Genomic DNA, 72,089 nt, shown 5'->3' with positions numbered 1-72,089 from the left:
ATACATTGGAGAGTTCACTCGGAGGGTTAATTTCTCCACAGCATAATAAATGTTTAGCCAACAAAAAAACGGCTCCATTTTTGCTTTAAATTGTTCACTCTTCTCATGCGCCACTAACAACACCATCATTGTCCTATGTTCAATCAAGGTTCATTCAACCATTCAACTACAAAACCAAAAGACATTAAAAAAACACTAATAACAATTTAAACAAACACAGGCACACAAGTAATGCTTCTCAAATGTTTCGTTCTTCCCTCCTCAAACCCACTTTCCCCTCACGAACCTTCCACTCATCTCTCCCCCTTCAATGGAAGCTTCGCGAAGAAACCACCAACCTCCCCCAACCCCAACTCATCGACCGCATCTCCCGCCTCTTAATCCTCAACCGTCCCCACTCCCTCCAAAACCTCACCTTCAAATTCTCCGACAACCTCACCGACTCCCTCCTCCGCCGCCTCCGCCACAACCCCTCCGCCTGCCTCTCTTTCTTCACCCTCGCAACTAATCACTCCCATTACCGTCCTAATTCCCTATCATACTCCATCCTCCTCCATATCCTCGCTCGCGCTCGCATGTTTACAGAAACCACCTCTCTTCTTAACCAACTCCTTGATCTTCATTGTACTAACAACTACCGTGCTTATGCGGTTTGCAACCATGTGTTTGCCGTTTATAAAGAGTTTGGATTTTCTCTTGTAGTTTTTGATATGTTGCTTAGGGCGTTTGCGGAGAAAGGGATGACGAAACATGCACTCTATGTGTTCGATGAAATGACAAGGCTTGGGAGAGTGCCTGGTTTACGGTCTTGCAGTTTCTTGTTGGCTAAGTTAGTTAGTAAGGGAGAGGGGAGTACTGCGGTTATGGTTTTTGATCAGGTTGTGAGGATTGGGATTGTGCCGGATGTTTATATGTGTAGTATTGTTGTGAACGCGCATTGTAAGGTTGGGAGAGTGGATGTTGCGATGGGGTTTTTGGAGGAGATGGTGAAAGAGGGATTGGAGGTTAATGTTGTTGCGTACAATGGTTTGATTAATGGGTGTGTTAGAAAAGATGATTTTGAAGGAGTTGAGAGGGTGTTGAGATTGATGTCCGAGAGAGGGGTTTCGCGGAATGTGGCTACTTGTACTATGTTGATGAGGGGTTATTGTAAGAAGGGGAAGATGGATGAGGCGGAGAAGTTGATGAGGGAAGTGGAGGAGGATGAGTTGTTGGTTGTTGATGAGCGGGTTTATGGTGTGCTGGTGGATGGTTATTGTGAAATGGGGAGAATGGAGGATGCTGTTAGGATTCGAGATGAGATGTTGAGGGTTGGATTGAAGATGAATAGGGTTATATGTAACACGTTGGTTAGAGGATATTGCAAGAGTGGACAGGTTTGTGAAGCTGAGCGAGTGTTTATGGGGATGGTAGATTGGAATTTGAGGCCGGATTGTTATAGCTATAACACACTGTTGGATGGATATTGTAGAGAAGGGAAAATGAACAAGGCTTTTATGCTTTGTGAGGAGATGTTAGGGGAAGGGATAACTCCATCGGTTGTGACGTATAATACTGTTATTAAGGGATTGGTTCATGTGGGTTCCTATGATGATGCTTTGCACCTTTGGCGTTTGATGGTAGACAGAGGTGTGGCTCCGAATGAGGTCAGCTGTTGTACTATGCTTGATTGCCTTTTCAAGATGGGAGATTCTAACCGGGCCATGATGCTTTGGAAAGAAATTTTAGGTAGGGGCTTTACTAAGAGCGCAGTTCCATTCAATATAATGATTAGTGGTTTGTGTAAAATGGGGAAAGTGATTGAAGCAGAGGCTGTTTTTGATAGGATGAAGGAACTTGGATTGTCTCCTGATGAAATAACATATAGGACTCTGAGCGATGCATATTGCAAAAATGGAAATGTTCAGGAAGCTTTAAGAACTAAAGGTGTGATGGAAAGACAAGAGATGTTACCTTCCGTTGAAATGTACAATTCCCTTATTAATGGACTTTTTAAGGTTAGGAAGTCAAATGATGTTACAGATCTACTTGTTGAGATGCAAACAAGAGGATTATCACCAAATGTTATTACCTATGGAACCCTTATTTCTGGTTGGTGCAATGAACAGAAATTGGACAAATCTTTTAATTTATATTTTGAGATGATAGAAAGAGGGTTCACTCCCAACTTGGTAGTCTGTAGCAAAATTGTTAGCAGCCTCTATCGGGATGGTAGAATCAATGAAGCTACTGTGATCCTAGACAAGATGGTGGATTTCGATCTTCTTACAGTTCATAATAAATGTTCTGATAATTCCTTCAGAAACGATACAACTTTAGTAGCTCAGAAAATTGTTGATTCGCTTGATAAAAGTGCTATATGTAATACTCTTCCAAATAGTATTGTGTGCAACATAGCTATAGATGGACTTTGCAAGTCAGGAAAACTTGATGAAGCAAGAAGTGTTCTGTCAGTTTTGATGTCTAGAGGTTTTCTTCCAGATAAGTTCACATATTGTGCATTAATTCATGCCTGTTCAGCTTCTGGCAATGTGGACGAAGCTTTCAAGTTAAGGGATGAGATGCTGGAGAGAGGTGTTATTCCAAATATTACTACATACAATGCATTAATAAATGGTTTGTGCAAATTAGGAAATATTGATCGAGCACAGAGACTTTTCTATAAACTTCGTCAAAAGGGGTTGGTTCCTAATGCTGTCACCTATAATACATTAATCAGTTGTTACTGTAGAATTGGTGATCTTGATAAAGCCTCTAAATTGAGAGAGAAGATGGCAGAAGAAGGAATTTCTACTCGCATTCTGCCTTGAACAACGGTTGTTTGGAAGGAGAGGACTAGAAATTTTTGGATCAATTTATTGAAGCGGGTTTAATCAGATTCTTGCCTGATACCCATAAACTTTGCTATATGCAAATCTGAACAGGTGACTAAACACTTTGTTACAGCACACCTGCAGCACAGATTTTGCTATATGCAACAATTTCGTACAAAATCCACCATAGAAAAAGTAATTTCTTCGTATGAATTTATAGATCGGAAATGGTCAAATCCTCCTGCATATTCAGCCATAAGCACCGATACACCATACTTGAAAATTTCAGAGTTTCATTCGTTGTTAATGAAGTTAGGCGTGCTTCATAAACCTTTGCACTTTTGATTACTGGGAAGCAAAACATGTTAGAAGGTACTCATATTTCATGCTCATCATATATAGCTAAATGAGATGCTTTCCTCAAGGTTGATTTCGTCTATCTTGTGACCTTCTCAATATATTGACTCAAATGATTTGCTGTATATGTTCCCAACATAGGAAATATATCGAAGAGGCTAGATGGTATTGATCAAGCTGTGACATGCGTTATAGTTGGAGGCAGAGTATTTTGGAAGACATTGTATCGGTTAGAAAGGGAAAAATACCTCATTTCTAGAGAAAGCATTGTATTTTGGAAGACAGAAGCGATAGGTCAATGACCCTTCAGGCCTTTGCAATATCTTGAAGACATAAAGCATCTGCATTCTAGATTCTTTCTTAAATGAAGTCATACGGAAGTGATACAAATTCAGGAAACAAACAGGTAGAGCTATGATAGAATTCCGCTAAGTTTATGGGTGGTTGTTAGATAAGAAAAAATATAAGAACAACTCATCCATCATAGTCAATTAGCAACACCAGTGGCCTTCCACTCATGAAAATTGCATGACATGAGTTCGAATATGAGAATCCTCCATTGGCGGGAAATTGTATCTACGTTGTAAATTATCACTGTGATTGGCGATTTCTTTAACCTTAGAGTGGGAAGAACTTCCCTCACCTTAATCTTTTTTTTTCTTTTCCAAAATATTCCTTGTCATTATTTTGATACACATAGGTTGCCCTGCAATTATTAGAATTTGAGGCTGAACCACTCAGTTAGCTTTGCTGATGAAGGGATTTTTTCTCATTAATTATTTATTACTGTTTTGACTTTTTAAATAAAATTTCATTTTTATAGTAACGTTGCACTAACATTATCATTATTATTGTTACTACTACTGTTACTATTTATTGCCTCTAAAGCACTACTATTTATAGAAGTTAGGACACTGCAATTTTTGCTTTATAATCAGGTTCTTAATATTGTAATAATTGTGTGCTGTGGCAAACCACGCTGTTATTATTTTGAAGGCCCTGTAACAAAAGGGAGCATTTGTCTTGACCAATTAAAAGGGAGAATTCGTTGGTGCCTCAATATTTTTACTTGAAAATAAAAACTTGCGTGTCATGTACCGGCTGCCCATATCTTCAGTTGAGTTTTTCCTCCCTGTGGTTTTAACATGATGACTTAGAATGGTCGTTAACATGATATACATTTGTTTGAAGTACATATTGTCTATTGACATTTTTGAACTGCCAAGGGCTTTTTCTGTACTCTTATTATTTGGCCTGATTAGGATGAAATGAAACATTCATATTTGCATATTTTCTCGTGCATCCTGTTCATTGGACTTGTTTGCTGAACAGAAACGGAAACTGCGTTGATTTTCTAATGTCATTTATGTGCATCCGCTGTGGTATGCAGCACATTTATGGATGTTAGTCTGTAACAGAATTAGTGGTTCTTGCTCTTGCATCAAAGGGGGGCTTTTAAGGCGTGCGTGAATCTGTGGACTAATTTTCTTGATAAAATAGGAGAGCTGAGACATTATTACACAGTCTCTGTATGTTCTTTTTCCTGCATTCAGGGTTTGCAGTGCTCTACCAAGAAATATTTGGTCCAAGTATTTTATCAACCATAGCATATTAAGGATGGGTTACTTTACTGCTGGCTACTGGACTAAGGTGCCTTATTTTCCAATTTTATATCCTTGTGATTCTGAATTAAGTTTTAGTTTATGGAGTAAGCATCTGTGTCGGACTGTCGGTTTATTTTCTTGTCTTCCTTTTTTGATTTACGGGTTGGACTAAGGGCCTGTTTGGATTGGCTAATTTGAGCTTATCTACTGCTATAAGTTTTGTGACACTATTTGGGAGACTTTATCAAAACAGCTTATGACATTTTTTTATATATATATTTGAATTTATTTTTATAAATTCTTCAAGATAGCTAGTGAAAACAACCTATCGCATATATAAAACAATTTAAATGTATTTTATCTTTTGTTATAAAAACAGCTTATGCGAGCTTATTCATAAGCGTTTATTTTTGTTAAGCACTTATAAGCTGCAAAACAAGCTGATTATCCAAATAGGTCCTAAGTAAGCTCTACACTTCAATTCTTCTCTCATGTACCATGATCAGTTCCCTCTATCCTCAAGCAAGGCCTGCGAGTTGTCTTCTGCCTCTTACTCTGGTTAATTTCATTATGATTTTCCTTGCTGTGTTATTTAGAATTTCAAACGATTTCTGATAGATGCTGTTTATGGTTTGTCTGTTGAGAAGGTTTATTCAGATTATGAAAATCCAATTCATTTGGCTTCTTTTTCAATTCCAAATTCTGATTCTCTATTCTATTTAGACCACTAACAACACCTGAAAGGGGAAAACAAAGAACTAGAAGAGAACCTAATGGGCTAAAGGATTATGCATGAGCAGGAAAACAGTTATCTCACCTGGAGTCTAGAGCACCTCCTTTCAGTTAGAACACTCAGCCTCACCTTTCCGTTAGTCTTTGTTTTCTATCCTGCTAGCTTAAGCTTTGTATTTGGATTACTGCCAGATAACAAGAGATCCTAGCTGTAGCAAGGGAATAATAACTGCTTATCGCTTACTTCACAAGTTCTCAAACTTAAGTTAATTTTGACTCATCTCTCGTAAAATTGGGAGTATCTTGTCATATTTCATTTCTGCTTGAAAGCGGAAATGAAACATTAAGAGGTTGATTAAGGCTTGAGCTACATAGCAGGTATCCTCATTTTAATTATACATTATAGTTTTTCATTCTTTACTCCATCTGACGAATTTCGTGAAATAATATTTAATTTTTAATGATAGAAGCTTTTGTTGGGCTGCGGTTGTTTTTTTTTAAAGTATTTAATGAAGATAAAGAACTAAATATTGAAATACCGTCTTAGATGTCGTGTATTTAATTCCTTTAAGGTTTAAATATTGTTCTTTTCAATAAATAACCTAATAATAAATTTCTAAAACCATGCCTCTATAGATAGATCACTAATTGTATTCGCAGCACTGAATAACCCGTGAACAATATTCTTATGCGGATTTAGAACATGAATAATGGAAGACATGAAATCCAAAAATGGAAAAATCCAATTTGGTGTATTCTCTTCAAATTTGATGAGGTGATGGAAATGGGACCTGAGCTAACTTTTGGAGATAGGCTGGCACAAAAGCTGATTGTAGTTACTTTGATAATTGGTGGGGGTCGTCTTAAAGAGAATCACAATTTTGTGCCTCCCAGCTGGTTTGTGTTGGTCACTCACTCTGGTTTATCCTCTGCCTACATGTAACAGGTTGAAATTCTTCTATTCTATTACCATACATGTACGGTTTAACTTTCTGTTATACGTTGTTAGTAACTGGTAATAAGTCAGGGATTGGAGTTTCTGCAGTTGGGAAAGTTTGTGTTCGAGGCAGTCGTGACTCGTTTCACAAAATGCAGAGGATTCCTATTCATTAAGCTAGTTTACATATTTGCACTAGAGGTGATATGTTTGGTTGAGATTTTTCTCGATGCAAACTTTTCTGATTAAGTTTCTATTTATACATCCTAGGATACTTTTTTTTTATTATTAAAACTAGTTTTTTTCTTGCTGAAAATTGAATTGTTTTTGAAGCGTATCAAATTCTAAAACAGTTGCTTTTGTTGTAGATGATTGTAACTATTGGTCTATTAGTTTATATTCTTTATTGTATTTTTGTATTGTCTTATAATAGTTGTCACATAGATGAGAATAAAATAATTAGAATAAAATTTTACAAAATTATTCTTATAAATAGTTGATGTACTTTCATGCATATTAAAAAAATTAAAACTTGAGATTTGCTAACATAATATTCCACTTTTTTTCTTCTTTATGTATTGTTTGAGTCTAATGTTATGCATCGTATATCCTTAATATCTTTGCAGATTCATCTCAGTGTTATGCGTTGTATATCCTTAATATCTTTGCAGATTCATTTTTGGTGGTTTGCAAACAGGCACGAAGATTTTCTTCTTTCTATTCTATTATTGATTGGTTAGGCCAATACATTTCACTAATAGAGTATCACACTACCTTTAGATACCGCTTTATGATTTCTATATCTCCCGTTGATGAAGTTTGTCACAAGATGTGCTTTGATAAATTCGGGGAACACATGATTCATTGTAAAAAGTTTACTGGTTCAAATACTAACGTGACTTAGTTCTATTTGATATATTTCAGTGAACCGAAGTATTAGTGAAGAAAGATGCGTCTGTGAATTTCTTGGCTTATTCATAGGAGAGATTGATACTTAAGCTAGCATATGTTTTGATGTATGGATGGGTATGGGTAGTAGGAAAACGACTCACAAAAGCATTTTAAGTAAAGTGGTCAAACATGAGAAAGTTTACTTCGACAATCAACATACTTTCATATCATTTATCTTTTGTCTTTGACATTTTTGGTTTCTTAGTATCAGAGACGTTAAATCTTTTACATAGAGTCCTTTGGACTCTTAGTGAATCTTTTACTAAGAAACCAAAGACCTATGCATGTAAATGTTGTATCGCCTAGGTTAATGAGTGGAGTATTTAACAGGATTGATTTTGCCATCTAAAAAAAGATAGCAACACAATTTATAGTCTATTTGCCTTCTATTTTTAGAGTTGTCAATTCAAGGGGCCAAAAAATTTGAGCTCTAGCCCACTTAATGAGGGGGCCTAAAAAAATTTGAGAATAATAAGCCCTCAAATATATAGGCCCCAAAAATATAAGGCCCCAAAATCTAGAAAGGGGCCCAAGGCCCCAAATTAAAAATTAAAAATTTCTTTTAAAATAAAAATAAAATTTTAATTTTGAAAAATAATATTATAAAAATAAACAAGCTAACTTTAAACATTTTTTTAGTTAGAACTAGATTCACAAGTATGCATAAATTTCAATAATTTATTATCACTTCTCAATCTAAATTTAAGCATTAAGTTGTACCTAGAGTAAAAAATGCTATATTATTTGGTGGCTCATTATCATGTGCAGGATATACACTTTTGAGACTGAGTCATGTATAACATGTTCATACACCAATTTTATTATTTAATTTAGTTATATTAAAAACAAGATCCATACAAATTACAATTGATCAATTAACTCCTACTATTATTAACTATTATTAGCATATAATAGTTCCCAAAGGTGGACCAAAGGCATGGATTGAGAAATATATTACTAATATATTTCATTCTTCATATTAGTTAATCTTTAATAAATAAAAAAATCAATCTTTTTTTTTTTGACCAAAAAAAAATCTAGCTAAAAAATATTATGCAATTATATGCCATCTACCAAAATCAAATTAGAGCATTTAACACCACAAATATCTCACATCAAATTTACTTAAAAATACAACACAGAAAAATAAAGTTTAAACATAATTCACAAATTGGGTTCAAAATAATGTTTGGGGTTATCATAAATATGGAGGAACTTTGTGTAGGGAGAAAGGATTAGTTTGTAAAACATAGACTTGTTGCCGTTTCTACATAAGGATCATGTAATCCTACTTTAAAAATTACAAGAATACTAATCCATATTGGAATTAGAAATAAAAATTTTGAAACAAAATAAGGCCCTTTCAATTGGGCCCAAAAATAACACATTAATTAAGGAGCCTAAAATTATGAGGCCTAAAAAATTTCTCATTAACAAATGGCTTAATAAAATAGGGCTTTAGTGGAGTCAAAAAATAAGAGCTTTGAAAAATTGGGCTTATTTGACAGTTCTATCTATTTTTATATAATTCTTATTATATAAGCTAAGCTCGGGAATAATCACAACTTATGGAGAAGACATACTTCCAAAGCTATATAAGAGTATGGAAGGTAACAAATACATTTTGTTGAATAATTAGTGTTGCTCGAATTGAAAGTTCAATTTGCCAAATATGACTTAACTCTGTGTTTTACCACATTAACCTTTAACATTACTTCCTCCTTTACCAAATTATTTCTTAATATTATTGACACGTGAATATATAGGGTGGAAAACATGACTTGATAGCTGGAAAAGAATGGCATGAAGTTGAAGCAAGATTGAAAAAATCATTCTACAAGGGAACATCAATATCTAACTAAAGGCCCAGTAATTGTATTCATTAGGATCAATTTTTAATTGGAATATGTTCCCTACTTCCCTTTTTCTTACCACACCAAGTAGTTGATCTCTCAATTGTGTTTTTGGTCCACACCATATGCAAAAACCATGTTTTGTGGTCCAAAACATTGCATAATCCTTTCCATATCACAAAATAATTCTATAATTCTTCTACCAGCACATCATGTCAATTCTAAACAATTAACTATGAGATCATTGTTATTTCTTTCTTTGCACCACTTGTCTATAGACTTGTATTGATTATTATGATACCTCTAAATGGAAATTTTAAAGTAAAAAAGTTCTGACCACAAATCAATTTTAAGGCATGCACTGTCCCCCGTAGAGATATCAACCATCCTTTCCATCACCTGCTCCTTTGAAAACTTTATCTTCATGCCATACACATAAATCCATATACTTTTTACATTTTCATTTTATATTCTCTCAATCTAAAGTAACCATCAGAAGTGACAACATCTCAAAATACACACACACATACATTATATGAATGCATTTTATCCTTACTCTTTTATCCATGTTTCAAATCATGGTGAGTGAGGACAACCAAAAAGGATAAACAGTGTACCACAAAACAAAAGAAACAAATTGACCCACATTAAAAGAAAATGAAAAGCATATAATGTAAAGGAAATATGTAAGACACTGCATTATGCATATGATGATGTCTGTAGGGACTTTCAATTCCAACCTATGCATCCTATGCATCTTTCCAGGTAATCATCAATGCAAGCAATTTTACACTACACACAATATCCTCCACTCTATGCATTCACTACTAACTAATCATTCGAGAAAGCCAAAAATTATTCAACAGATAGCAATAATATAGCAAGACTTTAAAATTAAGCAATCATCATGATTTTTTTATGCTTCAAATAACAATTTTGAACTAATTCTTTTGTCTAATATTAAGCTCACTTAACAAAACCAACATTGGTTTGGTTGCTAAAGATTCAACTCATGTTGTCGAAATTAATTAAGTTCTTGTTTGTTATATTATTGAGTTTGGTTTGGGAACTTAAACGGTTGACTGTTTTGTTGTCCGTTTGCTAGACTCTGGTACTATATTAAAATTAGATTAACGCAATTCAGTCTTATAAAATTGATTTGTAAGATAATGAGTGTTACTCTATATAAATTCTCTATAGACCCAATTAATTTGAAATTTGAAATTTTTTCAATAATGAGTAATTTAGAAAATTGTTAAAGAATTAAAAAAAAATGTTGAAAAGAGCAATTGTATATAATGGAATATACCTCTTGTAGAACAACTTACATCATTTTTATGTCAAGTTATTTAGCAAATACTTTAATTCTATTTGCAAGCTAGGAAGTTAGGAAAATAAATGACTTTGGAAGAAGGAAGAAGATAAAGAAACGTGAAATTTTAAACATTTTTAAGAGAGTGTTTTTATAGGAAATAACAAATAGTTGTTTATTTTTAATAAATTTTTAGTTTTAAGTGTATTACAACAATAAAAATTAAATTTGGATAATTTATCTAAACTTTCTACAATCTTATAAAACCCTCATTTAATTAAATTTGAAGTTCTCAATTTTAAGAAAAACTTTAAAGATTTTGTATTGAAGAAGGATTTTGGAGATTTTAATAAAAATTTCAAATTTAATTCAAATTATTTAAAAAGATATTAATGATACTATTTATTTTTTTCTTTATAAAAATACACTCTTAAAAAAAAATTCTTTATTTTTCTTACAAAGTCCATAGCAAAGTCTATATATTAGTTTAGCTTGAAATTTTTGAAAGAGAGAAGAAAATAAGAAAATATTTTAAATTTATCGTGGAACAATTTTTATTTTCTCAAATAACGAGACTTGGAAAGAATGAGAGAAGCACTAAACACAAACATTTTATGTTGATAAAATTATTATTAACTTCTAAATTATATATATTGAGATATTATGAGTAGTGTTGAAAATCAACCGAATCAACTCGAAAATAATTTAGAATTTACAATTAAATGGTTGAACTAAGTTTATGAACCAAATAAGCTGAATATAAGATATAAATGAAGTTTGTTAACTAAATGAGCTTAATTTGAACTATACATAGTTCAACTCGTTAGGTTCATAAATTAACTTGATTGCATGTGAGATAGATTATATTGTTTTTAAGAGTAGAATTAAACATCTACTCTAAATCTTAACCCTATGTTTTATTTTAATCTAACCGTTTTAATTAATAATTTATATTCTGTAATAAGCAAAATATTTCTAAAAATAATTATACAAATAAAATCAATAAAAACAATCTCGTATAAGTTTTAATAATATAAATTTTGTTTTATTTTTCTATTTTTTATTTAAGAGAATAGACTTTAAAAAATGACTTTTAAGTCGAAGAAGCAAACGAATTGAATATAACAAAATACATCTAACGAATTGAACCGAGTTATTCGTAAGCTTCTAACGAGTCAAGTTTCAGTTAGAAAAAAGTTTTAACGAATTCAATCCAATATTTAAGCTGAACCAATTCTTAACGAGTTGAAGTAAATTGAGACGAGTTTGACTCGACTTATTTCCTGTCATATAATTAAGAGGTTAAATTTGGATGAATGAACTAGATCAATTGATATGTATTAGTTTACTTAATTATGTTATAAACTTTTAATTTAAAGTTAAATAAATATTTGTTTATTTTTATATACTAATTTGAATTTTTTTTGTGTAAGCTATATTAATTTGAATTGATATTTATAAATTAAAATTCAACAAATAATTATGTTCAATTTTTTTATCATTTTCCTTTTTTTATACATCAACCTCACCTTCATTTTTCAATGATTAAAATCTTCATTACTCCCACTTTCTTTGAACCAAAGGGATAGAATACATACATAGATATAATCATGAAGAGGAGCAAGCTTGCTCTGCTAATCATAAAATATATTCATTTAATAAATTAAAGAGTAAAAGGAAATCAATGGCTTTTTTCGAGAATCACTTTTTCTTCTTAATTTTATTTTAGTCTATTCTTTATACTCTTCAATTTCTATATATAAACACATGCTACACTTTCTTTTTTCCGGTGAGAATATTCCGGTCAGTACACAGAATTCCCTCACCGGAAAATGGACGAGTCATGGAGAACACCAATGGGATTAACGTCTGCACTTCCTCGCCGGCGATCAATGGAACACCGATCATCTTCCCGGTCCATCTTCTCCAACACCAGCGTCTCCGTGACGGAAGCCTTGGACGCTGAGGATTTCGCCGACGTCTTCGGAGGTCCACCTAGAAGCCTTCTCACGCATAAGTTCTCCAGGTCAGGTTCTTTCTACGAGGAAATTTTCAAGCAACCGGTGTTTGGACCGCCGGCGGCGGCCAAGAATGGCCGGAGCTTGCCGGTGTTTAGGATCCCGGCGCAAGATGACGCGTTTTATGGAGATATTTTCGGGTCGGATGATGACCGGAGATCAAGAGAACGGTCAGGGTCTCAGTCCAATGCGAAATCGAAGTCGAATTCTTCGTCGGCGTTAAGTTCTGAGGAGCTGAGCCCTCTCCGGCAAGAGATCGGTGATGACGTGGCACTTTCAGACTTTGCTTCAAAGCTCAGGTACTGAAACTGAAATCATAACCAATTAACTGTTTGTGCTTCAGTTTGTTATTTTGCGAATTGACAGTTATGCCCTTTGTGATAAAAGTGATATTTGAGGAAATTAATAAATTGTGATTAGTTTTACTTTTTATCAGCAGATTTAGATTTAGAGCTAAGTTAATGAAAGTTGACTTAGTAAAGAGTTGTCTCATATTTTAAAAAATCGTGAATTCAACTCTTTGCTCTGATCATGAAGAATTATCAGAGTCTAACTCATTTAAACTTTATTCAATCAATTTAGAGTTAAGTAGGCGATAAAAGTTGATTATGTTAGTAAAGAGTTCAGTTGACTCATATTTTGAAAAATCGTGGATTCAACTGTTTGCTCTGACTATGAAGAATATCAGAGTCCAACTCACTTAAACTTTATTTAGTCAATTTAGAGCTAATTAAGTACGGAGTAGTCAATAAAATTGACTCAGTTTAGTAAAGAGTTGATTCTCAAAAGTCGTGGATTCAACTCTCAGCTCTGACCATGAAGAACTATCAGAGTCCAACTCACTTAAACTTTATTCAATTAATTTAGAGTTAATTAGATGATAAAAGTTGACTCAATTAGTAAAGAGTTCACTCATTCTCTGAAAAATCGTGGATTCAACTCTCAGCTCTGACCATGAAGAACCATAACAGTTCAATTCACTTAAACTTTTTTCCATCAATTTGGAGCTAAGTAGGCGATAAAAGTTGACTCATTAGTAAAGAGTTTATTCATACTTTGAAAAACCGTGAGTTCAATTTTCTGCTTTGCTCTGACCCTAAAGAATCTTCGGAGTCCAACTCAATTAAACTTTATTCAATCAATTTAGAGCTAAGTTTTGATATAATATACTTTCTTTGTACCAAACTATAATGATACTGAATGATTGTTACAGGCCAATCAAAGTCCCATATAAATGGAACTCATCTACTGTGACACATGAGGAACAGCCAATTAAACAGAAGAGGCCACTTTTTCCATGTCAGGATAATGGGTACTCAAGAAGAGTCACATCCCCAGAAACAATTAGTGCTGAACCCAATTCATATCAAAGCATCAAACTATCCACATATGACTGGGAGCTCAGTCCCCCATTTTCCGCTATCTCTGGAGTTTGTCTAGAACCCGAGTCAAAGTATTCTGTTCATGATCACGTGCTTCCGGAACTAGTTATTGACCGTGACGATGACGAGGAGGATGATGATGAAGTTATGAGCTCCTATGTTATAGAGATTAACTCTAGTTTTAGAGAGGAAAAATGCGGAACAGAAGCCATTGATGATGCAATTGCATGGGCTAAAGAGAAGTTTCACTCGCGAACTAATGAAGAATCGAGTTTGAGAGATGATGGCAATGAAAAAAACACTGGAATGGGAGGTGATTGTCTTAACCGCACGCATAGAAAAATACCTCGTACATATTTAATGCAGAATAGATCTTTTGAAACAGACAAAGGCAACATTTCGTACTTACCTCTGATCATCTAATGCAGGAAGGCCTTGTGCAGGCGAATACCATGACGGAATTGTAATAGTCGAATCTCCAGAGGTAATACATTTCATTTGGTTAGGATAAGACGCATTTGATTTTACTAGATATGTTCATCGAATGTGCATGATGTATTGATTATTTGTAAAGGTTGTTTAAGTAAACAATTTGTGTTTCTGCAGAAAGTACCGACAGAAACAGAGAAGTTAGACAGAGATATAAGATTGTGGTCATCTGACAAGGAAACCGACATCAGGCAACTGCTTTCGACACTACATCATGTAATGCTTGACAAGTTATTCAAGTGCTTTTGTAATTTTATACCACTTTGATGTATGCAGTTATCAAGAGAATTGACATGGTTATATGTTTTCATTTTACAGATTCTGTGGCCTGAGAGTGGCTGGTCTGCTACTGCTTATATGAGCCTAATAGAAAACTCGCAAGTGAAGAAAGCCTATCAGAAAGCAAGATTATGCCTCCACCCTGACAAACTTCAGCAAAGAGGAGCAACTCCATGGCAGAAGTACGTAGCAGAGAAGGCTTTCTCGATTCTTCAGGTTCGTAAAATATATACATACTAGATACATAGCTACACAATACGCACAAGTGAAAGTTAAGTTCATATTTTCTGTTTTGTACCAGGATGCATGGACAGCATTTCTTTCTGAAGAATTTTCCTTCTAAACAGAAAATCATTCGAAAAGCCGGATAACTCAGTTTTGGTTTAAAGCTTGGGATGAGACCTAACACCAGGCATTCCGAATAATGGAAGTGTTGGTTTCCATGCAGCAAGTACATTAGTTTTGAAAACAACTCCTTTTGTATAAATAGTTGTCTAATGCAGCAGATTCTACTGTTTTTTTTTTCTCTTTCTGTTTGTATCATAAGTTGTTGATGCTTTTGTAAGTATTTAAGAGAAAGTAATTTGATTTCGGTTTTAAATCACAGCCGCCTCACAATCCTTAATATTACATAGAATCACAGCGAAATACGGCTTTCACAACTTCAATTGAATTACATTAACAACAACTTAAGACAGCATTAGTTATGTGTCATGTAAGGAATCAGGAAAAAAGGAACTAGAAAACACATACATAGCATGTAAACAATTTGTCAAATTTATAGATTCACATATACAAATGCATATATATATATATATATTCATCAAAATGCTTCTAATACAATAATCATCTACCTCCACTCCCTTTCTTTATCAACTCCCTAAACTCATCATCAGTACTTTTAAGCATCAATGACAAAGGCAAATTGACTCCACTATCAACAACCTCCATGTATCTAACTTTAATCCTATTCTCCAAACTAAAAGAGAAATACTGAGGAAACTCTTTCAACTCCTCCAATTTCCCTCCCATTTCCACAGAAAAATACTCAAACTTTGGCTGAAAATTATTCTCAATACTAAAAGTCAACAATGCAGGACACCTCAAAACCATAAACCTAACCTCTTCTTTACTAAATCCCATACTCTCCAAATGCTTAAGCTTAGGTATAAGTGTCCTCTCAACATTGGAAACCAAAAGCACACAATCTTGATAAGCCAAAGCCTCTAAATCCCTTAACCCTAATCTCCTCAAATAAAACAAAGCTGGTTTAAGCTGATTCACCACACTTGAAGTAAGCAGCCTTGGACACTTTTTCACAACTTTTCTAAAGCTATGATCAGGCACTTTGAGTTCATGCACAAGAAAATCAAAAACTGGGTTGAGATCAGTTTTGATGCTTGAAGTGAGAATCGTTGGACACATGCCAAAGATTCTTGGAAGGTCTTTATGTAGGATGCCTTTGGAGACAAGGAAGGAGATAATGGAGTGAATGGATTCTAAGGAGGCTGTGTGAAGAGTAGGGTTTTGAGAAAGTGCTTTACCTGAATCAATGCCCATTACTTCAAGACATAGGATTTTTTCTTTGAATTGAAGGGAGAGTTTTTCTTGAGTTGGTGTGTAAAGAGGGTGGTTTTGGAGGAGGCTTTTGGGTTTGGGAATTAAAAGGGTTGTGTTTGGTTTGGAAATTGATGAAGGTGGTGATGGTGATGATGGTTTGTCTGAAGAGACAGTGCATAGTGAAGATGAGTGTAGAGCTATGGTTCTAACAGCTGGGAACATGGTGGTGCTGAGGATGTTTGGATAGAGCTGAGGATGTTTTTTTATTATGGAGATTTTGTGGGTTAGCTTTGGAGTATGACACGTGGAGATGTGTTTGGTAGTTGATTGGTTGTAAATGGATTTTAGAGATTGTTATGAGATTGTGTATGATCCAACATGCACTTCTTCTTGCTCATATTATTATTAATTGTTATAATATTTAAAAAATTCAAAATATATTAATAGTAAATATTCATTCATCATTTTATACTTACACATTTTTTAAAAAATTTGAAAATTTAAAGGAATAGATTCGATATAAGATTAACTTTAGATATTGGATAAAATAAAAAAATCAAGTTTAAATTATTCTATTTAAATATATTGAAGAGAATGGTAAAAAATTGTTGTGTTTTATTCCTCAGCTTTATGCTAGTTTATATAGTGGAAACACCATAAATTACAAGTAATTCTCTGTTTAATGGAGGATAAAGGAAAATAAAGGAGAATAAACGGAAAATTAAAATAGGAAAATAAAATATTTTTCAACACCCTCCTCAAGTTGGTGCATAGATATCTATCACGTCTAATTTTTCTATCAGATGCTCAAAGGTAGATCTTGTCAAACTTTTGGTCAGAATATCCGTAGTTTGCTGATTTGAAGTCACAAAAGGTAGACATATGATTCCAACATTTAACTTCTCCTTTATGAAGTGTCAATCAATTTCAATATGCTTGGTTTTGTCATGTTGAACTAGCTTATGAGCTATGCCAATATTAGCTTTACTGTCAGAGTATAATTTCAATGGAAATTCAATTTTCATCTTAAGTTCTACATAGCTTTAAACTCGGCTTCTGCACTACTTCTTGCTACAACTTCTTGTTTCTTGCTCCTCCATGTCACAAGATTACCCCAAACATAAATACAATATCCAGAGGTTGATCTTCTATTTGAGACTAAACCTGCCCAATCAGCATCGGTGAAGATAAATACATTTCTTTCACTAGTTTTCTTAATAAGCCTTTTCCAGGATTTCCCTTCAAATATCTCAGTATCCTATTGATATCCTCAAGATATTCCTCGAAAGGAGAATGCATAAACTTACTTTCTACACTAATTGAGAAAGCAATATCAAGTTGGGTGTGTGACAAATAAATCAGTTTCCCAACCAATCTATGATATATTCCAGTATCAACATAAACATTACCTTCTCCCCAAAGTTTAACATTAGGATCCATATGGGTATCTGCAAGATGACACCCACTCATTCTTATTTCTTAAAGCTCTTCCATCCACAAATACTTGTATCGTCATTGTGGACATTACAATGAGACACGCTGCCTGACCACTATCATGTCAGAAAGACTTTCGATATAAGAAATTGGTCCTTTACTCAAACCATTGGCTCTGATTCCATATTGAAGAGAATGGTAAAAATGTGTTGTGTTTTATTCCCCAGCCTCAGACTGGTTCATATAGTGATAATACCTTAAATTACAACTAATTCTCTCCTTAATGGAGAATAAAGGAAAATAAAGGAGAATAAACTGAAACAAAAAATGGAAAATAAAATATTTTCCAACAAAATATTACATCAATTCTTTGGTTTTATATAATAAAATACCCTATATTGTTCCGGTCAAATTTCTTTGATTCCACTAAGACGTGATCATGCTTAGTTGTTAAATCTTCAACTATACTCTAGCTCGAATACCTGTTATAAATAAAACATATAAAAGCTCAACAAACACTCTTTTACATTCTTAATTAGGTCCATCAACTATCTAACTACACATTTACATGTCTTAGCTCAACAAACACTCTTTCACATTCTTGTAGTAAACTATACATCATTAACACATAAAATACATCTTTTATTAACCATAACATATTACTTTACTTTTTATTTTAATTTTGAATGTAAGAGCCTCATTTAATGTTTGTCTTGTATTATCTAAATATTTGGAATGCTCTTCTTTATCATGCATTCAGGATTCTCCTCCACTGGATATAAACACTACATGTTTGTCCTACAATATTGAACCAATTATTGTCAGAATTTTTCTATATTTGATAACACCAATCTAGGTTTTCCTATACATTATTAGATAATTAATTTACCACTATTTGATTCATCTATTCACTAGCATGCTTACATTATACTAGGTATACTCGATTACAGTCTTGCATCCTTGAGTATGTCGTTCATATTCTCTAGTCACTAGCTAAATCAACTACCTACGAGTAATAGCTCAGTCTCATTAATACTTATTATGTATAACCTCCCTTGTGTGAACCCATAACATTAGTTAACCAATGTATGATCATTCATTGCATGCATTACATAGATTAACTTAAAGTAAAAAAAAAAAATACCTACTAGTATATTCGTCAATCATTAATTGTATTTAAGATATTATTTAAGTTTTGATTCCCCTAGGATTGAATTTACAAAAGTTTGAGGTATGTGCAGTGTAACTAGAAACCTGGCACTATGTCTTGAAGTTTTCCTTTGATTAATCCTAATTAAAGATGGACATGCATTCATAAGTAAATATGTTTGAAGTTTTTGAGAGATTAAAGAAAGAGGAAAAAAGTATCTTCTAATGACCTACTCTACCAAGGTTATCGTAAAAAGAAAATGAAGGAAATTTGTGGCTATTGCCAATCTTCTCTGAGTTCTCAACAATCACAAAAGATTCATGGAAGATAATCAGGTTCAGAATATGAGTTACCTCTCTTATAAATCCAACATTTACTTAATTCTGAATCGATGTAAAACTTTAGCACTTTTGCACTTGAAACCCAACAATATGAGTACATAAACGATAAAGTAATCACGTTGTTATCTGTTATTTGTACGGTCTAATTCATTTGACAAATGTTATTATTACTAGATTGGACATCTTTTGACGAGTTTAAATTTGAGAATTTTCAATTGCATGCACGAATCTCTGATAGCTATTTTATCATAGAATTTAAAAAAGATTAAGATTGTTATAATAAGGAAAAAATTTGAAGATGAGAAATTTATACAACTAGATTTCTAAAAATTAAAGTCTTTTTTTATTTGCAGACGAAGTAATATATAACACAAACAATTGTAAGATCTAGAGTACGAATTTATATCTCAGTTTTATTTACTAAGTTTTATGGATAAAATTTAAGACAATTTTAACATTTAAAACCTACTATATTTTATCTCTATATGCCTTCATATTTTGAATATTGTATGATTTTTTAAGCTCAATAGTATTAAATATAGGGGTGTTCACAAATCGGTTTGGTTCGATTTCGAGAGAAATTGATGTCTAAATCTATGAAAAATATATAGATCTTTTTGGATTTGATTTGAATATTTTTTTAATAAAATTTGAAAATTCTAGTAACTCACGCTTGATGTCTTACTGGATGTTATGACATCCACAATTACACAGCACAAACGTTAAAATAGAAACGCATAAAAATAATAAAGAACACACAAATTTTTTTACCCAGTTCGGTTCAAACAACCTACTCTGGGGGCTACCAAGCCAGGGAGGGAATCCAATATAAGCAGAATTAATTCGGAGTTAAACTTCGCCGTTTACAACTCCTCACTTAAAACCTACCCAATGTAATTCCAATCTATTCCTAGACCTGAGTATCTCCACTCACCCCCCCTCAATCACAACAGTGATTACAAATAAACATTAAACAAATTTAGAGAGAAGACACACTTCAAAAACACACCTTGATTTGCTTAAAGGCTTCAATCAAGAGACACGCACTCGTGCTTAAAAGCTTAGAGTGACAAAATACATAAACAATCTATTCCAAAACAATCATCAAAAGACAATTGCTTGGAGTACAAGAGACAGCTACAGAACTACAGTTCTTCACAATTAACAATTCTCTCTCTGTGTTCCAAATTAGGGTTGCAGTATTCTTATATGCAGCTCTTGGGCCTTGGGCTTTTCAAGAATCAAATTAGGGTTAACCAAGTTAACCTAATTTATACGCCATATGGTTGTTACAGAATGTGCTGTCAGCGAAATCTTCTAGACGAAATATTCACCACACAATAAAAGGTTTCCTAAATTGTAGATTGAGAGAAATCATGAAATACAATATTAAAATATAACAGCCCCTGCTGTCAGACAAGGATGTCATGACATCGGTCATGACATTCACTAACAGAACCTGTATTAGCTTAACACATATGCAACATGCAAAACACAAAATACATCATGTCATGACATTAGTCAAGACATTAAACACCCATGTATGTTTTACCACAAATTCAACCAACATGAAAAACATCTACAATCTCCCCCTTTGGCAAATTTTTGGCTAAAACAACTTGTCACACCATATCAGAGAAACACTTGCAGTGAAACAAAACAACCAAACACAATCAGAGCTAATACAACACAGACAGCATACACCACTAGTATGCATAATTGCCCACATAGCTAAACCAACCACACCACAAGAGCAGCAGTACAAACAGATCAACACAAAATAAGCACATCAGAATTGTTATCAGAATTGTTGATCACACAAACACCATAACATACTTGTTGTTCTGGGGTGACATTACTACTTCTCCCCCTGTTTGGCCACAAAAGTTGCCAAAGCAAACAACTGTCTCCTCCCCTAATAATTTTTTTTTGTTGTTTTAATTATGGTTCCTCAAAGATGCAGATTCCTAACTTGCTCTGCAAGTTTTCAACCTGTGTAGCATCAAGAGCTTTTGTGAAAATGTCATTGATATTGTCAAGAACATTCTTGTCACTATATTTAGAATCATCTTCAGACTTCTTGGTTAGATCCTCAAATTTCAAAATATGCACCATTTTTAATTGTGCATCATTCAAGATCTTATTAGGACTAGTTACCTCTGTATTCATATTTAGACAAGACACTGCTTTGGACGAGAGGAACATAGATTGTTGGGACATCTCAATGAAGTGAGTGAGTTTTAAACCTGTTTCTGTGGGAGAGGTGCACTTTGAGATTACACTAGAGCTGTTGTAGAGGGATGGCAGTTGAAAGATCTTTTTGTGAACCAGGAAGACCTTCACATCCAGCTTATTAACAACATCTAAATCAGTGGTTGACCTTTTTGTATAAATTTGTTTGTCCTCCACACAATTTTTGATGTAACAGGGCATAGTTATGACATTCCTCTTGACATTTTGATTAGATATACTTTGGTGTATCCAACTTTATTTAGGCCAGTCCAAAAGATTTGTAGGAATCATACCTATCATCAGAATCACATCTTGTAATAAGAAAGATCATGCTCTCCTCGCTTTCTTGAGATCTCAGGTTGAATTGTGAGTCCTTTTCTCTTTCCATCCAGATTCTTGAAGCTTGGTCTATTTCTAGTGACTCCTCTTTTAGATGAAATTGACTGTCAATGGATAGCTTCCTTGGGACCAAGTTCAATTGACTCCTCTTTCTAGTAATCTCCATGTGGAGAATATTATGGATATTTACTGCTGAGCATTCAACACTTCCAGAGGCTTTGTTTGTCTTAATATGCATAATTGAGTTCTCAGCATATTTTGATGTTAAGACATCTGTTTTGACATTTTCATATTCTACTGAGGTAGCAGTCTCACCTTCTTCTACAACATCCCACATTATGTCATGTTCTTGCTTGTAGCAGGACTATACTTGTCCTTTTTGTGACTCTCATCTTGTCTAGGTTTCCTTCTTCTAGAGCTTCCTGTTTTCTTTGTAGCCTCCTCCTCATTTTTGTCACAGCTTAAGTGTTTGGCGTCCACACATGACTTCTGCTGAGGTGGCTTTATCTTGGCCAAATTTTCCTGTTGAGAGATCTTTCTTTTGGTAGGTGTATGAGTTTCAGGACATGAGAACCTCAAGTGACCTATCTTACCACATTGATAGCATCTCTTGGCTGAGACAGGTGTGTGTTTTCCCGGATGTTGAGGCTCTTGATTGAACTTCTTTCTCTTCTTTGTGTCTCGTCTCCAGATCAACAATGTTTATCATGAGACTTACTTTTCCCGGATGTTGAAGCATTTTTATACACTGTCAGTCTTTTGCTCAGTTCTCCATTTAGTAGACACACCTCAGAATATCCAGCAGCAAGTTCATCGCTGGTGAGTTCTTCAATATAAGACTCATCATCAAACTCATCCACTTCTTCTATCTGATTCTTTGTTCTGAGAACAAGAACCTCTAACTTGATAGTTCTTTCTTGATGCTTACCCTCGATTTTTTCTTTGGCCATGGGACAAGTAGAAGGAAACTTGGAGTTTTTAGCCTCCCATAGGTAACAATTATTCTCATATCTGACTCCCTTCATGATTTCTTCATTTTCTTTATTAGTGAGAATACACTCTTCTTTAGTGAACATGACATAGAATCCTTCATCACATAGTTGGCTGATGCTTATAAGATTTGCAGTCAGTCCTTGTACAAGTAAGACATTATTTAGATTAGGAACACCCTGACCTTCAGTCTTGCCAACACCTTTGACTTCTCTTATTTCTCCATCACCAAGAGTAACATAGCTGGTTCCCTCAAGTTTGAAGTCTACTAGTGAGTTCTTTCTCCCAGTCATATGATTTGAGCACCCACTGTCAAGGTACCAATCTTCTTTGGCAGGCATTCTTAGAGAAGTGTGTGCTACTAGAGAAACATTCTTAGCCATCCATCGTTTCTTTCTATTACAGGTATCATATTCAGGTTTGGCTTGATGAAATTGATTTGGATATCCAACTAGTCTAAAACAGAATAGCTTTATGTGACCAAATCTTCCACAGTGATGACACCTCCATCTTTGGAATTTCTTCTTTGAATGGCTCCTTCTTCTGTTTCCTTGATGTTGTGACAATGGTGCTGACATCTGGTTAGTTACACAAGTTTCAGGTTTTGATCTCCTGAACCCAGAGGTGAATTCCTCTTTAGCCACAAATCCTACCCCAGACATATCTCCTGTTCTTTGTCCAGACTCCAGAATTTCCTCTAGAGTATCAGTTCCATTATTCAGCATTTTGAAGGATTTGATCATTTGATCAAGCTTGTAGTTCAACATGCTTACTTCACTACTAAGAGAGTCTATGGTTGCAACATGTCTATTCTTCTCAGTTTCTAGCTCTCTTATGATTATCTCTTGCTTCTCCACTTGTTTGCAGACTTCAGCATTCTTGATACACAACTTTTTGTATGAGGCACCAAGTTCATCAAAGGTTAGCTCGTCATCACTGGAATCATCATCAGAGGCATAGACTCTTGTTGGAACTGGGACATGTTTTGCAGTTTCTTCTTCAGACTCAGAGTCTTCATCAGACCAAGTGACAGACAGTCCTTTCTTTTGCTCCTTGAGGTAGGTAGGACAATCAACTCTAATGTGTCCATATCCTTCACATCCATGACACTGAACCCCTTTTCCTTGATTGGGCTTCTCCTCAGCTTTGAATCTTCTGCTTGGATCACAGGTCTTACTGATGTAATTGGAAGTGCTCTTGACAATGGAAATTCGGATCTGTCGGGACAAGGCAACACATAAAGTTGGAGTAAGCCACAAAAGTATTCATTTATTAGTGAAAAAACAATTGAAATAGTGGGGTCAGCTGCCCCCATTTGACATAGGGTAGATCCGTCCACGGCCATACAATACCAAAATATTTAGAATTTGCATACATTGGTTAGAAATTACTCAGTTTTTTCCATAATTCCCCTAATGCTCTTCTCTACCAGGTATTCAGGATTTTCATATATTGGATAATACATATCTAGGTTTGCTCAACAATAATCTTCTTTTAACATTAATCAATTATTATTTTTTTTTTGGTACAAAGGAGGGCCTAAGCCCAATCAATCATTATATATTATTACATCATTACTTTACAATTATTCTATTCATTTATTTATTGACATGCTTACATTATACTAGGAATTCTCGATTATAGTCTTTCATCCCCGAGGATGTCGTTCATATTCTCTAGTCACTTGCTAACTCAACCACTTATGAGTAATAGCTCATTTTTGTTAATACTTATACCATATATCCCTCTTGTGTGAACCCATAACATTGTTTAACTATACAAGGAACCTAGTTTAATCCATGACAACATATAGCCTATTTTTCATAAGGATTGTAATTATTCACAATCATCAATAAGTCATCTTAATCTAAGATTAACCTAAACATTCCCTTATAATTTCCATGTCTGCAATCATTTAACCATTCTACATATTCAAAATCTAGATTTCAATCATCATCCTTACATCACTTATCATTTTACTACCATGTCTAATATTCACCAACCATTACTTAGTCTCATTTCTAAGTAATAATTTATCACTTAGTTCATGCTTGATAACTTATCACTTAGTCACATTCCTAAGTGTATGATGCATACTTAGTTCATAATCATTGTTGGTCTTACATTGCCCTCATTTCATATTCATTTCTCATTATAGTCAAGTCTAGATCCTTGTTTTAGTCTAAGGGCTCATTTCCCAACTTAAACTAGGGGTTCTAAGGTCCAAAAAAGTACTTTGATGAATCATGACTAAATCACGCCACAATGTGAAGTCATTGTGCCATGATTTTTTGTGAACTTCACTCCCTTATTTCATGTTGATACAATTGAGCCACGATTTTTTCCCGTGCTGCACTCATAAAAACACTACAAAAATATAAAATCTTCATGGTTTTCTTACCCAATTTTAAACCTAAACATACCCAAATATTTCCCAAACTTACATAATCTTAATAAAGCATTCATACATCATTATAACATATTACACAAATATTATGCACATGAATCCCACAAAAATTTTGTCATTACAAAATCATCAAACACGGAGTTTCAAACATTCAGTTCATGCTTAATTCATAATTTTCATTAATAACCTAGCAAATATCATCTTACTAAAATGGAAAACCCTAAACTTAATATATCTAAGATCTAGACAAAAAGAAAAATCACCTTAAGAAATAATGTTGATGATGATGCTTTACTCCCTTTTCTTTCCATTTCACTCCAACTTCATCCTTCATCTACTCTTGGAAGTCATCCACCATTTCCAATTGGTGAGATGTTGAAGAATTTCTCTCATTAATGAGGGCTTAATCTTCCATGCCACCAAGGAGGATGGTTAAAGGATATCAAGATGAATTAGCGTTGATTGAAATGAGAGATTGCTTACCTTGCTTCAAGATTTTGATGAATTTGAAGAAGATGTGTTAGGTTGAGCTTGAGAGTAGGAATTCACTCCTTCTTCCTTGATTGTGAAACTCAACATAGCCCCTCCTTCTGATTTTCAATTTAATATATACACATTTCTATATGAAATGACCAAAATGTCCCTAATACTTAATAAAAACTCCTATTTGATTCTCTAAACTTGATTCATGGTTTATCAACTTAATAATTTATTCATAACTTTAATTATTATTAGTTGGCCTCAAATATGATATAAATTTTATAAAATGACTACAACTTTCTTCATGGTAAAATGACAAATTTACCCATATTCTCATTTTGTAAAATAGTAGCATTTTTATTAATATACAGAGTCAAGGTATTTCAGTTTCCCCTTAAAAGAATTTAGTCCTTGAAATTTATACTTCATTTCAATTCCTTAACACTCGCCGTTCCATTTGTGAAGCTCGTGATCACTTTGCCATAATTGCTAACTGTCATTTTTCCATTTGATTAATCTTTTGGTGGTCAATTTGGTTTTCATGGGCGGTATTTTCACGAAAAACCCCATGTTTATTTTGTCTTTTGTAGCTTCATTTATTGACCATCTTCTAGGAGTTACACACTATAATCCCCTAATTTTTTTCAAAAATTCCTTCTACATATGCGTAGTTTGTAACATCCCTTTTTTAGTATTTATTATTTCATTATTTGTGTATTATATTAATTATTATGTGGTATGATAATTGATTAAATATGTGAATTGTGAATATATTTGTGATATTTGTGTTTTGGGTTAGTAAGTGTGAAAATCAGAAAATAGTCAATTGGCCCTAAAATTGGTTAGAATGAGAAATAGTAAGGTATTAATGAGGAAGCCCATTTAGAATATGAGTTAGAGAGGTTTTTACAAAATTAAGAGAAAAGAGAAAGATAGTAAGAAAAGAGGAAAAGAAGAGAGAAGAGAAGAGAAAGAGAAAGGGGGAAGAAGAGGCAACCTTAGAAGCTCCAAATCTAAGGTAAGGGTGAGATTTCTCTATTATTTTGGTTTGTATAATGATAATGCAAGGGTAGTAGCATGAAACTAGGATTTATTTATCATTTTCATAGTTTTGAAATGAGGGTTTGAAATGAGGTGATGAAATTAATATCATGAAATCTTGTTTTTATGATGCTAAATGATTTCATGTGTTATGTATATGTTAGAATACATTATTTCCATGATTAAATGTTGTTTGGAATGGGTTTTTGGATGAAAATTCGTATGTTGCAGAATGCTGTTCGCATAAGAATCTTCTGTAGAATTCACAGTCACGCTTAGTGCGCCCTATTCTGCAAAATTTTATATTTTTTGAAATTGATTTAGGTCTTGTATACTTATGATTTATCATAAATTATAGTGAATTTTCCATAATTTTCTAGAATCGTTTGGTTGACTTTAGAAGCAATTCTTTGTGATAACATGATACTTGAATTTTCATGTATGTATGTTGTGAATTGTCATTGTCTTGAGAATAACATTGTTGAGCTATGTTTGCTACACGTTATGTGTGACGCGTTGATTCAGTGAGTGTCGTGAAGATATTTTCATGTGTGATTGATTACATGATTATGTGTATGTTTGTGCAAATGTGTGGTGAATTCATATGTGATGAATTGGTGAGATGTATGCTTGTATAATTAAGATTGAGAGATGGTCTTAATTGCATATGATGGTTGATATTTTCACATGCATTCATTTATCATACGAGAAAGAGGCATTGTTTGGTAGTTCCGTGCGAGCTATTGACTTGTCCCAAACAGGGAGATGGGTTTGAAGTCTAGAGGACAGACTTGTTTTGGTGGTTATATGTCTGGATATGAGAGACGCGGTAAATCCGCTAAGGATAACATTGGTACCACATGCATTTGCATTGAGTTGCATTGGAGTCACATGCGTCGATGTGAATTGCATTTGGTGTGTTTGCATGCTAATTATGTAATTGGGCACTTGGTTGATATTTGTGATTAAATTTACTTGATATCTTTAAACGATTGAGCTATGTCGTGTTGGTAATCGTATGATATGTATTTTAAAGTGTTGAATACATGTATTTTAGAAGTGTGGTGAATTCTTGTTGTATGTATTATACATTGCTCATTATTATATATTTCCATAATGATATGAATTCTCACTCTTCTGTTGAAATGATGTTTTGTACAACATCGCTCAGGTACCGAGGAGTATAGGTACTCGTTTGCTTACGAGGATTCACCCGAGGAGATTTTCTTTCGTTTTATTTTTTTCCTAAGTAGAATTAGTCGCGTGCTCTGGTTATGTAACACTTGGGGTTTACATTTGGTTTCCCGTTATGTTTTGAGAGATATTGTATTACTCTCTTTATGATTTTGACTATGTTAGATTAGTGATGTGGCCTTAGTGCCTAATGTTTGTATGCATGGATTATTATATATTGAGATATTGTTATTTGGTATCGTTTTTATTATTTTGCTATGATTTGCATATGAAACATGATATTTAAATGCGTGTTATGAACATGACCAGGGGTTTATAAAGTTTGATGTTGTTGAAATGTTGAAATACATGTGACTCCCTCTTGATATGCATGTTTTTACTCTGATTATGCAATATATTTTTCGTGGGGTTTAGAGGGTGTTACATAGTCGCCCTTCCATTCTACTTTTTTTTTCATTTAATCTGGGGATTTTCCCTCTCAACATATGTTGTCTAACCCATTAGATTACAATTCTTTAAATTCTAAGTTTAGTTCTCCAATATCACTCTTAGGGTGTTCCGTTCTAAGTTTTTATGTTGAACTACATTATATCCCAACCCATCCACATATAGTTTCTAGTACCTTGTACTTTACCAGATTATTGATTAGTTTTCCCTACTTATGATTTATAATGACTTTAAACATCAACTTGTCCTTAATTTAGATTAATCTAAGGTATATTACGTATATGATGTCCCTTACGCATTCCCTTTCATAATATTATGGTTTTTGTCTTATCCATGCTTTAGTGAACTGTATACCTTATTCAATTTTTTCTTCCTTAGTGTGATTCTTAACTTATTTTCTTATAGTTGAACGCGCCTGCCTATGTATCAGTTTGTCAGGCAGTGGTTTACCACATTGGCTCATCTGGTTCCATAATGCTTAGCTAATTTTTATCTACTCTCGAGTGTAACTCGATTTCTTATCGATTACATATTAGTTATTGGTTACTCCATTTTGCAATTTGGTGAATAAAAGTCCATTAAGATGAATTAGATCATTCAAGACTTTCCCAATTCAATTCAAATGATCTGTCGAGAAATCTTAACAGATGCCATAATTCTTACGAGTATAGGAAAGCTCTTACACTTTCATTGTACCAATCTAATTTTTTCAAAGGTTGTACATTCTTTATGGTTTCTAGCGTTCAATGTTCACCCATTCATCACCTCTTTATGTATAATCCTACTATATTTAATTCCATTCTTGGTAGTTGCTCATCTTCTTCATTTCTCAACGCATCTTAGGGAGTAAACGTGTATTTGAAGTCATTTATGAAACTTCTTTTAAATTCTCTTCCTTATTCGACATACTATGCTCGCTCATTCCCTTCCTTGAGATGTTTATCGAACTTATTGTCGGGTTAATTTTGACCTATCTATTTTAACTTGTCATCCAACACAGATCAAATAACTTTGTTCAATCTACTTCTTCCTTTTTTCAAAATATTCCAATCGATATTGTATGACTCTGTTCTCTAAAGTCGTGAATTCTTTAAAAGTCATGGTCATATGACATTCCTGAAGGTGTGATAAACACTAGAAAGGGGGGTTTGAATAGGGTTTTTAAAACATAGAGCTTTTTATAAAAACATTTCCCTTTCCTTGAAACAACAAGTTCTTTGCTATTGATAATAACTAAAGATGCAGAAAGGAAAGAACAAGTTATTTTTATACTGGTTCACTTGAGAAACCCTCAAACTAGTCCAGTCCATCCTTTCGAGGTGATTTTGCCTCTCTCAATCATGGGATTAATCCATTATAACCGAATCGATTACAATTGCACGGGCAAAAGCCGGTGACTAACGTTTGCACATACAACCCTTGTGACTAACGACCTGCACAGGCAACCCATGTGACTAACAACCTGCACAAGCAACAACTTATGACTAACAACCTCTAAGACTCTCTAGTCCTATACTTCTCGAGATAGATCACCTTCACTCGGTCTCTCAAGGAACAATCAAACAACCTTTGATCACAATTTGTTTACAGTATAAATGCTTCTACACAAGCAGTATGTAAACTTTCTTTTTCAAATCTAAGACTAAAAGAAAAATGAAGCTATTAACAATCTATATAGAGTGAGTGTGTCCGTTGAGGTTCATCTTCTTCTTTGAGTCTTCAAGCCCTTTTATAGCCAATGAAATAATATAACCGTTGGAGGGCACATTCTGAATCTTACAGAATGTTGGCGGCTTGCTTGTAGTGGGAGACAAGATAGTATGCAACGTCCGTCTTTTTCTCTGAATGGAGCAAAACATTCGCCTGTACCTTGTACTCTGTACTACAGTATAACGTTAAATTTTTCTTCTTGAACTTCAGAAGCTCATAGCATGAGTTGGAAGAAAATAATGATCTCTGAAGTCTTCAGAACATCAAGTCTTCAGAACCGCGTCTTCAGAGTCTTCAACACTTGGTCTTTAGAATCCTTTTGTCTTCAGGAACTTGAGTCTTCAGAACTTCAATTCTTCATAACCATGTCTTCAGAGTCTTTCAGCACTTGGTCTTTATAACTGGTTTCTTCAGAACTTCTATCAGAATGATTACTTCAGATGCTTCGGCTTCTGAAGTAGTTGCTACTATTCAGCAGAACCTTGTAGCGCGGAAATATAACCTGATGGCTTCTGACGTTTTGGCCACGCCTTCTCATCAGAATCAAACCTGTTTGTTAAGTACTCAACAATAACAAACATTAGTATAACAAAATTGTTCATACACATTGTTATCATCAAAACTCGGAGACGTATTGCAGAACCAAATCTTGTTCTAACAATTCCATATGACTTCAACAATTTCTATTTGTTTTGTGTTTTTTAGATGAACTATGCTAATTTTGCATTCCACTACTGCTCGACCTTTGGATACTTACACAACTGCCATGGAAAGGAAATAACATGTTCTTAAAAGCAAAAGAAAATGAATTGGTTGATTTTTTTATGTAGGTAAATGATGAATGGATCTCACTACAGGGACACTCACCACCTCTCTACTTTGTTAAAGCCTGGGACTTGGAACACACTAAAGAATATGAATGGAAGGGAAGCAAGTTAGAGACTACACCCGCTTGTTTCTCTCCATTGCTTAAGGCACGTGAAAATGTGTTCCTTGTCAATATTTATTAGGTGTTTTATGTAGTTTGTTTGTGTGTTTTTTAGGGGAAGAATTTGTGATTTGAACCATAAAAAGTCTATAAATGAAAGAGGAGTAAGTTAGGGACTACACCCGCTCACTCCTGTTCACTAATTAAGGCTCATAGTAGTATGATTCACATCGTTATTTATTATATGTTTTTTAGAGTTGAAAAGAAAAGAAAGCACAAATGCAAAAGTGAAAGAGTAACAAAAAGGGATCTCAATCCTATAAGTTGTCATACAATGGTGACCCTAAGGTCGAGGATAAAGGGAATTATAATTAATGTTGGCATGCATGGATATCATCCCTAAAGTCTACTTAATTCTTCTTAATCAAGAGAGAATCAAGATCGTAAGGGAGCATGGGAATCAAGTCTCAAGAAACAAAGTCAAACTTAAACAAGTAAGACCTACACAATGAAACCCACCTTGAGAGCCTAATCAAGTCTCAAGAACGATCTACTCTTAAACAAGAGAGAACAAACAAATGAAACCTAAGGTTGATGACTTAATCAAGTCTCTAACCTAGTATACTCTTAATCAAGAGAGACACATACAAATGAAACCCATGGTTGATGACTTAATCAAGTCTCTAACCAAGTCTACATTTAAATAAGAGAGACTACAAAACAAATGATACTAAAAGGTTAAGAACTTAATCAAGTCTCTAACAAAATCCACTCTTAATCAATAGAGACCACACAAATTGGAGATAATCACCTCATCTTGGATACTTAATCAAGTTCCAAAAAAGGTTTACTCTTAATCAAGAGAGACCACACCACAACAATGAAACCCACCTTGAGAACTTAATCAAGTCTCATGGACTATCTACTCTTAATCAAGAAAGATCACATAAATGAAACCCTTTGGTTGATGACTTAATCAAGTCTCTAACCAAGTCTTCTCTTAATCAAGAGAGACTACACAAATGAAACCCAAGAAAAATAAACCACAATAGGTGGGAGAAGAAACAAGTATCCATAACTAATCAAGTTTACAAACATTCAATGCATAGGAGAAGTGTCAAAGCATGTAGATGGGTGAAAATGAGTCTTGGGAAGTAGAAAATCATGTTTTTGAAGTCCTTAAAACAAGTATCTAAGTCTCATGGCATCACATAAAGAATCAGCTCACAAGTTGTGTCAAAGTTGAACATGTATCAACATTTACTCAAACAACAATCATGTGGTATTTAGGAATAGCCTCAAAGCATACAAATTCTTGTCAATAGGTCATGGGGCAGTAGCAAAGCATATATTGGTACCCCATTATGATTCACAAAGAAGCTTGAGCATTTAGGGAAAGCAACATCAAGTATTATGTACAACAATGATCATACATCACAATAGAATCCCTAACTATGTTCATTTGAGATGAGAAGAAGATTAGGGAAAATGCAAAATCAAAGAATATCAAGCATAGGCAGTCACGTCATTCACATTATAGGTCCAAGACCTCATATCATATCATTTTATTCAACAAAACAATCACCACACCAACATGTATCATTTAGGTTTAACAAGTGTGTCAAGAATAAGATCCATTTAGGAGCACGTTCATATTTGTGATATTCAATCAAATCAAGTAAAAAAGGACACATGAGAGGTGTCAACACATCTAATATGTCATACCAAAAGATTTCTCAAGTTTATAAGTCAAGGCAATAAGTATATGCCACAAGTTTAGATCAAAACCATATTTCATCATGTTACAAGAATGACTTGAATAAGGCACAAATAATGATTCAAAAATTCAAATTATAGGTCATGTAAGCCTCTTGGAGACCTCTCTATTATGTCAATAAAAAGATTCATTAAGGTGGCACAAGTGCAAGACCTCAAAAGTATCACAAGCAAACAAGTATGTGCATAAGCAAGGGAGGAAATGAGCCCAAAGATTCAAACAATTGAGCAAGAAATACACATTTTTTAGAGTTGAAATTTCACACTTAACATTATGCATGAAGCCTCTGATTACCATAGAAATTTGAGTTTAAAACTCCAAGGTTTAAGCCTCCAATCCATTCAATCAAGAAAACATAGCCAACTAGGTATACATGTAAAGAAATGGCTTGTAAACAAATTATGAGGCAAAAGTTATTATGTTAACAAAATTTATTAACAAAACCAAAATCTGCCTAAGTGGGGTGTAAAAGAAATAACTAAACAAACTGAAATCCTGTTGGAGGCGCGTTGGGCCTCAAAAGATGGGGTGTGGAAATCAAGTACGCTAAAGCCCAAAGCTTTGCAATCAGGAACTAAAGATATAAAAAAAGGGAGGTGTTGTAGTAGTTCTGAAGTGCACTAATCCTCTACGCATGTTATACTTGACCCAAAGGGTGTGTGATTAGCATCATGCGTTAAGCCCAAGTCTCATTCTCTCTTTGACAAAAATACCAACAAAAAAGGGAAAAGATTTAAACAATTTCATCCACCTCAAACATTTGAGCTAAGCTCCAGCCTCCGGTGGTGGAGCTCACACATGCAGAGAATGCCCTAATCATACAATTATAACATGCTAAGAAGGTGTCAATGAAACTCACCTGTTAAACTTGAATCGATGCAAATCTGCAGAAAACTCTACACTTCAATCTTGGATCTTGACGCATATGATGAGTTCCTCAATCGATTTCAATAAACTGAGAAATAAACTCAGCCTTCAGCTTGAGTGTTTGAAGATGAAGAAGAGGATGCTTGCTTCTAAAGGAAATCGGTACTGATGCTCAATGAGAAAGAGAATCCATGGATGATTCTTGTGGGATTAGAAGGAGGACGAAGATGATGGTGGTGATGGATGAAGTTTGTTATGGTGGTATGTTTGTTAGATTTGTTGATAATATAATAGAAATCGTGAGGGGGGAGAGAGAGAGAGAGTGAAGTAGAGAATGAAGGGAAGAAAGGTTTATGAAAACCGAGAAAAGAAAAAGTGAGTGAGTCCCCTGAAATGTGAGGTGTTGTGGTTTTTATATGAGAGTGTTTTATGGAAGGGAGTGCGTGGAGCAATAGGATGGTGTGATGTTGATTGGCTTCCTCCTAAACTTAGTATACAAGTTGTTGTACACTTGAGGAAAAGTCTCTCTCCTTTCATACATGCAGCCTTAGCTTGGTTAATTTTGAGTAATGCCAAGGAATATGTGCATATGCTGCAAATCCCACGCACCATATTGCACTTTAGCTTAGAAAAAAACTTGCAGGCTAGATATGATCAATGTCTATGACTCAAACTTTGTGCACACATAACTTTCTCTTCAGACCCTTACTTGATCCAAATTTATGGTCAATGTAAAGAAGAGCCATGATAGCATGATATTGATGTTGAGAAGTTTTTGAAGTGATGACTGCAAGCTCATGAAAATGATCCTCGAAGTTGTTTGATAATGAGTGAATCTTGAGTGCAACACCCCTGGGCTTGACTTGATATGTATTAGGAAGATCCTAAAGTCCCATATTGGTTGGAGATAGAGAATTGAAAGAATATATATAGAGGGACACTCCTCACCTTACCAACCGATTTTGTAAGGATGAGTTAGGTCAAAATCTAATATGGTATCAGAGCCTATCGATAGGGGTTTATAACTTGACATCCTCTCATCCAAATGCTAAACCCTTTTGATCAACAGAAAGAGCATACATTGTAGAGCAATTTTCGTGTTGATAATCTTTTGAAACAAAACCTAGAACATCATGTAAATGGTCTTCAAAGTCATGTGCTTGGACTGATTGGAGAACTTACAAAATTTCTCTAAGTATCGGCTTGGAAGCCTGAACTTCCTCTCTTCAGAACTTTTGATTTGAGCCTCGAACAGAGATAATTCCTTCCTCAAACATGTAGATTGCCACGAGAGGAGTAACTTAGTAGTTGTGCATACTTTGAATTGATGAATAGATCACCATGGAAATCAGCTCATAAGTCTTGCACTTGACCATTCTTCACATTTTCAAAAATATTTTGAAGTTTTGAACTTTCCATTTTTGGCAAGTTCTTATTGACAAACTTTCCCAAATTAGTAATTCCTAATCAAAACTTTGATTTCCATGATTCTTATGATATTTCTTGATCAATTTTCTTCAAATATTAAAATCATGAGTGTCAACCCTAATTTTGACCAGAATCTTGAAAAAAGTCAATTGTTGACTATAATGTCCCAAATTAATTTCTTGATCAATAGCTTTCAATCTTGACTTTAACCACTGAACAATCAATGAACTCAATGGAATACGCATGATGGACCTCATGACACTTCACAACATATCCCAACTCCTGAGTATAAGTCTTGATCAAAAAGTCAACCCTCTATTGACTTTGATCAAGAAACCCTGATTTAGGGACTAGATGAATTCCAAGTTTGCAAGTTTAAATCAGGGTATTGTGACTCATTGAGCCCTCAATTTTCCCTTTTGCTCAAATGGCCCTTCCAAAGGAATTCATGTAGATCCTCCTTTCTTGATATCTTCTTGGAGAAGAAACAACATCATGGATGAAATGCATCTGATTATGACCTATTGAAGTATGCATATGATTATGATCCAAACCTCTTCTAGGTTAAAAATAGGAGGACAAATTTTAGGGTGCAACAACCGCGTGTAAAGAAGATCTCTCTTATGAACTTGGTTGAGTTTTGATGAATACAATAATATCAACAAAGAAGAAAAAAGGTGGAAACAATGAAAGATCAAAATCAAATTATAAAACCATGAAGTTAAGGTTAAAAGTCTTTAAGTAATTATCTTTATCTTTGATAGATCACTTTTCAGTTTAAATATAACTTAAAGGCTCATAAAAACTCATAATTAAAATATGATATATTTTCAAATTAAAAAAATAGAAATAAGTGTTGAAAATTGAGTTTTTCAAAAGTCTAGAGAGTGATAATCTATTACCATATTTATGTATCAATTACATGCTAGTGCAACTTGTTTTCAACATACAAGAGTTAAAAACAATGGTAATCGATTGTCACATATATGTAATTGATATCATGATATTGGACGTGTATTTTTTATCTCACATTAAAAGTATGTAATCGATTACCACATACCTGTAATCGATTACATCATGTTGGGACAAACTTTTCACGAACCAATGTCACTTTTTAGCCTTACAATGATTCATGATGATTCTTTAAAGTGTTGTATTGATCCTTGATGTCTTATGTGATTTTATAAATATTAGTTTACAAATACGAAAAAGTTAAAAGAATGTTTAAACAAGATTAAAGAACCTATATTTCACATTTACTCATTTTAAGTGGTTTCTTATAATTCGAAGTTTTATGACTTTGTTAAATTTTTGAAAAACTAGAAGAAAGTTTTGAGCCTAAAAGGAAAATTAATATGAAAAGTGATATTGTTAAGAAGTCTATAATCCTAGTTTAGATTTGAAGATTCTATAGCCTACAAAATTCTTCTTCGCCTTTTAAGAGTGTGATTCTTAATTCATCATAGTGTTTGGTGAAGATGTATGTAAAGTAGAAAGTGATGTGTTTTCTTGGTTGAGTATTAAAAGTATTGAGAAGAGTCTTGGTGTGAGGCTCATAATTGAAAATCTTGATACACAATGAAAAATTCTCTAATCAAAAAGAAAGATTGGACGTACCCCTTCAGTTGGAGAAGTACTAGGATAAATATCATTTGTGTTTCTCTTTTTTCCTACCTTTTACATTCCACATTTTAATTTTTCAACACTTTACTTATTTTTATTTCCAAATTAATTATAAGTTCACAAACTCGCTTCTAGTAAAATAAATTTTCAAAATTAAGCTCTTAAATTCAGAAAAATCCGACAATCTTAATTCACCTCTCTCTTAAGTTGTTATCTAGTATTTACGGTTGACATCACAGTGAGCTTTGGGTAAATTATTCGTAGATTTAGTATAAATGGCCTCCTCTAAACTGTTTTTAGGTAAAGGTTCAAATATAAATAGAGCATCCAGATTCACCATATGATTTTTGAAAAATAAGAATGAAAATGTTCATTGAGTCTCATAATGTAGAAATTTGGAATGTAATTGAAGAATATCCTTTCATGCCTAGTATTACTATTGATGGTAAAGAACCACCTAGGATGTGTACTAAACAAAATAAAATTATTTTGTCTCTAGACATAAGTAAATCTAAAATAAACACTAAAAGTAGTTGTTTAACACGTAATAAGTGTGCATCTCTTGAGTAAAAAATTATTGAACTAAATCAAGTTATATTCAAATATGAAAAAGTCAAACATGGATTGGATAGTTTACTAAATGATCAAAAGTATGCAAATGATAGAAGTGGATTAGAATATTCTAAACATGAAAATTTTAGTGGAGCCAAAATTTTTTTTTATTAATCTAGCAAGGTATATAATAATGTTCAAATAAGATACAAAATAATTTTCAATAAAAAAAACTTATATTAAGAATACTTTATGTGCTCCTAACGAGAATGTGTCTTACAAAAAGGCTACATGTTTTTATTGTAATTATAAAGGATATACTCCTAATGCATGTCACATTTGAAAATTTAGTGAACTTAACTGTAAATATATATGGGTAGAGAAAGGTGTTAACCCTCACATACGCAAATCACATGATACCTAACATATCCTTTTAAATTTGTTTGGTAGAAACGCTCGAAAGACACAACCAACATGTTGTACTTTAATAGAGGTTGTTCAAAACATATAACTAGAAATAAATTAAAATTCTCAACTTTGATCCCAAAGTCTAAAAGAGATTTGCTTGAAAGACACAACCAACATGTTGTACTTTAATAGAGGTTGTTCAAAACATATGACTAGAAACAAATTAAAATTCTCAACTTTGATCCCAAAGTCTAAAAGAGATTTGTCACCTGTAAAGACGATAATAAAGGAAAAATACTTGAATACTACTTTTACAATACCCTTTACCACTATTGATATGATGTGCTATATGTTGAAGACTTAAAACTTGGAGACGAGTTTTAGATACTCATGGTTTGGAGACGAGTTTTAGATACTCATGGGTTTCACCTAATCAGAAGTAAGACGGGATATATAAAATATAAGTTCAGAAAAAAATATATTTTTAACTTAGAGATGAAAGTTAAGACATATTTAATATGTAATACAAAATGATAAAGAAATAAAAGGTGTGAACTATCAACTTCAAGCTTGATAGCTAAAATGGAAGAGATCCTCAAAAAATTTATGACAAAAAAGTACTACTCAAGTCAACAGAAAAAATGTATCGACATCAACAAGACCTACAGTGTTGTCGTAGACGGAATGTTGCACGGTTAATAATCAACACGAAAATAAAATTGATGTATCGAGGAATTAAACAACTAAGATATAGAAATTTTTTAAAATATTATAAGAAAAATTATTAAAAAATATATCAAAATTAATGAATTAGATAAAATATGATATCAAATAGAATATTAGAGTAGAATATGATCTATGCAGCTGATTTCACTTGCTGAAATTTAGTAAAATAAAATTTGGTTGTCAATGTATTAAAAAAAAACAGTTCCTATTAATTAATGCTATATTGTGCATTTTTTAATGAGTGACACAAAATCATTAAACAAAAAAAAATATTACATTCAACATTACTTAATATACAAAAAAAAAAACATTACTTAATATAAATTTTAATTATAATATCAAGTCAATAGCAGGCAGCCGTTGAATCTACTTTGAAGAAATTTCACATAGAATGTGAATATGTAATTATTCACAAAACCTTTAGAACAATAATAATTCACAAAACCTTTAGAACAATAATAATTCACAAAGCCTCTTGAACATATAAGTTATTATCAAAGTCTAATTTACACAATAGACTAATCATACATATAAATGCCAGAAATATCTTACTTCTATTGAGCCAGTTTTCCCTTTGCATTTGTAATGTTTATCACAGCACCAAAAAGTAAAAGTTTGTTTGATATGCAGTATAAAATACTCCTATAAAAAATTCAAACTATTGCCCACTCTTACCCAATAATAATACACAAGTATGTGATTATACTTTGTACAAAGATGAAGACTTGGGTAACAATTATTTTGATTTACTGCTGCCACCTGTACACGCAAATTGAAACAAATATTACATTAGAAATCTGAATTAATTATAAAAAATTTGTCAGTACCAAACTACTAAATTTTCACTTTGTCAATTCAAGTATTAGCATTGCTAAACTAGGGAACTAACCAGTCTCTATTTCTTCAGCAATAGGATCGGCTTTCCAAACGATATCTTTCAGCCCGGTAGATATATTTTTGTAGAACTGCAAATAAAGACAACTTGGTCAGAATATGCTCTTAGACTAGAAGATCAAAGATTTTTTTGGCCTATCTACAAAATCAACTTTTAAGGTGAAGACTGAATAAGCTTTAACGGTCTATTTAGACCTTATCTCTAGCGAATATGAGAGTTGCATATTTCCTTATATATGCAAACACATGATGATTTGTGAACTGAACTTACTTTGTGAAATTCCAGAGTATCTCCTTCAAACTTTCGCATCTCAACCATGTAAATTGAAGGGGCCACCTCCAAGATCTGGAAAGAAACACATATAAATGCATTAGAAACAGTCATGATTCTTGAATACAAATAAATTAGCATGAAGTACGCGTGAGATTATGAGAAAAAGATTTCAAAACATATACCTCTGTGGCTACAGATAGATGACCTTTCCGTCCAGTCTTTTCCCCGTGAATCCTTAACTGAAATGCAGAATAAAATATACGATCAGAAATAGAAACTTAACAGAAAATCATTATCGTCACAAAATTGGCCCTGATATGAAATCTGACTAAGCATAGGTTCTTTTACCTTGCAGTTGTTCTTCTTGACATCAAAACCCAGAGGTCCTGCAGCTGCCTCGATTTTTGAAATGATCTCATTCGCTGAACATTTGGATGTGAATCTTGTTTCCCTTTTAACAAGTCCCTAGTTACCATAATATACAACTATCTTTAACCACAATCAACAAATAGAAATACGTAAAGTTAAAGAGGTGAAATAAAAAAACAGAGAAATGTTATACATGTAATCTGATCATGATGTCAAACAAAATTTAGTTTTCATTTCTTCAAACAATGCCATGTCAAATTTCTAGAATAGGAAGCTCTAGAATTCAGTTTTTATATTAGATACACCTACCATTTGCTTCTCGAAAAGACTACTAAGGTTGAGGCCCTGAGATTTAGAGATAAGTTCAAACGCATTCATGGTCACAGGTGCAACAGGCCCCTCTTCATGCCTTTCAACAACACTATTATCCGAATCCTGTGTACCACAAAGAACATCCAGATAAGGCTAAAATCCAAAGCTAAGATGAACAGAATTTAATCAAGATAACCAAAATATCAAAAGACTTACCATAGAACCATTGAAAATAAAATTTACATCATCAAGACTAACATTAGCCTGTTCAAACACAGGAGGCGAATATCCCTTCTTGAACCACTCATTTTCAATCACCTCGGCAATTGTAATCCGCTGTTTCAAATCATTACGAGAAAAGAAAAACAGGTTGGTTTCACATATTTGATTTCACATTAAAAGATGGAAAGAGGAGTATTTACTACAAGCCAGATTACTAGAAAAGTACAATGAGATTAAGCAAAAATAATACAAGTTACACATACGGTGCGGGGATTGGGATCAAGGATTCTCTTGATTAGTTTCTTTGCACTTGAAGAGAACCATGGAGGACAGGCGAAGTCAGCCTTAAAAATCTGTCGCTCGTCATAGGGGAAAAAAATACACATTAGGCAGCACTATTATGAAAAAATAAATAAACTTCCCAATCACATAACTAAAAGTAAAAAAAGTTGATGTAGTGTGGTCATTTTGTAGAAATACTGGAGGTAGCATATCTTATAGTAGCTGGGATGGGTAGGCAATTAGGTACTACGATACAGATACAGTATATGCGTATGGCTGAGATATGACATTTTAAAAAAATGAAGGTTATGGAGTATGGCAATATAAAATATCAAAGATAAAATTTTGTTTCTATTATAGAATAACATGGTTACATGAAAAAGCTATATTGGTCAAATGACAACAAAACATCACAATAAAAATACTATATTTTTGCCCAATAATTCAAATTCTAAGCAGGCATATGTAAATCACGCTCTTAAAGTATCCATATCCCTATTATCATCAAACTGTTGTGAGAAAACCTAAAACAAAAATAATAATAATTCAAAGGTTAACAACAACAACCAAAATCTATTCCACTAAATGAGATCCGTTATTTGGGCTGAACGACGCCATAATGATCAAACAAAATTCAAAAATCATATCTAAATAAATTGTCAAAAGTACAACATTTAATAACAAATGAAATAAAATAATGATTATGGGTATGCATATAGTACTAAAAAAACCTTTCATAATTAATTAACATCACTGTTGTGCATATTCTAATATGCAAAAAAAATACAAAGATAGTAAAGATTCAAGAATTTCGATAAACCAATTAAAAGAACTACTGACAATAAAAGAAATAGAATAATGATTATGGGCATCCGTATAGTCCTAAAAATTCCTTTTATAATTAATTACAGTTAACACCCTGCTAAAAGGCTTAAATTTTTGTGCATTCTAATATGCAAAGAATACAAAGATAATAAGGACTCGTCTCGTCTGGTGGTCAGGAAAAGAGACATAATAGGATAAATGTATGATATCCTATATGAATCCAGAGTTCATGATACATCAGGAACATGATAAGTTAATCATTAAATTTATACTATTTTGCCTATCTAGGTAAAAAATTTATCCCAAATATGAGCTGGATTAAATATCAGCAACATAGGATTAAAAAAGTAATTAGTTATTCATCCCTATAAATGTCAAAATTGAAATTTAATAATATATAAATAAATAAACAAAAATAGGAATTCAATATTAAATTAAATAACAAACTTATTGAAAATAGAATATCTAAAAATAAAATATAATTAATTTAAAAAATGTACATGTTAATTTAAGTTTTTTATTAGGATGTTTCAAAAAAAATCATTATTCAAAATGTTATTTATACATATATAATAGAGCTACTTATCAACTTGTGATATAAAAAATTATTTATTTAGTAATGTTAATGGATTTTTTATAGCTATCATAAATTATTTAATTACTTTTTAAATTTTTTTCGCATTTTTTGTTAATTTTTTAATATTAAAAATAATATCATGTTTTCTATCATGTCACTGTCATATTCTATTTTGTATCTACCTCCTTATACTAGCATGTCTCTATCCTATATGCGCAACAAACATGCGTAAGGTTAAAAAATTTCTATATGTTAAATGTTCCCCACAAGTAACATCATAAACTTGAATTACCTTTTTATATAAAGCCATAAGATTGTCTTCTTCAAAGGGCAAATAGCCAGCCATTAAAACAAAAAGAATAACACCACATGACCAAAGATCTGCCTTTGCACCATCATACCCTTTGTTGTCGATCACCTAGATAACAAGGGAGCATGGATTAAAAAATATTTGTTGAGGAAATGGTAAGTAGCGGGTAGAGCTAAAATACCTCTGGAGCAACATAATTTGGCGTACCACATGTCGTATGAAGTAGTCCATCTTCCTATTAATAAATGATAATTAATATGATAATCAGCAAATGTTTAGTCATAATTAATTTAATCAACTTTAAAAGCCAGCCAACATAACTCACCCGAACTTGTTGAGGCAATGCACTCAATCCAAAATCCGATACTTTAAGCGTTCCATTAGCGTCCAGCAACAAATTCTCAGGCTTTAATAGAAAAAACATATTAACAGTTAGTTTTTTATTCTTTTTTCAAAGCTTGTATCTCTTTCACACACACAAGCCATCCATGGTTAGGTATGTATATTCCCTCAGGAAAAAATAATTCTTTTACTGAGAATGCATTGATGAAATAATAATCTCTTAAAAATAGAAGCAAAAGGAAAAATGTGAATAAGAAAGTAATATACACCTTTAGGTCTCTGTGACAAACACCTCTACTATGACAGTAATCCACAGCACATATAAGCTGCTGAAAGTATTTTCTTGCTTCATCTTCTTTCAACCTCCCACTGCGTGCCTGGCTCAAGTGAATAACAGGAAAAGCAACAAAATAAGAGGTAATAAAAGAACAAAGCTTGCTAATATAAAGAGTTCTGGCCTTCAAAGCACACATAGAGGTAAAAAAAATGCCATACAATTTTGTCAAACAGCTCTCCACCAGTCACAATTTCCATTACAATGAATATCTTTGACTTGTTAGCTATCACCTACACAAGGAATTTGTAATTTACAATGCAGAGGGAAGTTAGAAAAGACTGGAAAAAATGGGAAAAATATGATAATAGAAATAAACCATGCAAATGTAAAATACTTTGAAGCAATTATTTTACTTCCTTCTAACCTCATGCATACGAATAACATTTGGGTGTCTAATCAGTTTCATTGTTGATATTTCTTGTTTAATCTGCATAACAGTGAACAACAGAATATCAGGAAAAGTAGAGTATTTGTGCTTCAGAGAAAATAAAATAAACCCAGAAATTTAGCAGAAGTTGTTCATGCAAACCATGCCAACATGTTGAAGGATTCACCAACAATGTTTTATTGAAATTTAACTTCAATACTAAATATAGACTACTAAACATTTTTCGCACTACCACACAAAATACCCAGTAATAGTATTAAACTTGAATAGTTGACCTGTTTATTAACTATTGCCAACACATAAAATAGTTTGAAAACCACTGTTAAGAAATTTCTTACAAACACTATTTATATTATTTTTTCCTAATTTTATTTATATTCTCTATGCGAAATTCAGACGGGAAAGTTTGGATTTAAGAAATACTTTTTTCTTTCCATATTAATTACTTTGCTAAAGTCAAATGTCCCAATAGAACTGTACCAGAAATAAGATGAATAGAGAGATCTTGTTGCAGATACAGTGCTGATCAGTACAATCGTGAGACAGAATCAGTGTTGTCGATGGCGGAAAGCCAAAATCCCGCCATCCCAGCCGCTTTGCGGCGCCATTATAGCGGATTATGGCAAAAAAAAGAACGCAATATCAGGCGATATTTACCATTGCTTAGCCCAAAAATTGCCATGTATATCTGCCATGGCTACTATTTGATAACATTGCACAGAATCATAGATCAAGAATGAAAATACGGAAAAATCTCTCTGCTTCTGAGGTAGTCAAAAGACCTGGTTCTATCACTCCCAAATTTCCATTCCAGGTCTAAAACATGTCCTCTATTATTTCCTCCTATTCTTCACATACACAGTTTCCTATTCTACTAGCTAATGGCTGGTAAAGTGTACCATATTCCTTTTTACAAACACACGAAATTCAACACATTTTATAAGTTCAATTCCATTAGTCTGGAATTGCACTATTTATAGAAAGGACATATTTCCGATTTCCAGGCCAACTCATACCACACGTTTTCTAAAATATCAATATTGTCAGCAGAAGAACTAGCTCTCATAAACTGTAACAAGGATACTTATGTGAAAAAAGGAACCGTTCTTCTGTTTTATCAAGAAGGAAACTATCTGTGGTGCATGCAATCTCTTGGTTGGAGCAAAATGCTCGCGTCTTTAAGGATGTCAGTTTTGCATAGAAAACATTTCAACATGCAAAACCTGACACCTCTATCATGCTCAGAAAATAACTTTGCTTTACACACTTAAACTATGAAGAAAACAAACAGATGCCAAATTCATATTTTGACCAGCCGTGATATTCCAAATCAGATTTAAAAACTCAACAAACTTTTTACTCCGGCTGTACAAACAACTTACTAAAAACTCAAAATGTTTCCAAAACCTACCCTAAATCATAATCATTTAATTCAAATTTGCATCAGTATCATTGATAGCAGATGGCGGTCCATGGCAGAGACCCAAAATCCTGCCATACAGGCCGCTTTGCGATGCGGTTATAGCGGATTATGGCGGAAAACACGCAATATCTGCCAATATTTACCGTTTTGGCGCCGTTATTGGCGGTTATTTGATAGCACTGATTTGCATTTTTACTTTTTATTTAGTAATAACTTTTCAATGATCCATCCACAGATTAAATCAAAGAGTCAAACCAAAAACACAGAAATAAATCAATAATTCACATCAAATCAAAATAAAAATTAATAATCAAACTCTAATTCCATATCAGCGCACAAAAAATAAATTAACAACAATTCTTCTTCTGTTTCATTTCAATTCAGAAATATCTTCAATTATTTACTATTTCATTTTACTTATTTCTCCATGCAATAAATAGCTAGAACTATCATCAACAAATCAATGATCAAATAGCATTCAACTTCAAAAACAAAACAAAAAAAATCTGCAAATGCAACAATGAAGAACGAAGAGTAATCAAATCAACATAGATTCATACAGAAAATCAAATCAAATCAAAACATAATTCACAAAAACTGAACCTGACGAATCATCTTATGCTTGAGAATTTTCTCCTTATCAAGAATTTTGATAGCTACATGCTCTCCCGTTTCAATGTGCCTCGCAAACTTCACCTTCGCGAAATTACCTTCTCCTAACGTCCTACCTAGCTCATACCTCCCCGCTCTTGGCCGTCCGCCGCCGCTGCTGGTTCCACCGACGTGCGACGAACGTGATGTCATCTTCTTTCTCTCTCTATAACAAATTTTCAAACTATTTCACTTTCTCTCTCTAGACTATATATTAGAGCCTCTTCTTCTTACACGGTTGCCAAACCTGAGATTTTGAGAAACTCATTTGAGAAGAAAAAGAAATCAAAACTGAAAAGAAAAAAAAAACACGGTTTCTATTCAAAAGCTCGTGGTTGGTAGGTTGGTGACCGTTGGATCGGATGAGAATCTCATGATGATGTGATTGTGGAAGAATCAGAAAGAAAGAGAATTAGTAAATTTTTGAATGGTTTTGGGTTTAAAGTGTTTCTGGCGTTGTAAGGTGTATGATATTTTTGGTGTTCAAGGAAGAAAGAAAGAAAGAAAAAGTGGTCAATCACGGAAAACGCGTTTTTTTTCAACGTCTGGTTTATTTGGGGGAGGCTTAACTGTCACATGGCAAGGAATATGCCATTGGATCTACATTTTTTATTATGAGCCATTGGATCTAGATGTTTTGGTTTGTAGATTTCTTTGGAATTATATGAATTTGAGTCTTTTACTATATACATTGGAATTATTGAATAAGAGAAATAATTAATTGTGATATAAAATGTGGTTATTTGTAGTATCGGTTCCACCAATGAAAAGCTTACGTCTGTTATAACAAAATGGATAGAATATTGATTCTACCAAAACTAAAGGACTATGTAAGTATGATGACATGTTGTGCTACTATAGTACATTTTATTTTTGACTTTTTGTATAGATATATATGATTAAATAATTTCCTGACGTAAGGGCTTCTTTGTTAAATTATATTTATATTTAATATTTAATATTTATATATAATATGAATATATCTGTAAATGTTTATTAATCTTCGGATTTGGTTGGATTTGGGTGAGTATTCGAAGCCGACACCTCTAAATTTTTTACAATAAAAAATATTATTTTATGAAGGAAGTTTTCTAGATTGGTTACTAAAATATTTATAGAAATAAATGTTTGACATGTGCATCTTTAAAGAAATTATATTGTTAGTGCTTAATAATAAACTTTAATGAAAAGTAGAAATTTTGAATTAAATGTAGTAGTTTTAAATTTTGAGAAATTACCCATTGTTAGTTGGTCCAGTGGTGATTGGCGCTGGATTTAGTAGGGAGAACTACGGTTCGATCCCCACTACTGCGATCGGAACTCGCCCCCAACCGGACTTAACTTATAAAGCCAAAAAAAATAAAAAATTTTGAATTTTTAAATAAAATTTTGAATTTTTAAATAAGAGATAGGAGTATTCAATGCTAATCATTGGATTAATCAAGAGAGAGAAATAATAATTATATTAAATATTTTAATAAATAATTTATTTCTCTCTCTTGATTAATCCAATGGTTAGCATTAAATTCTCTTATCTCTTATTTAAAAACCCTCTTACTTGATACATTCCATATATATATATATATATATATATATATATATATATATATATATATATATATATATATATATATATATATATATATATATATATATATATATATATATATATATATATTAGTCGAATACCCGTGCGATGAACGAAAATTTTGTTATATTAAATTATTATATTAAAAAAATTATAAAATTAATTTATAAGTTTAATAGATAAATTAAAATTATATTTGTCATTATTTTAATTTTAAAATAAATGAAATGAAAAAAAATAAAAATAATAAGTCATATACATGTATTGTGAGAGTTAATGTTATAGATTTATTAATATTAGTATAAGTTTGTTGAAATTAATAAATAATTATAATAAATTAGTAACACTTATTTAAAAATATTAAAATTTAAAGTGGTGTTTGTAACTTCATCCATGACACAGTTATATCTGAAAAACAACAATAAAATGAAAGTAAAACATAACTATAAAATAGAATTTATAATATAAGAAAAGTTGTTGTTCTATAAATCACAAAAATATCATTTTGTTAGCTTAGTCTAAATTAATAATTTGGGGGTAAAAAAAGTCTTTTTTTGATTTTTTCCAACTCACTTTTCACTTTCCAACTCACTTTTCATTTTTCATCTTTTTACTTTTCACTTTTGACTTTTTATAACTTTATTGTTATTATTTCTAATAAATTGTTAATCAAAATATTTCAATAAATTATTTTTTTAATAAAAAGATTATTATGGTCATTTTAAATGATTGTTAATTTACATTTAAAATAGTATTTAATTTTTAAAAATTAATTTTAGTAATTGAATATTAATAACGAAGAAATATTATTTGAAATAATTTTTATTTTAAGATACAATATTTTTAAGAAAATAATAATAATTTTAGTTTTAAAAAAATTATTTCAATTAAAATGAATTTACAAATATACTTGAAAAGGTGTGTTATTGGATAAAATACAAAAATGTGCGTCATTTATCTTTAACTTTAATTTATATGATTCAAAATATTATTATATGTCATTAATGAAATTTATATAATTAAAATAATGTTTGCACAATTAAATATTAAAAAAATTATTCATTATTAATGTTATTTTACAAAAATATGTTATCAATGTGTGTATATGTGTGTGTATATATATATATATATATATATATATATATATATATATATATATATATATATATATATATATATATATATATATATATATATATATATATATATATATATATATATACCCTCTGTTTTCGTAGATGCACATCCAGAAGTACCCCATATTTTGAAAAAATTTGCTTTCTTTCGTAGATGCATCTACGGAAGCGTATAAAACATAGTGAAATTTGAGATTTTCCTAATTAGAAAAATTTCAAGTTCCGTAGATGCATCTGCGGAACACTATTGGCAAAATCCATCAAACATTTTTATAAACCTTTCCGTAGATGTAACTACGGAATATTTTTCCCAATTAATTGAGAATTTGGGATTTTCTCAATTGATTGATTACATCTACGTAATCGTTAAAACATAATGAAATTTGGGATTTTCCCAATTAATTGGAAAAATCCCAAATTAAGTTACAAATTAATTGAGAAAATCTCAAATTAATTTCTCAATTAATTGAGAAAATCTCATATTAACCGTAGATGTATCTACGGAATTGGGAAAATTCGACGTTTCACTATGTTTTAAGGGGTTCCGTAGATGCATCTATGGAAGAGACCAATTTTTTTTTAAAAAATGATTCCGGAGATGCATCTACGGAAGCACAAGGACAAACTGGTCAATTCGGTGGTACTTTTAAAAAAAAAAGTGCTTCCGGAGATGCATCTACGGAAGCACGAGAACAAGTCTCATGTTGTTTATATTGCTCAGGTTTCTAGAGTTTTTTCCGTTTTGTTTGAGTCTTGTTTGAGTCTCTCATGTTCTTCTTTCGGATATAAGGAAAGTCTAGAGTCTAGGTTATGGTTGTCAATTTGTGACAAGCATAGGGTTTAAGGGTAGTGATCAGATATTTTTTAGTCTGAGGTCATTCTTTACAGTTGTTTTGTTAAGAGTAGAGTCTTGTTTCGTGTCGTGAACACAAATTGTCTCTTGTGTTCTAAAGTCATTTTATAGAGATGTGTTATCTCTATGGATAGTCAGAGTTTGTTGGAGTTTAGGTATCGAACGAACTTATGTCTTGGGTGATGTCAACATCACAATGTGCTATTATCCTGGAAGAGTGTCTAGGAATATGCATGCGAAGTTTGAAAAAGCGACATTATTGTCTAAAGTGACAGTTCAGACATAATGTGGATTAGAATGGGAAGGTTCTAATCTTGATGTTAGTAATGTGTTCTACCAATACATAATTACTTTCATAATGAAGACTTCACTTCGTGAAGATGACTATGAAGACAAAAGTTCTATGATCTGATCAATACAACTGAAGATAAGGAGGATCCTTCCAGTTCAAGACAAAGAGTATGTTAATCAATGACTGATATTGAGAAACATCATCAAGAAGGATTTCAAATTTTCTTAAGCAGACCATGATTTGATACAAACATGGTAAGGTTATGCTCAACAAAATACAAGAAGTGGAAGTTCTTTATGTTGAGGCTATGGCAACCTCTATGTGGGTGCATCTAATGTCAAGAGGTCGTCAATTGATCATTTCTGGTGGAGATACGTTGATAGACAAGGGTCTTTTGTTGAAAGAGATATGAACCTTGTGGAAGATACTGGTAGTACTAATGTCAAACACAATGTCATAACATCTTAATTTCTGGTGTGAATATCTATTGTAAAGGAGCAACATTGCTATAGTGAGTGTGTTCAGCATGATAGTTGAACAGAGGGTGAGGCTCTTGAAGATATGAAGATGCGTCATAAGTTTTCCATTCATCATTACAAGGTTTTCCTTGAAGAAGCTCCGACTATCTCAGATAGGGGGTGACTTCTTATGTCAAGAAAAATCAGTATATTGAACACAATTGTGATTTGTGTTCTGAGTTACTGGAATTGGTGGACAGTTTTCTCTCAAGTTCTTTCTTAGGATCTAAGCTAGGATTTGGTTTCTAGTTGAAGACTGAGAAAGGGTTATCTTATGCCACCATTGGTCCTCCAAGACAAAGGCCTTCTCCCATCGTCTTCCTCGTGTACATCAGTCCAATCTTTGTCATATTATGGCTAAAAAGGGGGAGAGAAGTGTCATTTGATTTTGCTACTGTCAAAAGAAACAAAGAATTTTGTAGTATAAAGACAATGCAGACTGAAGATGTTATGATGTGGTTCAAGACCTGAAGAACTGAAGAGCCCAATTCTGAGAATGTAAAAGTCTATTCTTTGTTGTCTTGAAAGTTGAAGCTTTTATGTTTTGCTGCATTTTCATGTATGTATAAGTTTTAGCCAAAATATGCCAAAGGGGGAGATTGTTGATGTTTTTATTGGCTGATTGACATCTATGTTTGGCTAAAATATAATAGCAGCAAAATGTAATACAATGTATAAGTCTTGCAAATATAAAAGAACAAAACAGGTACAAGCAAGATGTTATATGGAATGTCATGACATCAACTCATGACATAGCGCCTGCAGAACTGGAATGAAGATTCAGTTTGATACTTGTAACACCCTTCTAAACCCCTGAGGAAAATATAATATAATCAGAGTAATAAAACAACAAGGATGCTACAATTATTAAAATAAATAAAAATACCAAGTCGATTGTCATGCTTTATTTGAATTTAACCAATATCAAGCATATTTTTAGCACAGCGGAACTTAATTCAACAGTATTAGGAAAACATATCCACACAAATACTCAATACATAAATCCATAACCAAAATGTAAACAATGTATATCAAGTAACGCTAAGACTATCGATCCCAGTGTTACAATCAGAGCATGACTCGACACGAACTACGGGCTAGCCTACAAGCTATCTTCACCCAATCAAGACGCCGCTACATCCTTAATCTGAAATCATCAAAGTAAGGGTGAGTTTCATTCGAATTAATAGCCATTATGCAACCATAAGCAATAAAATCTCATAACAATTATCATCCACTCAATCATACATGTAATCAGAAATTATTACAAGCAAGCACATGTACATAAGTATCGTCTAACACACCACACAAACATTCAATTATATTAAGCTATAGTGCAATGAATGGACTGACACTAATGCATGTGGTACCAAAATTCGTGAAATCATATTCACAGGACTTCTCTCTTTGATACTGCCCTCTAGTCGCTCACACCCCACATGGGCACACGACTACTGCCTCATCGCTCACACCCCACATGGGCACACGATGACTGCCTGCTAATCTCCGCACAATGGGAATTAGCCTTCCAATGCAAATGATTCATGAATGAATGCACACATGTCACATACTTATAACATCATATATCATCATCAATCCGATGCTCAACATCGCTTATCACATCTTACCAACAATGTCACGACAAGTATGTACACGTACAAGCATCATTAAATCATTTATATACTTACACCACATCACCTTAATAACATATACATCATGTTAAGGTTAATCGCCACCATAATCCAATTCATCAACAATTTAATCTAATAAATAAAATAAAGTCGGCCACTGCCCGCATTATTACTTTATCAGATAGAACATCTCATTAGCTTCACAACGCCCAAAACGGCACATAAATCGGATACTCGGATCAAAAGTTATGGGTTTTTAAAAATAAAACATTTTTAGAAAAAATGCTGCAGAACCCGGTTCGTCCCACATAGGAACCGGTTCCTGGCTGCTTCCAAAAACACGCCTCAGGTTTTTACTATGGGGAACCGAGTTGTCCCTATCTGGGAACCGGTTCCCAGCAACCCAGAATCCACACCTCTCTATTTTTATAAGGGGGAACCGGTTCGTCCCACATGGGAACCGGTTCCTACGTACCTGCACAGCCAAATTCACCATTTTGACAGCATTTACCCTATCCCATTTCCCCAATTTCAGGCACATACGAACATAGCACCCAAATACCATCAATTTTCACATCATAACATATTTCAGACAAGTTTTATACAAGTATTAACAGCATATATCATGAGTATTAACAGAATCATGTAATTCATGCAAATTCATCAAAACCTAACAAAATTCCCAAACCCGACACGTACGATTGAAATAGACAACAATCCTAATCAATCCTACTACCTACAATCGCATAAGGATTACTAACCCGAAGAATCCCCCCTTACCTTAGAGTCGAATCTTCGAAGGTCTTCTTCCCCTTTGGCTCTTCTCTCTTTCACGTGTTCTTCCTTTCTCAGACTCTGTCTCTTTTTCTTCTTCCTCCTCTTTTCCAAATCCCCTTTATTTTATGAAAAATAAAATAAATATTATAATGGGCTTGCTTAGTTAACACCCCCTCTTCTGCTAACCACCACTCTAGCCCAATGCCAATATTTCATCATTTTCCAAATAATTCTCAAAAATTATTAATTCTAATAATTTAATTAAAAAAATAATTAAATTAATAAACAAGAATTAACAGGGTGTTACAACTCTCCCCCACTAAAAAAGTTTTCGTCCTCGAGAACATACCTCAAACGAAGAGTTCGGGATAGGAGTCCTTCATCTGACTCTCCAGTTCCCACGTAACATTTCCACCTGCAGCTCCTCCCCAAGCTACTCGGACTAAAGCTATCTCTTTACCACGTAGTTGCTTTAACTTCCGATCTTCAATCCTCATAGGCAACGCCTCAACTGTCATATTATCTCTCACTTGCACATCATCCACCTGGATTACATGAGACGGATCCGCAATATATTTCCTCAATTGAGATATATGGAATACGTCATGTAGGTTTGCAAGTGTTGTTGGTAAAGCAATACGATAAGCCACTTCTCCTACTCTTTCAGTAATCTGAAACGGACCAATAAAACGCGGCGTCAACTTCTTTGACTTCAATGCTCGACCAACACCCGTCGTAGGAGCTACTCTCAGAAACACATGATCTCCCTCTTGAAATTCAAGTGTTCTTCGCCTCTTGTCATGATAGCTCTTCTGACGACTTTGAGAAGCCTTCATCTTCTCCTGAATCATCTTAATCTTTTCCGTCATCTCTTGAACAATTTCTGGTCCAATCACTGCACTTTCACCAGATTCATACCAACACAGTGGTGTCCTACACCTCCTACCATACAAAGCTTCAAATGGAGACATACCAATACTCGAATGGTAGCTATTGTTGTAAGTAAATTCAATCAACGGCAAATAACTATCTCATGCACCACCCTTTTCCAATACACAAGCACGCAATAGATCTTCCAATGATTGAATCGTCCTTTCAGTTTGACCATCAGTCTGCGGATGATAAGCAGAGCTCAACCTCAATTTAGTACCTAAAGCCTTCTGTAACCTTTCCCAAAATCTGGACGTGAATCTCGGATCTCTATCTGATACGATACTCGAAGGAATACCATGCAAACTTACTATTTTCTCAATGTACAACTGTGCCAACCTTTCCATAGAATAATCCATCCTCATCGGTATGAAGTGAGCAGACTTCGTCAGTCTATCCACAATAACCCAAATGGCTTCATAGTTCTTAGCTGTTCTTGGCAATCCAGATACAAAGTCCATGGATATGCTATCCCACTTCCATTCAAGAATAAATAAAGGCTGCATAGTCCCATACGGCTTCTGATGTTCGATCTTTAACTTCTGACAAGTCAAACAAGAATAAACAAATTCAGCTATTTCCTTTTTCATTCCAGGCCACCAGAATAACTTCTTCAAATCATGGTACATCTTAGTAGCTCCAGGGTGAATACTCAATCCACTACGATGTCCTTCTTCCAAGATACTCTTCTTCAGTTCAGTAACGTCAGGAACACAAACACGGTCGCCAAATCTCATTATGCCATTCTCATCAATTCTGAATTCACCTCCTTTTCCTTGGTTAATCAAAGTCAATCTGTCAACTAGTCCCACATCATCCTTCTGCCTTTCTCTGATTTCATCAAGAATTCCACTTGCCAGCTTTAGCATACCTAACTTGATGTTATTCGAAGTGCCTTCACATACCAAACTTAAATCCCGGAATTGCTCAATCAAATCTAGTTCTCGCACCATCAACATCGACATATGCAAGAACTTCCTACTCAAAGCGTCAGCAACAACATTCGCTTTACCCGGATGGTAATTCAGCTCAAAATCATAATCTTTAAGGAACTCTAACCACCTCCTCTGTCTCATATTAAGCTCTTTCTGATCAAGTAAGTACTTCAGACTCTTATGATCACTAAACACCTCGAACCGTGAACCATAAAGGTAATGTCTCCATAATTTCAACACAAACACCACCGCTGCCAACTCTAAGTCATGAGTCGGGTAATTCTTCTCATGCACTTTAAGTTGTCTCGACGCATAAGCGACTACCTGTTGGTTCTGCATTAGTACACCTCTAAGTCCCATCAATGAAGCGTCACAATACACCACAAAAGATTCTGCCGGATTCGGCAAAATTAGAATAGGAGCACTGGTCAGCCTCTTCTTTAATTCTTGGAATCCTTCTTCGCATTTCGAGTCCCAAACGAACGCTTGACCCTTCCTAGTCAACTTCGTCAATGGTAGAGCTAACTTTGAAAATCCTTCTATAAACTGCCGATAGTAACCTGCAAGACCCAGAAAGCTACGAATTTCAGTAACGGACTTCGGAGCTTCCCACTGAGACACAGCTTCTACCTTTTTCGGATCTACGGCAATACCGTTCTTGGAAATTACATGGCCAAGAAAGCTCACTTCCTTTAACCAGAAATCACATTTCGATAGTTTGGCATAAAGCTTCTTCTCTTTCAACACTCCCAGCACAATTCTGAGATGCTCTGCATGTTCTTCTTCACTTTTGGAATATATCAGAATGTCGTCAATGAACACCACGACGAACTTATCAAGATAAGGATGAAAAATCCTATTCATGTATTCCATGAAAACACCAGGTGCGTTAGTAACTCCAAACGGTATCACGGTGTATTCATAATGACCATACCTCGTTCTGAACGCAGTCTTCTGAATATCGTCTGTCTTTACACGAATCTGATGATACCCAGACCTCAAATCAATTTTACTGAATATACTAGCTCCGACCAACTGATCCATCAAATCATCAATCCTCGGCAGTGGATACCGATTCTTGATAGTAACTTTATTCAGTTGTCTGTAGTCTACACACAACCTCATAGATCCTTCCTTCTTCTTTACCAATAACACCAGTGCACCCCACGGTGATACACTTGGACGAATGAATTCTTTCTCCAACAATTCTTCTAATTGACTCTTCAATTCGGTTAATTCAGATGCTGACATTCTATAAGGTGCCATCGATACAGGACTGGTTCCAGGAACTAATTCAATAGCAAACTCTACTTCTCTCTCAGGTGGTAGCTCTCTAACATCTTCTGGAAAAACTTCTGGAAATTCTCGTACCACTGGTAATTCATTACTCACTACTCTTCCTTTCACTTCCATCGACGCAAAAAGCATAAACACGGCTGCCCCATCTTGAATTGCCTCACCCACTTGTCTTGCAGTCATCGCCAACTCATCGACATTAATTTCCCCAGGAAAGATGACCGTCTTCGTAAAACAATTAATATGAACCCGGTTAAATTGCAACCAGTTCATCCCCAAAATAATGTCAAGTTGTTTAAGTGGAAGGCACACTAAGTCCATTCCAAACTTCCTACCAAATATATCAACGGGACAGTTCAAACATGCAGATGAAGTGGTCACTGAACCCGACGCAGGAGTGTCAATAACCATACTTCCACTAATCTTTGATATCTCTAAATTTAGCCTCTTAGCACAATCCAATGAAATAAACGAGTGAGTCGCACCAGTATCAATAATCGCAATTAAAGGTGTGTTATGTATGAAACACGTACCTTTAATCAGTCTATCCTCCGGAGTAGTTTCTGATCCGGACAAAGCAAAGACTTTCCCCCCAGCTTGGTCCTTCTTTGGCTTTGTGCACTGCGGACTGATATGACCCTCTTCGCCACAGTTATAGCAAGTTACGGTTCTCATTTTGCAGTCAGCAGCAATATGACCCATTCTGTTACACTTGAAGCACTTCTTCTCTTCTTTCTTGCACTCATTCCTCTTATGTCCTGTTTCACCACAGTTGAAGCACCTAAAGGGAGCACCAGAATCTCCCCCACTAGGCCTTTTCCAGTTACCAGCTCTTGGGTTTCCTCTACCATATGGTGTACCTCTGTCCATAGGCTTCTTACCCTTCTTATCAACCAACTCACGAGAGTGAGATGATTTCAGCTTAAGACTGTCTTCCTCAAAGATTCTGCTATAGTCCACTAAATCAGCAAATCGGCGAATCCTTTGATACCTGATGCCCTGTTTGATCTCATCACGAAGACCATTCTCAAACTTGATACACTTAGAGAATTCTCCAGCTGCATCGTTGGTGTAGTGTATGTAGTACTTAGCCAATTCCACAAATTTGGAAGCATATTCCGGCACTGTCATACTACCCTGTTTCAGCTCCAAGAATTCAATTTCCTTCCTCCCCCGCACATCTTCAGGAAAGTACTTCCTCAGAAATTCTCTCTTGAATATGGCCCAAGTGATTGCGATTCCATCTGAATCCAACTCAGTCCTAGTAGTAACCCACCAATCATCAGCTTCTTCTGATAGCATATGAGTACCGTACCTCACCTTCAGATTTTCTGCACAATCGATCACTCGGAAGGTCCTCTCGATTTCTTTCAACCATTTCTGAGCACCATCAGGGTCATGGGTGCCTTTGAACAGTGGAGGATTGTTCCTCTGAAAGCTGTTCAGCTGCATGTCAGCACCAATCGCAGCCCCATTAGCATTCCCTCCTAGTACACCAGCAATCATGCCTAGAGCCTCTGCAATAGCGTCATCGTTCCTTCCACCTCTTCCAGCCATTGTTCTGCTAAATCACAAAACAATCTCATCAGAATAAAAGTATCGACAGTGTTTACCTTACACTAGTCACATACAAGGGAACACTGACACTAAGACTCTGACTCTAACGACCGACTATGCTCTGATACCACTATTGTAACACCCTTCTAAACCCCCGAGGAAAATATAATATAATCAGAGTAATAAAACAACAAGGATGCTGCAATTATTAAAATAAATAAAAATACCAAGTCGATTGTCATGCTTTATTTGAATTTAACCAATATCAAGCATATTTTTAGCACAGCGGAACTTAATTCAACAGTATTAGGAAAACATATCCACACAAATACTCAATACATAAATCCATAACCAAAATGTAAACAATGTATATCAAGTAACGCTAAGACTATCGATCCCAGTGTTACAATCAAAGCATGACTCGACACGAACTACGGGCTAGCCTATAAGCTATCTTCACCCAATCAAGACGCCGCTACATCCTTAATCTGAAATCATCAAAGTAAGGGTGAGTTTCATTCGAATTAATAGCCATTATGCAACCATAAGCAATAAAATCTCATAACAATTATCATCCACTCAATCATACATGTAATCAGAAATTATACAACAAGCAAGCACATGTACATAAGTATCGTCTAACACACCACACAAACATTCAATTATATTAAGCTATAGTGCATTCGTGAAATCATATTCACAGGACTTCTCTCTTTGATACTGCCCTCTAGTCGCTCACACCCCACATGGGCACACGACTACTGCCTCATCGCTCACACCCCACATGGGCACACGATGACTGCCTGCTAATCTCCGCACAATGGGAATTAGCCTTCCAATGCAAATGATTCATGAATGAATGCACACATGTCACATACTTATAACATCATATATCATCATCAATCCGATGCTCAACATCGCTTATCGCATCTTACCAACAACGTCACGACAAGTATGTACACGTACAAGCATCATTCAATTCATCAACAATTTAATATAATAAATAAAATAAAGTCGGCCACTGCCCGCATTATTACTTTATCAGATAGAACATCTCATTAGCTTCACAACGCCCAAAACGGCACATAAATCGGATACTCGGATAAAAAGTTATGGGTTTTTAAAAATAAAACATTTTTAGAAAAAATGCTGCAGAACCCGGTTCGTCCCACATGGGAACCGGTTCCTAGCTGCTTCCAAAAACACGCCTCAGGTTTTTACTATGGGGAACCGGGTTGTCCCTATCTGGGAACCGGTTCCCAGCAACCCAGAATCCACACCTCTCTGTTTTTATAAGGGGGAACCGGTTCGTCCCACATGGGAACCGGTTCCTACGTACCTGCACAGCCAAATTCACCATTTTGAAAGCATTTACCCTATCCCATTTCCCCAATTTCAGGCACATACGAACATAGCACCCAAATACCATCAATTTTCACATCATAACTGTCATGCACTCGGTTTTTTGCCATACCTCTCGTGGAGAGATACGCGAACTGACTCTTTTTGTTTCTGCTTTTGTATTTTTGAAAATCAGAGAGTCGCCACCGACTTTTATTTTATCCAATTAAGGAAAGGTTTATAAAAGAAACAGAAAAAGACCTTTAAGAAATTCTGGGTAAGGGGGTAGGTTATACAAAGGGAAGGTGTTAGCACCCTTTGTATCCATGGTTATCCATGGGCTCTTTAATTTGCTTAGCTCACTTGTTTTCAATTACTTTTCTATTGCCTTGAAATGCTCGTATGTGGTTTCAAATACCTTTGTAAATTGACTTTGTAATGATCCTTGTGCGGATGTATACAAAGTGTTTTTATCTTTCAAAAGATGTTTTGAAAAAAAGAACGTTAACTTCGTAATGATCCTTGTTTGGATATATACAAAGTATTGTCTTTTTTGAAAGTTTTGTTTTGAAAAACAATGATATATGAGAGATTTGTTTGTTTTGATTTGAGCAAGCAAATTAGGAGGTCTACCCTGAGTTATAAGGTCTTTATCCTATTTCCTTTAAAAATCTATCCTTTCACCGGATATAAACAATAGTTCGATTTTGTACTCGAAACAGTAGAATTTGATTTTGATTGATTTTGAAAAGAATGAGAAAAGGGATTACCTTAAGAGGTGCAAGTGTGACTGTGTTTAGATTCAGATATTTTATCTTTGAAGTTTAGTGATCTAACGGTTCAATTTTATCTTTGACATACACGCAGTTTATATGTGCTGGAATTTAAAATGCGGAAATGTAAAATGCGGAAAGTAAATCTACGCTATTACATCGATTGTGCAGGAAATGTAAACTACACTATTTACATGGATTTGACAATCTATACATTTATCTAGGAATTTAAATTGCAAGAAAATAAAAGAAGTATTTTTGGATTTTTTTGATGATTGATTTTAATTATAATTAATGCATGATTAATTTAATTAAAATGAGGAAAAGATGGAAATAAAATTTAAACCTAAAAATTAAGTTTAAACTATGTTCAAAATGCTTGTTAATTAATTTTAAAACAAAACTAATTTTTTGAAATTGATTTTGAAATCATTAAGTTAATTAATACATAATTATACAAATAATTAAAAATTAAAGAGAAAATTATCCTAAATATGTACAAAATTAGTTTATAATATATAAACAATATTTAATATAAAGAACAAAATTTTTTATGATTTTTTTTTATTGGTTAAAATAATTAAAAGGTAAATATATGCATATTATCTAATTAATTATACAAAATATTTAAATTATGAAGAAAAATAAAATATTTTTATATCAGAAAATAAAATATTATTTTAGAAGCCTAAAAATATTTTTTGTGTATTTTTTGGATATTTAAAACTATTTTTAATTAATTTTATGAAGAAAATAAAAATAAAATAGAAAATATAAAGATGATAATCAGACGTGGTAATTAAATAAAGTCCATGGTATGGGGATTCATTCTGATGCGTTAGATTGATGAGTGGACGGATCTGATGGTCACCAGCATGAGGGACCATACCACGTGACGTACCTGCAAAACACTGAATCCAAGGTTAGTTTAAAAACACGCGCGCGCCCTCCAGCCAATCAGAGGACGCCACGCATCATCTTCTTCCTCAGGATGGGGCTTTTACACCTTTCATTTGCAGGTGGTGTAAAAACTCTAACCTTTTACACCTGTTGGAAATAGCGAATACAAGCAAACAACAATATAAATTTGGCGCGATGCCATCATTTAGTTCGTCTTGTTCACGCGAGTTTAATGGTACTATTTAGAGCTTGTAATTTTGCATGAATTGTAAAGCCCTAAATTTGAAAGTAAGAACCCTAAAATGGTGGTTCCTTGTATAGGTGTTCAAACTTCAATTAAGTTTCCAGAAATGATTAGGACCTCAAACTAAACTTAAATATGAGTCTACATCTTGTTAAATATGCATGTATTATGAGATTTTGGTGAGTTTTATTGCGAGCAAACCGTGAGGTCTTGTGGTCGTATCTGGATGTTCCAAGGCTTGCAACTGATCTGGTTATGTTCAATGATACTTGAGGATTGTGTTTAAGTGTTTGGTTTGAATTGAAACAAGCTAGAATGTAAAATTCGAATTTTAAATTTCCTTGAAAAAAAACAAGTTGATACAAGTATGTTACAAGCTATGCTTAGGTTCTGAACTTGTCTCCCTCTTCTACTGAAGTGTTATAGCTCTTATATAAGCATTGAAGTGCTTAAGAACTAAGCTAGAAAGCATTAAGTGCTTTTGTTGAATTCTTGACTTTTTCAACACATGTGGCTTTGCATTTAAGCTACCATGACTTGACTTTCCACTCTCCTTCTGCTGTACTTGGCTTGGGGCAGAGTTTTTGATTGATTCCTTGATGAGTCATGCTTAGAAATTAAGCTATGCATTATCCTTCCATTTTCCATTTTCAATTTAATCTTAAATGGGATAAAATTAAACCAAAAATGAATAAAAATGATGTGGGCTTTGTCTTGGTCGTGGGAGGCCCATTATATCATTTTAAACATGTTTGAACTATGAAAACTTTGCCCCATTTGGAAAAAATACATTTTTGATCAATGTTGGTTTCATGCATTTTCCCAAAATTTAGCCAACTTCAACAAGGTGTAAATCCCTCAATATTTGTCATATGAAGGAGATCTTTCACTTTTTGGAAACCTCAAAGAGTCCTCTAACCAATGTCTTTGGTCTCATGTCAAAATGATTTTTGATACTCCTTGTGTGTCCTTTTGAAAAAAGTGTCTTTTTGTTGACTTTGAAAATGACCTGTAATGTCTTGATTCATATTTTTCAAATGGTGAATCAAATGGCCATGGGACCAATTGCATTTGAAAGATAATTGAATTTCCTTCAAAATAAGCTTTGGTTTGAATTTTTTGGATGAAGGATGAGAGAGTTATGACCAGTCAAAGTTCAGTTGACTTTTTAGGAGAAAACCCTAATTTTGAATCTTAGGGTTTTGTTGATTTTTGATCTTTCCTTGATGAATTATGATCATCCAATGATCAAATGATGAATCCTTTGACAAAATATGGATTTTGACAAAAAATTTCATTTTTGACTGTCTGTTGACTTTTTTGGTCAAACGGGTCGTCTGTTGACTGTTTGAGCTGCTGACTGTGCGTCTGAGTGAATTGAAGTTTGAAAATTTGTATGGTGGTACTTTGAGATATATGGAGGTCCATGAAATCCATTTGAGGTCTCAAAAACTTGTTTCTCCTGAAAAAACAATAAACCCTAATTAGGGACTGTTTGTGTAGGAGACAGTTAAGCGTACCTGATTTTTGTGCAGTGCTGAGTCTCTGCTAATCATGTGATATTCAGAAGACTTCTAGAACAAAAATCTTGGAATTTTGAATTGTAAAAGTTTGATTTGATTGATGGCACAAAACACGGAGAATTGCACTGTCAGTGGTTTGACTGTCAACTGACTGTTCAGGTATTAATGTAGCAGTTAGAGTGAAAAATCAACAGTCAAAGTTAATTTTCTTTTTGTTGTTTTTGTTTTATGTGAAAGATGAAAGTTTATTTACACGACTTGTTAAAAAACACAGACATAATAAATAACTAATATTTACTGTACGCGAGCAATATTACCGATAACCCTAAAAATCATTTAATGCACATAAAAATAAATATTTAACTGGCAGAAAACACACAAAATATTATCTGAATAAATTAAGCAACAGTATGACAAATAGTACAACATTTAATACTGACAGTACAAACATTACATACTATAATGAACGGTACGACGAGTAAACGGTACATTTAAGAAAATAAGAGATACGACAAACTTTAAGAATGACGATTAATAACCCATGCTATGACCAACAGAAAATAGATGATCGGGAGTGTAACCATCGCAGGTCCACATTTTTCAGGACTATGCAGACAGAAGAAGGACATGATCACCGTAGCAATGGTGATGACCATAAGAAAACACGTTTCCATCCGCTTCGCCATTTTGCCGGGGAGGAAGAGAGAATGAATATGAAGTAGAAATTTGAGAGATGAGTTAGAATTTGATGTGAGATTTTATGAAAAAGATGAGAGGTATTTATAGAATGAAAAGAAGGATAGAGACGTTGGGGAATGAAGTGATTCCGTACAAAAGGAAAATTTGAGTGGAAGAAAGATTTGAAATAAAGTGTATGATAGTGTTGGGAAAAGAGAGATGTGTAGAATAAAGTTAAGATTTGATTTTTGAAAAAGAGATTTGAAAAGAGATTTTGAAAATAATGGAATATAGTACAAAAGTTAGTGGGAAACAAAAAATTAATAATAATTTACTTGTTACCAGTACAGTCTGAATCCCGGACTCTGTGCCTGCAAAAGATTTATCTCTGTACCAATTGTGTCAGTACTATTTATCTGTAAATAAATATCAAATAAATAGCGTGTGTGAAGTAATAAACAGTAGTTGGCGTTTGCGTAAGAATAAATCCAACAGCGAGCCAAAATACTGTATAAGAAAAATTCTAAAAACCAAGTATTCATAAATCAGGATATGAAAATCCAAGATTATATGAAACTCTTAATTTTTAGATTGAAGTTTTCTTGAAAAAAGATGCGGGCAAATTTTAGGGTATAACAGTTACCCCTATTCTATATTCTTAAACCTGAAGAGATTGTCTGAAATCTGAAGGTGGAAGATGATTGAATATTTTAGATGCCCTGAAAATTTGCACTTACCTTGATCAGAAGAGATGTTGGAAGTTTGTCTTTGAACGTTGTCTGAGAAATGTTGTTGGAAGATTGAGACATTACCTGAGATGGGCTTTCAGATGCCATCTGGCAAATGTGTTGATGGTTTGTTCACCAGCATGAATCCATTGATTATATCTTGATGAAGGATTTGAAAACCTCTGCGTTGACTGTTCCGGAACCGTCCAAGGTTATCGCTTTAAGTCTAGGAGGATGATCGTTATGGAATTGTCCAAAGTTTTTCCGCTTTAGATTTTGAAAGTTGATCGTTGTGGAACCGTCTGAGGTATCAGCTTTAGATCTTCGATGGTAGATCGTTGTGGAACCGTCTGAGGTATCAGCTTTAGATCTTCGATGGTAGATCGTTCTGGAACCGTCTGAGGTATCAGCTTTAGATCTTCGATGGTAGATCGTTCTGGAACCGTTTGAGGTATCAGCTTTAGATCTTTGTTGGTAGATCGTTCTGGAACCGTCTGAGGTATCAGCTTTAGATCTTTGTTGGTAGATGGTTCTGGAACCGTCTGAGGTATCAGCTTTAGATCTTTGTTGGTAGATCGTTCTGGAACCGTCTGAGGTATCAGCTTTAGATCTGCGTTGCTTGTTTTTTGAGTTGATAAGTAATTTGAAAGGAGAGATCTCTTCAGAACGAATCCTTGGCTTGATTATATCTGAGAGGACTGCTTATTTGAATAGAGTTCAAGGGGAACACTGTATGTGATTGAGAACATCTTTGTTGAAGACATCCGTCTGCCTGAAAAATCAAGTTAGTGATATGCAATGGCATGATGTATGTAATGCATGAGATTCTCTAACTAAAGGAGAAATATGCATGTTATGTATGCATTTGTCATGAAATATTATATGCTATGTATGAATATGTGTATGACGTATGATGTATGATGTATGATGTATGATGTATGATGTATGATGTATGATGTATGATGTATGATTGGGAAAATAAATCCCAGCTAGTCAGTCATCTGGAGATGAAGGTATTGTGATTGTTGATGATCTTTTGTCGTCTTGTTTGAGTACCCTCGGCTGGGAACCTTTTTTGAGAACCATGGTACTCTGTTGAAGGATCTTTGACTACCGTTCGGGGATGAACGGTAATTGGAAAGTTCTGATTTTGATACCCTTTAAAGTGGGAATGAGGAAGATGCATAATCCTCCGATGCACTATTTGACCAAGTCCTGGTGTGGAGACCACACCTTCTGGGGATAACAATCTGGAACAGCCCTGCTGGGGGAATAAGATTTCTCGAATCACTTTGTTGGAGAGAAAAATCTTATTGAGGAATTTGCTGAGAAATGCATCTCTGTTGGAGATTTTTCTTCTGATGCTGGTTTCGGGATGATGTCCAAATGATTGGGACATTACTTGAATGCTATTCCTGTTTTTCCTGGTAAACATCAATCATATTCAAATGCACATGTTCATTCAAAATTATCATTGGGACGTTTACGTATTCAAAACAGAAAAAAGTGAAAATGTTGATTTTGAGCATAAGATGCATTGATTTTTTGAAAAAGAGCCATGATAGGCTGATTAGTACAGGGAGACAACAATCCTAGTAGTAGGAAATTGTCATAAAGTTTTGAAAAGAGTTTTATAAAGAAAATAGCTATGTGAAAACAACCTAGTCAAGTTTCAATTCTGCTATTGCCAATCTGTCTTCGAGCATCTCATCCCTCACTTGTTGGAAGAAAGTAATTGGACTGATCGGTGTCTTTGATGTGTTGAATCTTGAAGGTGAATAGGCAGCTATACAGAACATAGTTGTACGCTTTATTCCCTAACTTTTGCCTAGGCTGCCTTTTCAGGTTTTCAGCCTACCGGGATAGTATTTATTTAGTCTCTAATTTTTGCCTGGATCGCCCTTTCGGGTTTTCGATCCACCGAGACGCTCATTTTTTGCCTAAGTTGCCCTTTCAGGTTTTCAACTTAGCGAGCTTTTCTTTTCAAGCGAAGTACTTTTTGACTATGTCCGCATTCACAGGGTGTGGGAAATCCTCGCCATTCATGGTAGTAAGCAACATGGCACCGCCGGAGAATATTTTCTTGATTACGAATGGTCCCTCATAAGTGGGAGTCCACTTGCCCCTAGGATTACCTTGTGGTAAGATGATGCGTTTGACAACCAAGCCACCAGTTTGGTATGCTTGACTTTTGACTTTCTTGTTGAAGGCTTTGATCATACGCTTTTGGTACAACTGACCATGACAAATAGCTGCGAGCCTCTTCTCATCAATCAAGTTTATCTGGTCCAACCGAGTCTGAATCCAATCGTCTTCGTCTAGATCGGCTTCTTTCATAATCCTTAGGGAAGGAATCTGAATTTCAATTGGAAGAACTGCCTCCGTACCATAGACTAAGGAGAATGGAGTTGCCCCTGTTGAAGTACGCGCAGATGTGCGATAACCATGAAGAGCAAAAGGTAACATCTCATGCCAATCTTTGTAGGTTACTGTCATCTTTTGTATGATTTTCTTGATGTTTTTATTGGCAGCTTCCACTGCGCCATTCATCTTTGGTCGATATGGAGAAGAATTATGATGTTTGATCTTGAACTGTGTGCAAAGTTCAGTAATCATTCTGTTGTTTAGCTTTGTGCCATTGTCTGTGATGATCCGTTCAGGGATGCCATACCGACAAATGAGATTGTGCTTGATAAATCGGGCCACAACATTTTTGGTGACAGAAGCAAAAGAAGCTGCTTCTACCCATTTTGTGAAGTAGTCGATAGCGACCAGGATAAAGCGATGTCCGTTGGAGGGAGTAGGCTTGATTTCTCCAATCATATCAATACCCCACATTGCAAAAGGCCAAGGAGCTGTCAGGACGTTTAACGGGACTGGAGGTACATGTACTTTGTCAGCATATATCTGACATTTGTGACAGGTTCTGGAATGATGATGACAGTCTGTCTCCATGGTAGACCAGTAATAACCTGCTCTGAGGATCTTTTTAGCCATTGTATGTCCACTTGAATGAGTACCAAAGGCACCATCATGTATGTCTTCCATAATCTGTTCCGCTTCCTTCTTGTTTACACAACGAAGTAAAGTCGAGTCATGGTTGCGTTTGTATAGGGTCCCATTACTTAGAAAGAATTTGGCAGCAAACCTCCTTAGAAACTTTCTGTCGTTAATGGATGCCCCTTCAGGGTACTCCTGAGCTTCGAGATATCTTTTTACTTCATGGAACCATGGTTTTTCTTCCGTTCCTTCGGCATCGATCTCATTGCAATAGGATGGTTCATCTTGTCTGTAAATGGTGATCATCGGCGCCTCATTGTCCCACCTGACTTTGAACATGGATGACATGGTAGCTAAGGCATCAGCTAGTTGATTTTCCTCGCGTGGGATGTGTTCAAAAGTGATTTCTTTGAAATAAGGAATCAGACTCAGCACATATTCTTTGTAAGGAATTAGATTCGGGTGCTTTGTGTCCCGTTCCTCTTTGACTTGGTAAATTACCAAGGCCGAGTCTCCGTAGACCTCCAGGAACTTGATTCTTAGATCGATTGCAGCTTTGAGACCCAGAATACATGCTTCGTACTCGGCTATATTGTTAGTGCAGTTGAAGCATAATCTGGCAGTGAATGGTGTATAACCTCCTGCAGGAGAAATGATCACAGCTCCGATGCCATTGCCAAGTGCGTTAGAAGCTCCGTCAAAAATCATAGTCCACCGGGATCCTGGCTCGGATCCTTCTTCTGGTCCTGGTTGTTGGTAGTCATTGACTAGCATAATGTCCTCGTCTGGGAAGTCGAAGTTCAATGTTTGATAATCATCCACTGCTTGATGAGCCAGATGATCAGCTACCACACTTCCTTTGATTGCTTTTTGTGAAGTGTATTGAATGTCATATTCTGTTAAGATCATTTGCCATCTTGCTATTCTTCCAAAGAGGGCAGGTTTTTCGAACACGTACTTGATAGGATCCATTTTGGAGATTAGGAAAGTGGTGTGATTTAGCATATACTGTCTTAGTCGGCGAGCCGCTCATGCTAAGGCACAACAAGTTTTTTCGAGTAGTGAGTATCTTGTTTCACAATCGGTAAACTTTTTGCTAAGATAGTAGATTGCATGTTCCTTTCGGCCGGACTCGTCATGTTGCCCCAGTACACACCCCATTGAATCTTCTAACACAGTTAGGTACATTATCAGAGGCCTTCCTTCCACTGGTGGTAACAATATTGGCGGTTTTTTGGAGATACTCTTTGATTTTGTCAAAGGCTAACTGGCATTTGTCATTCCACCTTTCCACTTGATCTTTCTTCAACAGTTTGAAGATCGGCACACAAGTAGTAGTCATGTGGGCAATAAATCGGGCGATGTAATTCAGACGTCCCAAGAATCCTCTGACTTGTTTCTCGGTACGAGGTATAGGCATTTCTTGAATGGCTTTGACCTTGACAGGATCAACCTCAATACCTTTGCTACTGACGATGAAACCTAAGAGTTTGTCGGATCTTACTCCAAAGGTACACTTATTTGGATTCAGTCGTAACCTGTATTTCTTGAGTCTGTCAAACATCTTGTGTAGATAACCCAGATGTTCTTCTTCGGTGTTGGACTTTGCAATCATATCATCGACATAAACCTCTATCTCCTGATGAATCATATCATGAAACAAAGCTACCATTGCACGTTGATAGGTTGCTCCTGCGTTCTTTAAACCAAAGGGCATTACTTTGTAACAAAAGGTTCCCCAGGGTGTTGTGAAGGTTGTTTTTTCCATGTCTTCGGGTGCCATCTTGATTTGATTGTACCCTGAGAATCCATCGTTAAAGGAGAATACCTTGCATTGTGCGGTATTATCAACCAGCACATCGATGTGAGGTAAAGGGAAATCATCTTTGGGGCTTGCCCGGTTCAGATCTCTGTAGTCTACACACATTCTGACTTTCCCGTCTTTTTTGGGCACCGGTACTATGTTAGCTATCCAAGGAGGATAACTCACAACTTTCAGAAAACCGGCATTGAATTGCTTGTCAACCTCGTCTTTGATCTTTTTTGACATATCGGGCCTACTCCTCCGCAATTTCTGCTTGACTAGAGTGCTACCTTCTTTGATTGGCAGGCGATGAACCACAATATCCGTGTCAAGGCCAGGCATATCTTCGTAGGACCAGGCGGATATCTCGACGTAGTCTTGCAATATTTGAATCAGTCTTTGCTTGACAATGTTTTCTAGATCAGCCCCTATCTTGACTTCTTTCTTTTCTTCGTCGCTGCCCAAGTTGATGACCTCAATTGGGTCTTCATGCGGCTGTATAGTCTTTTCTTCTTGTTCTAGCAGCCTTGCAAGCTCTCTTGGTACCTCACAATCTTCCTCACTTTCGTCCTCAGTTTGGTAGATCGGATTTTCAAAGTCATGACGGGCAATAGCAGAATCGTTATTGACTGGATCCAAAGTGAATGTGAATCTGCATTCATTTATGTGAGTGTGTGTAAGAAAACATAGCTATTTGAAAAGAAAAGAAAAAAGGATCACAAAATTTGAATATGCAAACGTCCCATGATTTTATTGAATGCACATGCTCATGATATGATAAACCCTTATAAAAGGACCAGTGTGCTTCGGGCAAGGCACACGGCTTTCAAGCTCATGGTTCGATAGTACAGGAACCATTTTTATCTTTGCACAATATGAACAACGAAAACAGGAAATTGCATTTACTCCTGATCAAAGGAGATCACATCCTCAGTTTTCCAGTTGTTCAATCCATTATTGTGAGCAGGGAGTATCCAGCTGTTCCAGTTGCAGTTGTCTTCTTCATCTCCCACAGCATTGATTTCCTTAGTGGGGAAATGAGCCGGTGATCTTTCGGGGTAAGTGATGTACTCTGCTGGATACGAGAGCCCAGGCTGAGATATCTCTGTTGGCTGAGCGAGATGCTCGATAAGGCCGTCCCATCCAGTCGGGATGATGTTTTGGATAGAGACTTGTGTATCCTGGTGAGGGGTGTATTCTGACAGAAAGTAACCCTCGTTATTTGGTGTTTCCCTGGCTTCTTCGAGAGTGAAATTGTCGTCGTAATGTTCATCCCATCCGGTTGGGACAATGTCTTCCATGGCGATCTGTGAGCTCGGAGGAGCGGAATATTTCACCATAAAGTCATATTTGCCACTTGGCTCTCCTAGCGTATCCCATACTTCTTTAGGTGGATTTTGATATTGCTGAGTGCTGGGACTTGTGAGACTTTTGTCATTTTCAAATTGATCACCCCATCCAGTTGGGGTAATATCTTCCATAGCAATAAAAGAATTCTGAGGTGCGGTATATTGATAATTATACCCGCCGCTTGGTTCTCCCAAAGTATCCCACATTCCCATGGGAAGGGGTGGAATTTCATCTGGATATGGCTGAATGATATGGTTCAAGAACACTCCATCGTCTTCAATAGCATTCACTCCTTGGCTGATGAAATGTGACATTAGTCCTTTAGAACAAGGACTTTGATCATTCTTTTGATTTCCACTATCATAGCCCAGGCCTAGCTTGTCGGACTTGTAAGGTATATCGAGGAGTTGTCCCCATATTGTGCAACCACCTTTTTCGATCACAGCTTTGGCATCTTTGAGAGAAGTCATAGTTGTAGTTGGAGTAGCAGAAATATGCTTGGTAGTAGAGACATCTTGAGAGACCACCTCAAAAGATTGGCAGGGAGTTTCGATGAATTCGTCATCCAACTCAACATATTTGGAATTGCTCAGGTGACTAACCACATATTCCTCTTCGCCATAAACTGTGACAATCTTTCCTTTTACTGGATATTTCAACTTCTAATGCAGGGTAGAAGTTACAGCATTTGCCCCATGTATCCAAGGGCGTCCAAGTAAGCAGGAATATGCTGGGTGAATTTCCATTACGTAAAAGGTAGAATCAAAGATCTGAGAGCCCACTCTGATTGGGAGATTCACCTTTCCGTATACTGTTCTTGTTGACCCGTCGAAGGCTCTTACCACAACATCGCTTGGTTGTAACACAATTCCTTCGAAGTCAAGCTTTTCCAGTACTATTTTTGGTAACACGTTCAAAGAAGAACCGTTATCTACCAGCATATGTGATAGAGTGGTGCCATTACATTCAATGGAGATATGTAGGGCTTTATTGTGATTCTTTCCAGCAGGGGTTAGATCAACATCAGAGAAACCGAGGCCATTATTCACTGTTAGATTGGCAACACAATTTTCAAATTGATCGACTGAAATCTCTTGAGGCACATGGGCAGCTTTCAGGAACTTCATCAGTGCTTTGGCATGAGCTTCTGAATACTTTAGCAGAGACAGCATTGAGATTTTTGAAGCAGTGTGCCCCAGTTGTTCGACAATATTGTAATCACTCTTGCAGATGATTTTCAATATTTCCTCCATTTCTTGCTTCGATGGATCTTCAACAGTGACCTCCACCGGTATTTGAACTGGTTCAACTTGTGGCTCTTTGCCTCGAGCGTTGATATCTTGATTAGGAATTGGGACCTGGACTGGACCAGTAGCAACATTTGGAGAAATTTCTGGTGAAAAGATCCTTCCACTTCTCGTAATCTTGCTGGTACCCACAATATTATCCACAGTTGGAGCAGTTAACTCCATGGACATAAACATTAGTGTCGTAACCCCACGGGACAGATTTGTCTGAGGAGTATGGAAATGGAGTTGGACTAGCAATGATTACTGATGCCACTTTGAGTGTAGCAGAAATTTTGAAAGGAGCCTTGGCAGAGATTTTGAATGGTAAGTTGGAAACCACTGAGACATCCTCTATTCTCATCCCGTTTGCAAAGACTTCACATAAAACGTCCATAGAAGGGAGCCTCTCAAACATAATGATACAGCGATCCATCCATTTTTGAATTCCCATTCTCAGATTTTCACAACCATTGGGCAGGCATGTGCAATAAAAGCAATCAGGGTCACAACCTGGGAAGTAACCAGCTCGGATTAGCTTTCCTTTGACTTCAAGGAGCGGAGTTGACAATTCCCTCACATCATAGATGTAAACAGTGTCTAGGATAGCGTTAACAGTTTTGTCGTGCTTCGACATAGGTGCCGTGATGACATTTGGAGTTTCTGGAGGATCGAACTCAATTTCCCCAGCATCTATCATGTCTTGTATTTTATTTTTCAGGGCCCAACAATGATCTGCGTCATGTCCTGGACAGTTTGAGTGATACGCACACGTTGCATCGGGGCGATAACTCGGAGAGGAAGTGTTGACATTCTTTGGAGGATCTTTTAATGTGATCAGATCTGCTTTTAGCAAATGCTGCAATGCCTGAGAGATCGGCATATTGATTCTGGTGAAATTTCTTCTTGGCGCATCTGGTTGACGCGCATATTTTGGCTGTTGATCTTTTTGAGGTGCAGATGCGAAGATCAGAACTGCCCCTACAGATTGGTGATGCTCATTCTTGCGACCTTTCTGAATTTGCATTGTATTGACCTCATTCCTCCCACTGATGGGCCTTTTTGTAGTACCAGAGGAAGAGCCTATTTGAATTTTTCCATTTTGAATGCCACTTTCGACACGTTCTCCAGTCAATATCAGGTCAGTGAAACCTGATGATGAGCTTCCCAGCAAATGACTATAGAAAGGGCCAGTTAAAGTGCCCATGAACATGTCGACCAGCTCGCGATCAGATAAGGGTGGTTGAACCCTTCCAGCCATATCTCTCCACTTTTGTGCATATCCTTTGAAACTTTCTTTCGGTGTCATGGACATGCCCCTTAGTTGAGTACGGGTTGGTGCAAGATCAGCATTGTATTGATACTGTTTGTAAAAAGCAGCA

The 72,089-nt window shown here is 34.7% G+C and overlaps 4 protein-coding genes across 4 annotated transcripts; 2 read left to right on the top strand and 2 right to left on the bottom strand.

Annotated features, from left to right (window-relative positions):
* Positions 1-31: 31 nt before the first annotated feature.
* On the top strand, positions 32-3,840 carry LOC131641443 (putative pentatricopeptide repeat-containing protein At1g19290). The gene is made up of 2 exons (XM_058911737.1): positions 32-3,185; positions 3,312-3,840. Exon 1 carries the CDS (start codon positions 243-245, stop codon positions 2,808-2,810), a length of 2,568 nt encoding a protein of 855 aa, XP_058767720.1. The 5' UTR covers positions 32-242; the 3' UTR covers positions 2,811-3,185; positions 3,312-3,840.
* An 8,291-nt stretch (positions 3,841-12,131) lies between these two features.
* On the top strand, positions 12,132-15,331 carry LOC131641439 (uncharacterized). Its single transcript, XM_058911734.1, has 6 exons — positions 12,132-12,876; positions 13,791-14,272; positions 14,388-14,443; positions 14,566-14,664; positions 14,767-14,943; positions 15,029-15,331. Exons 1-6 carry the CDS (start codon positions 12,392-12,394, stop codon positions 15,068-15,070), a joined length of 1,341 nt encoding a protein of 446 aa, XP_058767717.1. The 5' UTR covers positions 12,132-12,391; the 3' UTR covers positions 15,071-15,331.
* A 130-nt stretch (positions 15,332-15,461) lies between these two features.
* Positions 15,462-16,547, bottom strand: LOC131641441 (transcription termination factor MTEF1, chloroplastic-like). The gene has a single exon (XM_058911735.1). The coding sequence runs from the start codon at positions 16,507-16,509 to the stop codon at positions 15,574-15,576; it is 936 nt and encodes a 311-aa protein (XP_058767718.1). The 5' UTR covers positions 16,510-16,547; the 3' UTR covers positions 15,462-15,573.
* Positions 16,548-38,796: 22,249 nt separating this feature from the next.
* Positions 38,797-46,107, bottom strand: LOC131641445 (CBL-interacting serine/threonine-protein kinase 23-like). Its single transcript, XM_058911739.1, has 16 exons — positions 45,919-46,107; positions 45,520-45,814; positions 43,470-43,532; positions 43,264-43,335; positions 43,038-43,145; positions 42,752-42,832; positions 42,608-42,661; positions 42,409-42,534; positions 40,696-40,785; positions 40,427-40,546; positions 40,208-40,333; positions 39,878-39,994; positions 39,712-39,768; positions 39,527-39,601; positions 39,251-39,326; positions 38,797-39,120 (listed from the first exon to the last, which is right to left on the bottom strand). The coding sequence occupies exons 2-16, from the start codon at positions 45,718-45,720 to the stop codon at positions 39,098-39,100; spliced, it is 1,389 nt and encodes a 462-aa protein (XP_058767722.1). The 5' UTR covers positions 45,721-45,814; positions 45,919-46,107; the 3' UTR covers positions 38,797-39,097.
* Positions 46,108-72,089: the final 25,982 nt, after the last annotated feature.

This window comes from Vicia villosa, unplaced genomic scaffold (assembly GCF_029867415.1).
Source record: "Vicia villosa cultivar HV-30 ecotype Madison, WI unplaced genomic scaffold, Vvil1.0 ctg.003754F_1_1, whole genome shotgun sequence".
Taxonomy (NCBI): Eukaryota; Viridiplantae; Streptophyta; class Magnoliopsida; order Fabales; family Fabaceae; genus Vicia; species Vicia villosa.
The sequence above is the reverse complement of the archived record's forward strand: the minus strand, read 5'-3'. Positions and strand labels throughout refer to the sequence as shown.

What these genes read in the sequence shown, in the direction of transcription:
- LOC131641443 (XM_058911737.1), top strand. Translation starts at nt 243, where the DNA reads ATGTTTCGTTCTTCCCTCCTCAAACCCACTTTCCCCTCACGAACCTTC.
- LOC131641439 (XM_058911734.1), top strand. Translation starts at nt 12,392, where the DNA reads ATGGACGAGTCATGGAGAACACCAATGGGATTAACGTCTGCACTTCCT. An exon ending in GACTTTGCTTCAAAGCTCAG is followed by an intron (nt 12,877 to 13,790) that starts GTACTGAAACTG and finishes TGATTGTTACAG; the next exon opens with GCCAATCAAAGTCCCATATA. An exon ending in TAATAGTCGAATCTCCAGAG is followed by an intron (nt 14,444 to 14,565) that starts GTAATACATTTC and finishes GTGTTTCTGCAG; the next exon opens with AAAGTACCGACAGAAACAGA.
- LOC131641441 (XM_058911735.1), bottom strand. Translation starts at nt 16,509, where the DNA reads ATGTTCCCAGCTGTTAGAACCATAGCTCTACACTCATCTTCACTATGC.
- LOC131641445 (XM_058911739.1), bottom strand. Translation starts at nt 45,720, where the DNA reads ATGACATCACGTTCGTCGCACGTCGGTGGAACCAGCAGCGGCGGCGGA. An exon ending in ATGTTATTCGTATGCATGAG is followed by an intron (nt 43,336 to 43,469) that starts GTTAGAAGGAAG and finishes TTCCTTGTGTAG; the next exon opens with GTGATAGCTAACAAGTCAAA. An exon ending in TCAAGAAGAACAACTGCAAG is followed by an intron (nt 39,769 to 39,877) that starts GTAAAAGAACCT and finishes TCTGCATTTCAG; the next exon opens with TTAAGGATTCACGGGGAAAA.